We start from the raw sequence: 72,089 nt of genomic DNA, 5'->3' as shown, positions 1-72,089 counted from the left end.
AGGGTAAATAACCGTGCTTTGTTTACACCTCCCACCTCACTCGTGATTTTCTGAACTTCTCTCAGCTGTCTCGATTCCAAGATGAAGAGTCCTAGCCCGTGTAGCCTCTCATCACAGGAGAGATGTTCCATCCCCTTTATCATGTTTGTCACCCTCCTCTGCACCTTTTCTAGTTCAGCTGTGTCTTTCTTGAGATGGGGGTGACCAGAACTGCACCCAGTACTCAAGGTGCGGTCTCACCATGGCTCAATATGATATTTTTTTGTTTTAGTCTCCATTCCTAACATTCTATTTGCTTTTTTGACCGCCACTGCTGCACACTGAGCAAAGGATTTAAGCATATTGTCCACAGGGACTCTAAGGTACATTTCCTGGGTAATGGCTCTCAGTATTGGGTACCTGTAGTTGGGATTATTTTTCCCTGTGTACATCACTTTGCACTGTTATCCCATAGTATCACAAGGTCCATCTGCTGTTTGAATGATTTTATGTCATCTGCAGATTGAATCACCTCACTCATCATTCCCTTTTCCAGATCATTGATGAATATGTTAAAATGCACAGATCCCAGTACCGATCCTTGTGGTATTTCACTAATGATCTGTCTGCATTTGGAAAACTGATTATTTATTCCTTCCCTCTGCTTCTGGCCCTTTAACCAGCCATCAGTCCATGACAGAACACTGCCCTTTATTCCAAGACTTTGTAATTTCCTGAGAAGTCTCTCATGAGGGGTTTTAAGAATGCTTTCTGAAAATGCAAATGCACTATATCAACCTGTTTCCCTTTATCTACATGTTTAGTTACACCTTTAAAAATTCTAAAAGATTGAATTAAGCCATGGAACCCTCCCATGTTTCTACTTAATCATTTCTTTTTTTTTCTGCACCAGGGCAACGTTTCAGTTAATAAATGAAGTAAGGGACTCTGCTGAATCATGATTAACATTTTGTAAAACCTGCCCATTTAATGGAAACTAGGCGGTGAGCTTTCTTTTTTGTCGGTCCAACTTTATGGAATGCCCTTGATTGATGTCCTTCAGGGAGAGGAAGATATTGTTAGGCTTCGTAAATATTTGAAGGCTCTCCTCTGTCAAGAAGCCTATGGTGCTATTTGATTTGTATCATTGTTTTACTATCCTACTTTGCTTATTGCTTGTATTGTCTTGTTATTTTTAAATGAATGCAGATGTTTTATACTTCCTGTTTGTATTTCGCCTAGCATGTTTGTTACTTATAGGCAAAGCATAAATATATTTAATAACTAAAACAAATAAATATGGCGGGGCAAGATTTAAATCTAACAAAATAAATAAACATTGGCTGGGGGGGAGGGGGAGGAGGAGAAGAGAGATGGAAGGAAACTGGCCAACTCATATATAAAAAAAAGAGCGGGGATGGTGGGTCTCCCCCCACAGGTAGCTGCAACTCCACCTCAGGCTAAGGGTCCAGGTCCACAACACGTATCCCCTGCAGCACGCACATCTCAAAAGTTTTCAAAAAAAGGGGTGGAGTGTGGGCATCGTCTGGGCAGGGTATGGACATTTCGGGGCGCGAACCAGAGATCTGCGCGTAAATACTGACATGCCCGGGTCCCCTGCCACGTAAGTTTACTTCTGCTATGGAGGAGGCGTAAGTTATAAAATAAAGAAAACCAGGCAGATCTGTAGGGCTTTAAGGGTCAGGGCTAACTGGGTGGGGGGAGTGAAGGTTGTTAAACTAGGGAGATTTGGAGGACCTATCCCTTTATGGATGAAACCCAGGATGAACTGGTTTAACTGGCAAAGGGGTCGGTGCACGCCCCTTTTACAATCCCCCAACCTACGCGGTAGAAGTGGGATTTTTATGCACCCATTTAAAATTCGGTGCACATGACCAAGCTGTGTTTCTGACGTGCGCATAGGTGCACGTGTGACATAAAATGGCCAGGTCCCTGGGCGCGGGCCGATGTGCGCCCGCACTCCGGTTTACAAGTTACCGTCTCTGCCTCTGCTCCCAGCGCTCCCTCCCTTTTCATTGCCAGTTAGATGGCTCTGAGTCTGGCTGAACCAGTATTACTTCTCCTGCGCCTCGTCCTACTCTTTCTTCCGGTGTGGGCCGTGGAAGAGTTATTCTGCAGCCTCAGGCGCACCCCGAACCCCCTTCTGGTTTTAGGGGCTGAGGAAGGAACATTATATTGGGCTGGGCAGTCTTAGTTTATAAAAGAAATGAAGGTAATTAAATGCCAAACGACTGTGAAGTGGCATATTCTATGGGTTGTAAGGTTTACATGGTGAAAAAGACTATAATTCGTTTTCAGGAGCTCTTTTTGCTTCACAAATTAGAATGCACTGATTCACAGTGCTATGGCGAGAGAGAGTAGTGTGTGCATATTATATATGTGATGGTAAATTTGTGCTTGCTATTTGTAGTCTGGCAGTACCATCAGTTTACATAACTGTATAGTTTGCTACCTATGGGATAAAAGCGACAAGCTTTTTTTGTGTAAATTTTAGAAGCTACTATGCAAACCAATAAAATAATTTAAAATTCAGATGTTGTGGTTGGCTCATGAGGATGGATGCATTCCTGAGGACTCCAGTGGTTATGGCAGAGCAGTGGCTTAGGTCTTTGCATAGCTTATCCTTAAAAGCTCTTCCATTCGTTTCCCCTGCATAGATTCATGATAAAAAAAACCATCATACAGCGGCTGGAGATTTTGGATCTGATGCTGTCAGCATCAGAAATGATCCTTTATACTCATCTGGATACATTTTATAGGGGTTTTTTGTTTTGTTTGTTTGTTTGGTTTGGGGAGGGAGTTTTGTCTTTGGGTAATAATTATAATTAATTTAGAAAAGATTTTTAGCAAGATCCAAAACATAGTACAAAAGCTAACTCGCCCCTGAAAAACTAAGAATCTGTATGAACGCAGAGGTAGACTAGTGTTACGATCCCGGTCACTAAGTTGGTGACCGGGCACTTACCGCTTCCTCCCGCGCCACAGAACACCCGATTCGCGGCCCTCCAGGCCGCATGGCAGCGGCGTCTCCACGAGGGAGACGCCGCCGGAGACTCCGCCCCTCGTCGGGGGAACGCGCGCGCGCAGGGGCCCGCGTTTTCAATGTCAGCACCCGGATGTGCTGATACGCCTCCGATGACGTCAGACGCCGGGTAAGGGGATTTAAACCGAGGACCGGGGTTTTCTGATTGCCTTGCAACGAGGTTCCTTCTACGAAGTGCTAGTTGCCGTTCTGATCACCCGGTTCCTGATTCCTGCTGCCTGACTGGGATTCTGTCTGCCTGATCCTGTTTTCTACTTGCCTGCCGCCTGCCTTGACTTCTGGTTAGTGTTCCTGACTTCTGCTTGCCTGCCGCCTGCCTTGACCTCTGGTTCGTGACCCTGACTTCTGCTTATCTGCCGCCTGCCTTGATCTCCGGTTCGCACTCCACTCCTGGGTTTCTTCGGTTCTTCGCCTAAGTCCCAGCGGTCCGGGTCTCTACGGGCTCCTCCCGGGGGGACCTCGGACTTCCAGGGTGAAGACTCCTAAGTCCTAACGACCCGGGTTCCCACAGCTTCTCTGGAGGGGTCACGGGTTTCCAGGTGAAGCTGTTCTGAAAAGTTCTGAAAAGAATCAGACCACTGAAAAGAATCAGACCACTCTTCCACACTCAGGACTTCAGAACCATTCTACAAGCTATCATTTTTTCTAAGATCGATTACTGTAACTCTATCCTTCTGGGCCTACCTTCCTCCTATACTAGACCCCTCCAGATGTTACAAAACGCTGCGGCAAGATTACTGACAAACTCCAGGAGGAGGGACCATATATCTCCAATCCTAAAAGATCTCCACTGGTTGCCTGTTCACTTTAGAATCCTCTACAAATCTCTTTCCATAATATACAAAACCATCCATCAACACACCCCACTCGACTTACAATTCCCATTCCAAATTTATAACTCCTCCAGACCAACAAGAGACACACTCAGAGGATCTCTTCAAGTGCCCCCAGCCAAAACTACCAAACACATTACCTTGAGAGATCGGGCCTTTTCAACAGCCGGCCCCCTTCTATGGAACTCCATCCCACCGGACCTAAGACAGGAGCCCAGCCTCCCAACCTTCAGAAAGAGACTCAAGACCTGGCTGTTTAAAAAAGCTTTCCCGGACACCGATTAATTCTATTCAGCCAGATTCTACCACTTCCACATGTAAAAATGTTATTACTAATGTAAATACCTATACCTAATGTTATTCTCTCCCTTTTCTTCTCTCCTCCCAGTTCTATTACCTTGTTATTTGTAACTGCTTCCTTCTACACAAATAGGTTATTGAATTGTTCACAGTACACCCCTGTTATATGTAAACCGGCATGATGTGTTTGCAACATGAATGCTGGTATATAAAAATTTTAAATAAATAAATAATAAATAAATCTACCCAGTGTGAGTCTGCCTCCCGACCGTTCCCTCCGGGTCGGTCGGCCTAAGGATCCACTTCCGGATTTGGACAATCATAACAACTAGTCTCTATCTTAAATTTTGAATCAAAATCACTGATTATCTGCAGGTTTATAATTTTGTGGTGGAAGTTCTTTGTTCATTGAGATTGGAAGACAAGTGACAGCTGAAAGTGTACAATTCACAGTTCAAGCAGGCAAACCATGGGACAGAAATAGGCAACTCCAGTCCTCGAGTGCCACAAACAGTTCTGATTTTAAGAAGCAGTGCATGCAAATTTATCTCATGCATATTCAGTTTGGATATTTTGAAAACCCAACAAGCTTATGGCACTCGAGGACCGGAGTTGCCTTCCCCGTCCATAGGAGTTCCTCTTGGATACAAAAGGACGTACTGTTTCATGTGATGTGATATGTTATACATTGTTGTTTTTGAACACGTTAACATGTTCACAGTCCAACTTTGTATTATTGGCTTTAGGAAACTTAGGAATGTGAGATGGGAAAAGATGAGCAGGTGTTGGCAACTCAGATTTTCAAGGTATCCCAATGAATATGCATGATATTGATTTGCATGCCTACTCCTTTCAGTGTATGCCAGTCTGGACCATGCATACTCATTAATGATACCCTGAAAACGTGTGCAAATTAATGTTCACAGATGCAGGGGGATTGCTTACCCTTGAATATGAGGGCACATTAACTACAATAAACCCCATCCTCACCTCCACCAAAAAGAATTCCAAAAACAATGTGCTGTATGATTTTACCCTTATTTTAGTTATATTGTATATACTAAATGCAGGAGATGGAGCTGACTGAAGAGATGGCAGAAACCAAAATCACAGGCAAAGTGGCAGAGGTGAAAAACCAAACCAACAATCCAACCAGAAAACAGAACTAAGGCTTGTCTAAATCAGTTTTGCTGATCAAATATTGAGTTTTATTGCATTTATATAATCACAGAAAATCCTCCAAATGAAATTCATGGTCCACGACCCGGGGCGTGGTTCAAGAAACTATGATGAAAGGGACCAGATCTTGGTTTCAGCAATTTGAAGAGTCAATTGAACAGCAGATTGCTCCTGTATCAGTTCTTGATGGGACCTCAGTTGGACTACTGTGCACAATCCTGGAAACTGCACCTGCAAAAGGATAAAGTCTGTGCCGGGAGTAGCTACTAGAATGATCGGTGGTCCTTCAGCGTAAAGATCTAAACGTATATCCCAGAGGAAAGACAGGATAGGGAAGATAGGGTAAGAGACACTCAAGTTCCTCCAAGGTATCAATGCAAAAAAGACAGGCCTCTTATACCAGAAAGGAGACTCTGGGACGAGGGAGAAAGCGGGTAGACTCAGGAGTACTCTAAGGAAATATTTCTATATAGAAAGGGTGCTGGATGCAAAGAACAAGCTCCCGGTGGAGACAAGGACAGAATCTGAATTCAAGAAAACATGCAAGAAGCACAAGGGATCTGTGAAGGAGTGGTAGGGACTGTGGAGCTGTTGCAGTTGGTATGGATGGGCAAGGCAGATAGGCTGCAGAGTCTTTCTGCCATCAAGTTTCTATTGTACTTTATTAATGCTGTCAAATAAAGAAATTACTATTGTGATCATCTTTAAGCAAAACAGTGCAATACTGAGCTGTGCAGGGCACTGACACTAATACAAATCAGAAAAGCATAAAAGATCCAGGCTGAAAGAGATCAGTTAGTTTACCCTACTATTGCAATCTTTTTTTCCTTATACGCGTAAGCTACGGTTTAGGAATACACGCAGGAGGATAAGAAACCAACTGAACCCCGCCATACTAACATTTCAGTCCGCATGAAATTTCGTGAGGGTCGTCCACATTCCACAGAAAAGTATGCAAGCAGAAACACATGTAAAAAGCGCGGTGGGACTGTTGCCTGGCAGTGCTACATTTAAAGATCTGGCAGCACTCCCACAAAGTTTCCTTTTTGCACAAGATTTTGTTTCCCCCTTACAGACGTTGCAAGGAAATTTAGGGGCAATTTTTTTTAAATGTCTTGTTTTCTAGTTGTGTTTTTAGGCTCAGTATTTTGCAGCAAATCTTGAAATCAGAAGCCACAAAGTATGACACAGCAAAAAAAAAAAAAAAAAAAAAAACCGCCTTTGTACACTGTGCCTGCTGTTTGTGCGGGCAGCAGAGGGGGAGGGGTTTGCAAAAGAATGCAGCTACTTTTAAAAATGTACCTGCAGATATTTGCACTTGTGTTCTACGCAGGTAACATTTTCTATGGAAAAGAACACGCTTTAGAGCTGAAAATGTCCTTAACATACGTAATTTTCCTCCTCTGACCTCAAAGCAGATTTACTACATAACACTCAAAGTTCAGTCGGATCTCGGTCCTCATTATCCAGTTACATCAGCAATTTAATAATTCACCTTTGCAAGCACAAATATATTTAATTCCAGTGTTCTGGATGTTAATATGTGTCCTCTGGTTCTTGCAGCTTGGTTCTCTGGCCCTTGGAAATGCTGAGAATGCCTTCCCAGCACCCCTTTAATATCCCCAAGGATCAATCTGGCTCTGCGGTTTATAAGTTATCCCTTCTGAGGTACTTAACTCCACTGCTCAGAGATACTCAGTGCTCCAGCACCAGCTCCAGCTCCTCTCCCCAGGCCCCAGGTATACTAACAAAGAAGATAATAAAAAAAAGATGAGACATAGGAAATTGACAAAAACAACCGACAATAACAGCAAAAATTTGGAGTGAGCAGTATGAAGGAAGAAAGAGAAGAGCTTAAGCATAACAGAGAAGAGAGAAATCACAGAAATTGATATCCGATAGAAAAGAAAAGACACATGAAAGACAGAATACTAATTTAAAACAGCAAACTCAATCCCCCTTGAAAGAATTAATTCAAGCGAAGAGAGAGATGATGGGGAGGATCCCGGTTGGATTTTGCAAATCTTTTTAAGGAGCTAAAAACAAATGTTCTCAGGTGTGGCCTTAGTCTGAATCCCCTAACTGCCCTCCCTCGTTTCACTTAGCCTATTCCAGACATCTACCTAACTGATTCACAGTTAGTGGTCTTCAGCTGTACTCAGTTGTGGTGGTAGAGTGGATACGGTCAATCCCGTGTTGGTTTTCCTTCTGGAATGGACTATTGCCTGTGGCTCTTGGGTCCATCCTTTGTGAGAGAACTGTGGTGAGATATCTTATACTTTTCGCTGTCCTTTTCAGTAGATTTACTGTTGGGTTTGTCCCGCTGTTCCTTGAGGCGCCTGTCCATACCTACAAGGACAAGCGTGGTTGAAACAGTAGTTTGATCTGGAAACGCTATTTGTTGTCATTTAAAAGTGTTTTACTAAACAGCAGGTGGCAGTGTTTTCATAGTCACCAGCTTTGGGACTGAAGGGGTTAATCTCAGACAGAGCCAGCTGATGGATCTCACTACTACTGTCAGGAGAGAGTATCACCCCAAGAGAGCAGGGCCAAAAACTTCTTCTTCTTCTTTCTTCTCCTCCTATACAAAAAACTTTTATCACATATCCCCAGTAGGGAGATGCACGTCCACCACCTGCTGGAGACTGAGCAATAATGGTGGGCTGATGTCAGTGCAGGGGTGTGTATATATCCATGACATATATTTGCTCAGTCCTCCATCTGCTGTAGAGGTGCATAATAACCCATGGTGTGACTCCACTTATATGAATGCTACAAGAGTTTATATTAGAAAGTAGGAATAAATAAAACTGTGTTGCAGTTTACAGGGGAATAGAAAAGAAAGTGGATGTTTACTATATTTTTTCTTTTCTATATATATGTTCTCTATATATAATGTTCTACTATATATGTTCTCCTTTCTTAAGTTCACATCTGCATGGGTAACGTAGGAAAAAGTAAACCCCCAAAGAGACAATCTGTTGTCTTAAAGCGAGAAATTCTCTTCGTCTAGTTCTAGTAATTGGTGCCAGGTTCTGGATATAAACATTGACCACCTGCCCGTGAAAGATTGTGGGGAATTTCTTAAAGTATATTTTCATAAGATTACTTATATCCTGCGTTGTTATAAAGGATACAATTAGTGTGGTTTTCTATGTACGACATCTAAGCTAGAAATCTTCTGAGAAATTTGTTAAGTTCGCAGGGACTGGGGATTTATGAGAAAGGAAATAACAAGTGTTAATTGGAGGAATTGCTTCCTCCGCATGAGATAAATTTTCTCTAAAATATCTTTTTAGAGATATATAAGGTATCTCTCCCAGAACTTGCGGGAAATTTGGTTATTCTTATGTTTAGATGTCGTACTCTATTCTCAACAATTCCAAACGTCTATAGCACTGGCCTATCCTGTCTTTAATTAAACAAACATTTACTTTTGTAATGATTGTAAATTCTTTTGCATTTTCATTAACTTTACGGATTGTCTCAATGTTTGATTTTGAACAGTCAGTAATTTCCATGAAGTCAGTTGTCACATATAATCTTTCTTTCCATTCGAGCCACAGCCAGTACCTAAAACTGTTAACCGCTTCCAATACCTTCAAGAGTTACTCTGACCAGTCACTGGTGTTGTTTTGCAGGATATCTTCTACATCAGGACAGATGGCCCCTCGTGGTCTGCTTTCCCTTCCATAGGAGTTAGCAGAGCTTTTCCATCGTCCATACTGTGTTGGACTGGACGTAGACGGCTATCCGGGCTGAGGGACGCTTCTTCTTGGGGGCCACATAAATCTCCATTTTGTGTGGCTACAACAGAGTCCTCAGCTCCTCGATTCTCCAGTTGGGTCAAAAATTTGTTAATTTCCAGCTGGGTTAGGGCCGAAGATGGGGGTGCTGAGGGAAACACCCGAATCTTACCCTTCCTCTTAGCAGGCATAACAAGATCTTAAATTTTGACTATTATGACGCTTGATCCTTAATTGCGGTGAGTTACAAAGAAAAAAAAGACTTTAGGCAATTCAGAGCAATTCAGACTAAGTCGCGCGCGCCCCTTGGCAATGCGCCAGCAGCTGCGCTGCGCCGCAGGAGTGCGCTCTTTATGTTGTTCACTGGCGCCAGCGTCTCCAAGGCAATTTAACTAGGTAATCAGAACTGTCTCAATACAGCGTTCAGGGAACTTTTCTCTCACCGTCAGCCTCTATATCGGTCCGTTGGCTGTAAAAAGAGAAGAGGTGCCTGACCACTGACTACGTCTGATCGCTGCCTGGAACCGACCTCTGCCTGTCCACTGACTACTTCTGATCGCTGCCTGCAACTTGACCTCTGTCTGACCTGACTACTCCTGGATTGACTACAGGTACTGACCCCTGCTTCGGCTGACCATTCTGGACTGATACTCTGGCCTTGATCCTTGCTCTCCACTCGGACTCTCTGTTCTTTCCTCCTGTGACCTCTGGACATTCTTGCTTGGACATTGACCGGGCACCCTTGTTCATGGTGGGCACTCCCCTGCGCTTCCTCTCTAGGAGACCCTGAGAGACCAGGCGGCCCGGGTAACCAAGGGCTCAACCTGAGGGAACCCCGGGTTGCTATTGGCAAAGTTCCAGCTAGCCTCAGTCTCCTCCTGTGCCCGCCTCCTGGTGGCAAGCACTCTCTGGGTCCAACCAGAGGGCCGTACCAATCCTGCACCAGGCCAAGGATCCACCTCCAGTGCAACACTTGTGTGGTAATCCTTGGTTTGTGCCTGGTTACACATTTGGCGCAAGCGGGCCATTCAACTTTTCCTGATTTCATTGATTACCAAGGACAGCAAGTGTATCCATTTACAAAATGTCAAGATTTATTTGGTTTTAATTCTAGTAATATTTTTTACTACTTCCAAACTGCGAGTTTTATTGCTAAAACGTTTGGCCCTCGAAACGCCCCTTATGTATTGGGTCCTTTTCAGAGACTATTGCCTTTGTTTCGTGAATGGAAGGAGTCCCTAGCTTGCCTGTATAAATTTTTACATTCTGTTGCCTCTTATAAAGCGCTAGGGGTGCAGGCTGAGCTCTGGAATCGGGACTTGGGATTAGAACTTGAAGGTGAGGATTTGCTGGACTGCCTGGCTGATGTTTATAAAGCCATTCCTTCCGTTGGGCTGCGTGAGCAGTATCTACGGGTTCTGCATAGGTTAATTATTTCTCCTTTTAGGGCCCATGAAATGAAACTTATTTCCTCCCCACAGTGTCCCAAATGTCCAGTAGTTCAAGCCTCTCTAAGTCATGAGCTTTGGGACTGCCCCCCAGTCCATGGTTTTTGGGAATTGGTACTGAATTATTTATAGACTTTGTTGGGGTGCCCAGTCCCAATGTGAGCTTCCATAGTCCTGTTGGGCATTTTGGTGGAAGAAATGAGTTGTAATTCCCCGGCTTACTACCTTCTGCTTAAAGGGGTAAGCATTGCTCGGAAATGTATCCTATATAAATGGATTCAGAGCGATGCTCCCACGTTTGAGTTTTGGTTTGCAGAAATGTTGGACTTTTTGAACTTAGATTATCGAACATGGATATTAACGCAGAAGAGTAGGCAATCTGTCTTTTTCGAGATTTGGTATCCCTTCATCAAAAAACTTCCAGCTGTTTGGCAGAGTCGAAATACTTCTGTTGGGTCAGAAGCCATCCCCAAACATAGTAACAAAGTTAAAGCATCAAGATAATTGATTGTGGGTAATGTGGACTCTCAAGTAAATGTAGTCATGGGGTTATCTTAGTAGCTTCTGGAAGGAGGGGGGAGTAGGCAGGTGGATGGAGGAGGGAAAGGGAGGCTAATAAACAAGGGGAGTTTGGAAGTCCTATCCCTTGACTGGGTGAACTGGGAATGAGCTGGGAAAACTACCTATGGCATCGGCGCGCATCCCTTATAAAATTCCCCTACTTACGTGTTACAAGCGGCATTTGCGCACGCATGCGTGTGCCAGTATATAAAATTCTGCGCACATGTGCATACGTACCGCCTGTTTTATAACATGCACACATATAGATGTGTATGTTATAAAATGGTCGCGTCCCTGGGGGCGAGCTGGCAAACACGCGCACACGTGCGCCTGCACAGCTGTTTCAAAGTTACTGTCACTGGGAGGGTAATTTCACCACAGACCACACAGCGCTGAAGTCTGCAGGCACAAAATACATAAGGACTTCAGCCCTAATTTTCAAAATGAACTTACGCGTGAAAATCTATTTCGAAAATCAGCAGGAGACTGTACGTACATTAGCACAACATAGGTGCACACATTTATGTCTGTTAGAAAGCAGGAGTAAATGCCCATGTGTACATTTCCATGCGTGTTTTCAAAAATCAGAAGTATGCATAAGAGCATAACGTTTGCCATACTGGGTCAGACCAGATCTTCCGGGTTCGCTGAGCTGTTTCTCTTCCTCTGACTATCACCATTGAATATCATTTCTAGCATAGGTATATCTTACATCTTCCTCAGTGAATACTGAAGCAATGAATTCATTTAGTCTCTCTGCTATGGCTGTGTCATCCCTAAAGCACATAAATGATTTTCCTACACGTAAAGTATATGCAAAATTGTTTCCGTGCTTACTTATCTGCCCGCAAGCTCGGGTTCATTTTCTGAAAGCTATTTTATACACATAAATGCTTTTGAAAATTACCCACATAATATTTTAAATTGGGTTTATTTAACTGTTCTGTATTTTCTATAATATTGGTTCCCACTACATTTTTATGAAACATTGGTAACTGCCAGGAGTCAATTTTACCATAATGTCAGTGGCAGCTGGCGAGATATTATTCTGGATAAGCAAATTAAACTTCCTCCATGGGCAGTAAACATACGGTGGCAGACTGCAAGCCCAGAGAAGGAGCCACTCTTCCCGCTCCATTTGTTTGAAGGCTCCGATTTAGTCTGGCCCCTAACAGAAGGCAGAAAGAAGTAGGAGCTCTGCCGTCTTTCTGTCATGGTGCGATGGCAGATCAAAACAAGCTCAAATAACAGTGCTTGTCCTCCAAAAAAATTCACAAAAACAATCTGGCTGAAGTGTTTTCTAATATTACTGTGGTTTTACATATTTGCCTAACATTCTCCAGACTGCAGTGAAGAGGCAAGAGAGATCGCTCTGAAAGTCCCCTCATTGTCTAGCGTCCACTTGGAAGATAAAAGGCATTGTGCTTTCAGGTTTTTTTTTTTTGCTTCCAAGCTTTGGAAGGCATGCTCATTAAAAGTTTGGGAAGAATTTAATTCCTTGTGCTTCAGAAAGAAGGTAAAAGCATGGCTTTTGAATGAGCCCTGCTAAGAGGTCTAGGTAAGGGGCTTGGATAGATCAAGAAGCATTCCATTCTTCACTGGTTTATGTGTTTGCTCTCTATATTAACTGTGAATTAATGTCACAGGTCACCCCCCCACCCCCCCCCACCTTCTCCTGGCGCGACCCGCTGACAGTGCTCTGGAACACACTGCTCGGAGACGGGCACTTGCAGCAAAACAGCTTTAATTCAGACATCAGGGTTCGCTTCATACAAGTTTCAACTCCTTCTTTGAGACACCAGTATCACCCCGGTAAGGTACTTGGCACTTTGCTGTAGGCTAACCCAATTCCTCAGGACCACATAATAACCTAATTTCCCAACCGTGCCTTGTTGCAGATTCACAATCCCTACCCCACAGGCTATGGAACGTGCGTCTGGGTCCAGGTACGCCTTCTCTCCTGGCTCCCTACGTGGTTTTCTTTCTCCCTCCCTCTCTCTGATTGCAGGCAGAGATTGAGAACTACGCTGATTGTCATGCAGTCTCTAAATCACTCTCAGCTCTGTCTCCCATTCAGCACCACACATTTCTCAAGTTGTTCAGCAATCTTTACTTGGACCAGTGCCTTTTAATAGGGATGTGAATCATGTGATCGATCGTCTTAACGATTTTGGCTGGGGGGGGAGGGGGGAAATCTGATCGTCTTAGTTTTTTTGGTTAAAAAATCGTTTTATCGGGGGAGGGCGGGAAAACCGGCACACCAAAACAACCCTAAAACCCACCCCGACCCTTTAAAACAAATCCCCCACCCTCCCGAACCCCCCCCCAAAATGTTTTAAATTACCTGGGGTCCAGTGGGGGGGTCCTGGCGCGATCTCCCGCTCTCGGGCCACGGCTGCGTTAATAGAAATGGTGCCGGTGGCCCTTTGCCCTTACCATGTGACAGGGCAAAGGTAGCGCCGGCGCCATTTTGGTTCCTGGCACCCGATGTCACGAGTGCAGGAGATCGCTCCCGGACCCCCGCTGGACCCCCAGGGACTTTTCCCGGACCCCCGCTGGACCCCCAGGGACTTTTGGCCAGCTTGGGGGGGCCTCCTGACCCCCACAAGACTTGCCAAAAGTCCAGCGGGGGTCCGGGAGTGACCTCCTGCACGCGGGCTGTATTGCCAATATTCAAAATGGCGCCGGCGCTACCTTTGCCCTCACTATGTCATACGGGCCGACGTTGATAAATCGGGGGAATTGCTATTGTATCGCGGCTCTAACGATTTTTGACGATTTAAAATATATCTGACGATTGTTTTAAATCGTCAAAAAACGATTCACATCCCTACCTATTAATATATTTATAAATGATCTGAAAAAAGGTATTTTGAGTAAGGTGATGAAATTTGCAGATGACACAAAATTATTCAGAGTAGTTAAATCATAAGTGGACTGAGATAAATTGCAGTAAGACTTTGTGAGACTGGAATATTGGGCTTCCAAATGCCAGGTGAAATTTAATGTGGACAAGTGCAAGGTGATGCATATAGGGAAAAATAACCCATGCTGTAGTTACTCAATGTTAGGTTCTATCTTAGGAAAGAGATCTAGGCGTCATAGTGGATAAATCATTGAAATTATCGGCTCAGGGTGCTATGGTGGTCAAGAAAGCAAACAGAATGTTAGGATTTATTAGGAAGGGAATGGCGAATAAAACCAAAGATGTCACAATGCCTCCATGGAACCTTCATATTGTGAAATGTCATCAGCGGGTCTAGAAATGGGAGACCCCAGTGGTTCACTATGAACTGTAACACCTCTTTTAACAATTCCCATTCTCCTGGGTCCAGATTCTGTCTGCTGAGAAAGTCGGCTCTTACATTGTCTTTTCCTGTAATGTGGGAGGCTGAGATCTCTTGAATATACACCGCCACCCATTCCATGAGTTGGGCAATTTCCTGTGGCACTTGCTGGCTCTTGGTTCCACCCTGGAGATTGATGTAAGCCACTGTCATTACACTGTCTGACATTATTCAGACCGCTCGACCCTGCAATCGGTCAACAAATCGTAAGCATGCTAACCGGATGGCCCAGGCTTCCAGCTGATTGATGCTCCAGAGATACTCTTCTGCACTCCAGTGCCTTTGTGCTGTTAACTCCTGACAGTGAGCCCCCCAACCCTGGAGGCTTGGATCAGTCATGAGTACTAGACAGTCCTGTGATTGTAGGGGACACCCCTCTTCCTTAGATGGTCCGCTTGCAACCACCACTGCAGTTGTATGCAGATCTCCACTGGTAGATGGAGCCCTATCGAATAGTCTTGAGACTGTGGGCTCCAACAAACGAGCAGAGGGTACATATGTGCCCTTGCCAATGGAACCACCTCCAGGGTGGCCACAATCAACCCAAGCACCTATAGATAAGACTACACTGTCGGGTATATTTTTTCTGTCAATAGTCGCCCATGTGCCAACAGCTTCTGAATGCAGCCCTCCACTAGGAACACCCTGCTTGCTTCACATTGAACTGAACCCTGAGATACTCCAGTGTCTGGGATGGCTGTAGATTGCTTTTGGCCAAGTTTACCACCCAACCTAATTCCTGTAGCAAGGAGATCAAATTGCGTGAGACCCAAAGGCTTTCTTCCAGACTCTTGGCTCGAATCAACCAATTGTCTAAGTACGGGTGAACCAGAATGCCATCCTTTCTCAACACTGCTGCAACCACCACCATAACCTTGGAAAGGATTCTGGGCAGTGCTCGAAACTGATAATGTCACTCTAAAATTGCAAAATGCAGAAACCGTTGATGCTCCAGTCGGATGGGAATATGAAGATATGTCTCCGACATTATCACTGTGCGTAAGTTTTCTATCCGAAAATGAGTCACCCACAAATGATGGTAGACTCCCTTGAGATCTAGAATGGGGTGAAAGGAGCCCTCCATCTTGGGCACAACAAAATAAATGGAATATTGGCCCATATTTTCTTGTGACATGGACACTGGAACTACAGCCTGCAGGCTGTTTGTCCCTAGCAGACATTTCTGTGACATACTATCTAAAAGAGCCCATCGAGGACAATATGCCAGCCCATCTGCTGGCATATTGGGTACATAAGTCCACAGTCTGGCTAGACCAAGCCAAGGTAGTTCAGCATTATCTTTTCTATCCACCAGCCAGTGTGCCCAGTGAACATGACTTTTCAATGGCAGGGGACATCATGAGCACTCATTATTCAAAGCTGGGGACATCATGAGCACTCATTATTCTGGCATCAGACTTGATGGAAAAGTTGGCCTTTTTGAAAATCAGTCTGCTTTTGATGGGATATCCAGAATTACAAGAAAAGCAGCTTGGGATCTTTCTACTATTCTGCCTAGCTGCCATGCCCAGAAGTACTACCTCAGAGGTGTTGCTGCCACCAGGCCTAACTGCCATATCCCTGAAGTTACAATTTGAAGATTTTTATGCCTTCTTGTTGTTTGATGCTTAAATCCCAGCTTAGTTCTTCCATCCTACTTCTTTCTTGGCTATGCTGGAGTGTTTTGTCCCCAAAATAAAATGGGCCGGATTTTAATACATATGCGCGGGCGTACATTTGTGCGCGCAACCCGGCGCGCAAAAATGTACACCGGATTTTATAACATACGTGCGCAGCCATGCGCATGTTATAAAATCCAGGGTCAGTGTGCGCAAGGTGGTGCACACTAGTGCACCTTGAGCACGCCGAGCCCTAGGGAAGCCCCGATGGCTTTCCCTGTTCCCTCCACCCCCCCCACCTTCCCCCACCTTCCCCTCCCTAACCCGCCCCCCCCAGCCCTACCTAAAACTCCCCCCTAACCTTTATTTACAAGTTGCGCCTGCCTCAGGGCAGGCGTAGATTGCGTGCGCCGGCCAAGTGCCGGCGCGCAATCCCCTAGCCTAACAGCTCTACGGAGGCCTCTGGCCATGCCCCACCCCGCCCCGGGCTGACCCCACCCCACCTCTTTTTTTAAGCCCCGGGACATACGCGCGTCCCGGGGCTTTGCGTGCGTAGCCGGGCCTATGCAAAATAGGCTCGGGCTTGGCGCGCGTAACCCCCCTACCGCGCGTAAATCCAGCTGGATTTACGCGTATAGGCTTTTAAAATCTGCCCCAATGTGTAAAAAAGAAAAAGAAAATAAAAAAATAACGAGAGAGACGGTATCAGAAATTACTGTGCCGAAAGATATAATTCACTGTCTGTCACCCACAATGGGCCACAAACAGTATCAGCCCTCACAGCACTTTTAATTCTATCATTTACCATCCCACTCTGTTAGCTCAGACCTATAAAAATCTATATCTTTTTATTAATGTCCTGACAAAACAATTATTTTTTATAAACCCAATCATAGATCACGCGCACACTTCTGTTCTTGCTATTGGAAGTGAAGTTGATGCAATGATGGATGGTTTAAAGTCAAGCTGCCCAATGGATGAGTTTGAAAATAAAAGATATGAATGGTGTGGTGACATCGTTTTCTACACAAGTGAAACAGGCCAAATATGACAAATTTTTGAGGAATGAAAAGGATTATCAGCGGAGATCAATTTATTTTTGGTTGAACCCCAATTATGTAAAAAAATAAGAACAGAAAGACACTGACTTTTGAATCGTCTAGTTCCTCTTTGGACTCTTCAGGAGAAGAGATTGATGTTGGGAGTGAACGGAGGCCTTTTTTACCACAGAATGCAACAAACATGTCAGATTCCAGGAAATGACACAAAATTTGGGAGCACGTGGCATGATTCAGTCAGGCATTTTTCAACAACGACATCGTCCAGCAACTCAATCTCAACAAGGGAGCCTTCCTCAGTAATTAATTTAACATCAGCTGCTTTAACCTGGGCCCAGGTTAGTGTTTTAGAAAAGAGTTTATCATTTGTTCCAACCATTAAGTTGGATTGTTTTGAGGTGGAAAAATGTTTCCAACATTTTATTAGAACATTATGGTTGAAGCTGTACTTTTCCAATAATGGGACTTTTGCATCTGACACTTCTATAGTGTTCCCAAGGTCTACCTGGAGCCTGCCTGGTGTTTTAGATTCGGTTATTGCTACGTTTAAAGATTCAGTTTTGAAAGATCTCAAAACCTTAAGTATGGTTTCTCTGAGAGGTGCTTATAATTTAACCAAAGCCGAATAAGGTGCTTTAGTTGATCTTTCCATAGATTCAGAAGTGGTAATTAAAGCTGCAGATAAGGGAGGAGCAGTAGTTGTAATGGATAAAGTTGATTATAAACAGGAGGTTATGCACCAATTGAGTGACCCTATATACTACAAGCAACTGTCTAAGAATCCTACACCACGTTTAAAACCTGCTATTGATCAGCTTATTGAGGAAGCTTATGGTAAAATGTGGATAACATCTAGAGAACGTCGTTTTTTGACAGTTGATTCTCCCACGATGCCTGTTCTATATGTATTACCGAAGATTCATAAAACTTTGGACAAATCACCAGGACAACCAATTATTTCTGCTGGTGGTTCCTTATTGGAACCTTTGTCTATCTTTATTGACAAGTTTTTGGTGCCTTTGGTAAAAAGTTTACCGTCCTCTGTAAGAGATTCCTCGGAGGTAATCATGATTTTGGAGAGTTTAGCAGATACCTTGTGTCTGAGTAAAACTTTGGCTATAGCAACGATTGATGTTGTAGTGTTCTATACTAATGTTCTGCAAGATGATGCACTTACAATCATAACTAGTAAGATGAATGAGACCTTGAAAGGTAATAGGATCCCTGAGGTTTTTGTTACAACTTTGGCAGCAATGGTTCTTCAAAATAATTATTTAATGTTTGATGGGAACTTTTATGTGAAAACAAAAGGGGTGGCCATAGGTGCCATGATGGCACCTGATGAGGCCAATCTGTACATGGATTGTTTTGAAGAAAAATGACTTCCTGTTAATCCATTTTGTCAATAGATTAAATTATGGAAACACTATATCGATGATATTTTGATCATTTGTGATGGGAGTGAAGAGGAGATTTTGGCCTTTATACAATGGTTGGGGAGCTGTGATTGTAATTTGAACTTTACTTCAGCGTTTAGTTTCCATGCCTTATCTGGATATTTTTTTCTTGATTGACACGAATGATTTTCAGTTTACAATTCATCGTAAATCAACAGACAGAAATACTATTTTGCGATATGAAAGTTGTCATCCTCAACATTTTTTTTTTTTATTTTTTTTTATTTTTATATTTGTGACAAGTTGAACAAACAATGTCAACTACACGACTCCAATAGTCACATTTTTCAAATTTCCAGTTACATACATACGTTCCAGAACTACAAAACGGTTTCAGTGTATGTAATTTCCAGCCAGACTCTTTGCCGGAAAAAACAATAAAGAACAAAGTCCAGAACAAACGTTACAACTGAACAACCTCCCATATTCCCCCCTCCCCTCCCAGAACATCTAATGCTCCCCCTCCCCCCTCCAGGACATCGGTCTGGTAAACAAAAGAATTAAAGAAATAAATAACCTAGGACTGCAACAAAGAAAGACAGTTAGAGAAATACTCTAGTACAGTTCAAGATATAGGTAAATCATTAAGCAGCAAACTTCTGACAGAAGGAGAAACAGAGTTCAGATACGTCTCCCATCGGTTCACAAATTGTATACAGGGGCGAAACCATTCCACTTTAAAGATATATTTATCCAAGAGACAGGTCTGATGGATAAGGTTACGTAATTGCGTTAGAGTCGGCGACTCTGGGGCCAACCACTTTTGTAAAATGCATTTTTTGGCTAATAGAATTACCAAGCGGAACCACCATTTCGTAGTTGTCTTAGCAAAAAAGATGCCTCGACTATCATCCCAAAGAAACACATTAACATGAAATGCAAAACGCATGGCACAGAGTCTTTGAAGATAAACATGCACTTGTTCCCAAAAGAACCTATTGTTAGGGCAGGACCAAAATTGATGACCCAAGGTGCTCCTAGGGGCTCCACACTTTAAACAGCTACCTGTACCACCCTTCCCCATCTTACACGCCTGCGCAGAGGCCACATAAAATCGATGCAAAAACTTAAATTGGAGTTCCTGTAAAGGGGTCGGGACAGAGAAAAAATGGGACCGGGAAAAACACTTTCCATAATAGGGTGTCGTGAGGGAAGTTCCCAGTTCTCGATTCCACCCAGTAACCACTCTGTCCCATAAAGGTAAGACCCGAGAGTCCTCCAATAATTTATACCAAAACGAAAGCCTATGGCGCGTTGGGTCCACCATATCTAAATAATCTGACAAAAACTCCCAAGCAGATTGATGTGGATCCGGTAAGTGTAAAGCGTGGATGTAGTGTCTAACCTGCAGGTATGCGTAAAAGTGAGAATGCGGCAAGTCATACTGGTCTTGCAGGAGAGAAAAAGGAAACATCTTATTAGAGTCATCAACCAATTGCCAAACAGATTTCACACCTTTCTCATACCAGAACCCAAAAACGGTACTATGTAAGCCAGGCAGGAAATCTGAATTTCCCTGCAAGGGTAAGAAGTGAGTCACTGCGCGAGGAAACTGAAACCGCTGACAGGCCCATCTCCAAGCCACGTAAGTAGGTTGGATTAGCACACTGGTACGTAGGTGAGGCGGAAGCTGGCCCAAGGATTTATGCAAAATAAATGCTAGACTCAAAGGATACACCCGGGCCTGCTCAACCCTCAAAGGGGTATAATAAGAGGTTGTCATCAACCAGTCCGCAACATGGCGCATTTGACAGGCAACACTATAGACCCGTAGGTCCGGAAGTCCCCATCCACCCCTCTTCTTAGATAAACGAAGGGTTTGTAAAGACAGTCTCGGTTTTTTGCCTTGCCATAGAAATTTACGGAGCTGGGCATCTTGGGTCTGCAAATCTCTCCTAGTCCCAACAATAGGAAGGAGTTGCATTGCGTACAGCCACTTAGGAAAGATAAGCATTTTATATAAAGCTATCCGCCCCACCAGCGTAAGAGGAAGATGAGCCCATCTAGCAAGCAAAACAGCAGTCTTCCGTAATAATTCCCGATGATTGATAAGATGTAATAAATGGGGAAGTTTAGGAATGAGCACCCCTAAATACTTAATGTGGTGAACTGCCTGAGGAATGGGGAAATCCTCCGGTATCCACGTGTGAGAGCCAGGCATAGTCAGTAGATACAGAGACTTGTCTAAATTCAATTTGAGACCCACCAGAGAGCCATATTTGTCCATTTCCCCCATTAAGGCCTCCCAGGATGATTGTGGGGAACTAAGGTGAACCAAGAGATCATCAGCGAAGGCTACCAACTTATAGGAAGCCGGCATTCCAGGACGGGGGGAAATACCCCTAATCAAGGCATTGCTTCATATGGTGTTCAACAAGGGCTCCAATGTGAGAATGAACAGAAGCGGGGAAAGCGGGCAACCCTGACGGGTGCCACGACATATAGGAAACGAGGCCGTAAGGGTACCATTTAACATGATAGAAGCAACCGGGTCATGATATAGCGCCTGTACCGCCAAGCGAAAATAACCAGTAATACCCAAGGTGTCTAAAACTGCGAACATAAAAGGCCATCCCACCCTGTCGAACGCCTTCTCAGCGTCGAAACTAATAACATCCTCAACATTTAAGATCTAATTTGCACTTTGGACAATTTTTACGCTTACGTAGGCTATGTTCTAACCTTTATGACTATAAAGTCAAAGCTAAGGAGATGATTGGCCTTTTTTTACAACGTGGTTATCCTTTATCAATTCTGAAAAAAGCATATAAGAGGGCACATTGGGTAAACTGTGATTTGCTGTTTATACCTTCTAAAAAGCATGAGGATTCCAGAAGAGTTTGTGTCTTGCCCTATTTCTCTGTTGTTTATCAGGTTCAGCGCAGTATTAAAAACATTGGAATGATTTCGGTTTACATGAAGTTTTCACAATGCAATAAGATGTGGCAGAAACATTAGAGACATGTTGATACACTCTAATTTTGATGATCAATGCCAGGGTTTGTGTAGTACTTCCTCTACTCGTGTTGGGCACTATCCATGTAATAGGTGCTCAGTATGTCCACAATATTTTTCAGGAGATGTTTTGCCTTTTTCTAAAAAGGGAATTTTTCAGCTTAGTATTTTGACTGATTATTCATTAATGGGGGTGGTATATGGTCTCTGGTGCCCTTGTCCATTGTTGTATATAGGGAAAACTAAATGGTTTCTGTGCATATGATTAATAGAGCATTGCAGCACAATTACAAGACTTCATATAGAGGCACCATTAGTGCAACATTGTTTATTAAAGGGGCATAGTTTTAATGACCTCATTTTTTTAGTCATTGAACAATCTAAGCGTTTATTGTTTGGTGGGGATTTTGATAGATATCTGATTCAAAGAGAACAAAGGTGGATTTATTTTTTTGATAGTGTTGAGCCCAATGGCTTAAACAAGGAAATAGATTGGTCTCTTTTTTAGCCTTTGGGGTTTTGTGCGCAAAAGAGATTTCTATTGTCTACATTTCTATTTGGATCTCAGCGAAACTGAATAATGTTATTCAGTTGGTCTACTTAAATAAAGGAAGTAAGTTTGCATGACTGGCAGTTACAATGTAGCGGTCATTACTTCAATAAAGTATTGAGTATCTGCAGTCATTGATATTAGGGATGTGAATCGTTTTTTGATGATTTAAAATATCGTCCAATATATTTTAATCGTCAAAAATCGTTAGAGGCGATATTTAATAGGAATTCCCCCGATTTTTCGTCAAAAATCGTAAATTGGGGGAAGGGGGAGGGGAAGGGGGAGGGTGGGAAAACCGGCACACTAAAACAACCCTAAAACCCACCCCGACCCTTTAAAATAAATCCCCCACCCTCCCGAACCCCTCCTCAAATGCCTTAAATTACCTGGGGTCCAATGGGGGGGGTTCCGGTGTGATCTTTTACTCTCGGGCCTCCAGTGCGTTGTAGAAATGACGCCGGCCCTACCTTTGCCCTGTCATATGACAGGGCAAAGGTAGGGCCGGCGCCATTTTGTTTTTTGTCCCCCGACGTCAGGAGCGTAGGAGATCGCTCCTGGACCCCCGCTGGACCCCCAGGGACTTTTGGCCAGCTTGGGGGGGGCCTCCTGACCCCCCCTCCTGACGTCGTTTTGCCGTACAAAATGGCGCCATTTTGTACGGCAAAACGATTCGAGTGCAGGAGGACCCCCGCTGGACTTTTTGCAAGTCTTGTGGGGGTCAGGAGGCCCCCCCAAGCTGGCCAAAAGTCCCTGGGGGTCCAGCGGGGGTCCGGGAGCGATCTCCTACACTCCTGACATCGGGGGACAAAAAACAAAATGGCGCCGGCCCTACCTTTGCCCTGTCATATGACAGGGCAAAGGTAGGGCCGGCGTCATTTCTACAACGCACTGGAGGCCCGAGAGTAAAAGATCACACCGGGACCCTCCCTCTGGACCCCAGGTAATTTAAGGCATTTTGGGGGGGTTCGGGAGGGTGGGGGATTTATTTTAAAGGGTCGGGGTGGGTTTTAGGGATGTTTTAGTGTGCCGGTTTTCCCGCCCTCCCCCGATTTACGATTTTCACGATATTTAAAAAAACAAAACCGCGACGATCCGATTCCCTCCCCCCCCAGCCGAAATCGATCGTTAAGACGATCAATCACACGATTCACATCTCTAATTGATATGTGTGTTGTGTGTGAGCTTTTTAATGCTATTTTAGTTTTATTTTCAATTTCAGGATTCTTTCTTTGAGTAGAAGAGAGGCGTTCATTTGAAAAAGATTGTTTGATGTTCAACCCCTGATGAAGGCAGTGTCACTGAAACATGGTCCATGTTGGGTGGTCAGAAAATAGTGGGTCGAACATGAACGCCAATAGAATGCATGATGGTTAAGATAGATTGCAGGTTGAGTAATGTTTGATCGCCATTAGCACTAAGTACTTTCTATTGCAATATAAAAAATATTGAAAATAATTTTTGAGGGGGTTTATAAAAAATAATTATTTGTCAGGACATTAATAAAAAGATATAGATTTTTTTTAGGCCTGAGCTAACAGAGTGGGACGGTAAATGATCGAATTAAGAGTGCTGTGAAGGCTGATATTGTTTGTGGCCCATTGCGGGCAAGAGACAGTGGATTATATCTTTAGGCACAGTAATTTCTGATACCATCTCTCTTGTTAGTTTTTTGTCATTTAAGTTGAATATTCTTTTTGTATTAGATTGATTCCTTCTCCTTTTTTTGTGTGTTTAGTGCATTGGAGAGGTGCTGCTCTGCTTTTTGTGGTTGGCTAATCAAAAAGAAAAATAATACAAGTTTCTCCTCCCACCCCATCTCTTTTCTGGCTCTCTAACTTACTATTTTGCTGTACATCTCTAGGATCCTAGCCTGCTTCTCCCACCCTTCATTTTTCTTGGGTACACTGGACTGTTTTTTCCCCAAAATAAAATAGAAAACATTGGAAAATATTCAAGTTTTCTCTCTCATCCCACCTTTTTTCTGGTTCTCCACTTTATTCTTTTGTTATATACCTCTAGGATACTAGCTTAGGTCTCCCACCTTGCTTCTCTCTTGTTCCCAAAAAGAAATACTGTAAAAAAAAAAAAAAAAGAGAAAAAAATACAAGTTTCTCCTTCTACCCAATTTCTTTTCTGGTTCCAACACACAATAACATGGTAAATGATGGCAGAAAAAGACCCAAGTGGTCCATCCAGTCTGTATAGTTTTTTGTTCCTTAGGGTAGTAACTGACACTCTCTGCAGGTTACATTAGTTACATTTCCTTCATCTCCATCTTTTAGCCATTAGGGATCTCCTGTGTTTATCCCATGCCACTCTCTATGATCCTAGAAACAGTAACAGAGGGACATATCACTGGGAGCTCAGTGAGAATTCAGAATGATTATTCACTTTTGTGAATATATTATGTTTTTATTTTATATGTTGTTCTTGTTTGAGCCTTTTATATGTATGTTGATTGTACCCAGCTCTGAACTTTTGTAGAGTGTGGGTTATAAATCTTTTAAAATTAAATAAAAAATACAAAAATAAATACATTTTCTTATTCCAGCTGGAGGAAAAAAGTACAGAATAAGTGTATCTCAGAAAAGAAACAATGGAATTCAGCAGGAAATTCAGCTGAGAATTATCTTGTGTATGAGCAATGTGCCAGCAATATCACACACAGGGAAAAAGCAGAGAAATCATACAACAGAAGAACAATTTGTGCATGATGTATGTGTAACTCTAAAATCATAGCAGAGATCTGATACTGAAGACAGGCAATGCACATATGCAGACAATAGCAAAATCCTCAGTCAGAAGGAAGAAATACAGGCAGAAAAGGAAACACGTGTAGGAGAAACCTTTTACATGTTCTGAATGTAGGAAATGTTTCATTAGGAAGAGATAACTAATGCAACAACAGAAAATCAACAAATGGAAAAACAATATGGGAAAAGCTTTCTTAATAAAGCAAGCCTCACAAATTACCAGGAAAGCCACCATTGTCATGTTCTGATTGTGACAAAAGTTTGTGAAATAAATTTTCACAAGAAACCTAAAATTCCACCCAGCAGCAAGATCAGTTTCAGGTAGGGAATATAATAAAAGTGTATGTTCAAAAATGATACCGACGACAACTCATTCTCTCATAGTAAATCTGATAAGTGGCAAGTGCTTCAAAAACTCTATGTCCCATGCCACTCTGCCTTGCTGCTATACCCCTTCTCTCACACCTTAGGGATCTTTCTTCTTCTCAGCATTGCTGCCCTACCCAGACTTTGCATCTTGAGGGTCTTGCTGTCATCTACCTTGCTTTCATACCCCGGACTTTACAAGTGGAGGGTTCTTGCCACTGTGGGGGGTTGCTGTGTACCTGACATGGTGTCTTGGTGTGTTGATGCTACTCTTTGTGCTGCTTTGTCCCTTTATCGGTGCCTTGGGGTTTTTCCTGCCATCTTTTCTGCTTCGTTCCACCTTCATTGAACCTAAGGATGCCACTTTGCCTTCTCTTCTGCCTTTGAGGGTTCATGCCACTGTTGTTGGTGCCCTCTTATGAAGCATCGGGGTTTTCTTTCCATTCTTGCTGCTTCTTTTCTCCTTTCACAGTTTTTTGGAGAACTCCTACCTTTGCCCCTTCACAGTGCCTTAGGCTGTTCTTGCCACTTTTGGTGCCAGTTTGCCACAGTCTAGGTACCTTGAAGTTCTTTCCCCTTCTGGTGATGTCTTCTCATACATTTAATCAGAACTGATTAGAAAACTCCAATTTTGGAGCCCAAAATAGGCTGTAATGCTTCCCCCTTTAAATGTAATGATACCTGAATGAACAAATAAAACAAATAAATGAATAAACTATGCCTGCACATTTATGCAATATTCACTGTGCATGACCCCACAACTAATGTTACTGCTAATGTACCTGTTAGCCTAATATAATTTGATTATAATCTGTCTGCAATCATTCTTGGAAAAAAAATGGAATAGCAAATGCTTGTAAATAAATGAAATTGTGTGGGTTGCTATGCCTGACACTTGGAGGCTGGCAGCAAAGGGGAAGGATATGGCCAGAGGTGCTGCACTGCAAAAAAAAGCCCGGATCATGTAAGGGGGGGAGCTGGGGGAAGAGATGCAGGACTGTTAATGTTGTGACTGCCGATGCGCTGGCCTCTGTCTCTCGCGGCAGTTCTGTAAGGACTGTAGAATTCTGCAGGAAGGCCCATATTTTGTGACCCTTCCCGCAGCCATAGAAATGCTGGAAAACAGAGGTCTTGCTCATTATTATTATCATTACAATTTTGTTTGCTATATCTTAACTTAATTCTAATTTAGTGTAAGCAGAAAAATTCTGCATAGTGTCATAGTAAAACATTTAGAAAAACAAATACGGGGTGAATTTTCAAAATGTTATGTGCGTAAAAGTGAGCCTGTATGCGCGTAAGTAGCATGTAGCTGTATAACCCATGTTTTATGAAGATCGGAAGAACGTGCGTACATTCTCTTTTGCACACACACATATTCGTGTACAAATAAGGCATTCTGGAGCAGGTCCGACAGTTATGCACTTAGGTTGCTGTTTGAAAAGACAATTGTGCACGTAAATTTGACAACTTACATAATTTTACAACTGTTGATAACAACCGTGTTTATTGTGTGATGTTGGCTGGGTGGAAGATCTGAGTGAACTGTGGCGAGCTCAGGCTGAAGAACCGTGAGGGTCCAAATGACACTGAGGTCTGGGTGAATTGATGGAATAATTGGTAAACTGGTAATTTAATTTACACGAGTTAAACTCTACTTTGTTTTCACCTGTAAAATATATGCATGTATATTTTTAAAATAGGTAGGGGAAACTATGTGTGTTCAGTGCATTCATATTCTCGCTTTCAGTGCATGTACGTTGCATGGTAGACATACATATATTTTATAATATTGTGCATATGTGGTACGCACAAGTTAAAATACTATCATAGATCTATGCATGGCCATATTTCTGCCTATCTGCTGCCACTCGCCGCTGTTTGAAAGCTATCCTCTAAGAGAACATGACTTTGGTCTTCTTCCTGCTTTGAAAGCAGGGACTTGATGTTACGAATGGGTAAGTGGAAAGTGGAGGAGGCCTCAGAAAAGTTAAAGTGATCCAAGCAGCTATATAAGGGTTCATGATTTTGCTTTCAGAACCATAACAAAAAGTGTGGTCAGATTTAAAAAAAAACAAACCTCAAAAACAATCTGTGCTCCTTTTGTTCCCCAAGAGTAAAAATATAAGAAATAAAATACACTGGGACAGGAAATAAATGAGAAAACTAGCAATAAAAGCAAAGTAGGAAAAGGCCAAGAAACAGGCAAGTTAATATGTTGAGGAATGTAAGTGCGGCATTGCTTATTACTCTGAGATCCCAGTGGATAGATTAATGAAGACTGGTTCTAAGAAAAGCGATAATCACAGATAAGACAGTGAATTTACTGGTAGTTGATAGTTTATATGCAGTAGGCCTTTAACTCAGACCAAGGATTACAGTTATTATAAACTAAGATGTGTTTGTTACAGGGGAAGTGCCCTGTTCTGCTCAATCACCTGTTTGGGATTTTCAAGACAACTGTTTTTTTTCTGTATTGCTTTTTTTTTTTTTTATTTCAGCTTTTCATTTATTAATTGTTTTCAAATGTTAAGAAAGCAAACTTTAAGCAAGAATATATCCAACCATTCAGTTACAATTCAAGATAAGAAAAAAAATGATAACATTTACAGCATGCTTTTGAAGACAGGAGCCCATTCCCAGTTTGTTGGGGGAACAGAACATAAAACTGTAGTTCCCAATATTTTGAGAGAAAAAAAAATTAAAGCTGCTGTTCTACGATTCAAAATAGTACCCCCAACCAAAAAATACAAGAAGTAATCCCTGAATGAATAGCTTCGCTAAATTTAATGTATACATTTCTATTCATAGCATGAAGTATAGACATCTTGCTGTAGTATAAGAGGTATAAAGTTATACTACAGGATAATACCAGATTTATCAAAAGTGCACAGCACTTGTCAAAGTATATCTCCTTAAATCAGCATTCTGTACAGTGCTACAGTTGCAGACGTGGACTCTTGGACCAAGGTAGTAAGTAAGTTTAGGGGTGCACAGACCTCTCTGCTACAGGACACTGCCAGTTCCCCTCCCATTTTACTTTGCGATCCTGTGTTCAGGAAAAAGAGAACATGTTTTCCTCAGAATTACTTGTATTTATCAGATTTGGCAGGATTTAGCATTTAGAAGATAAAAACAATTCCTGTCTCTAACATCCTGGCCACTAAGCACCAGTTTACCCTAAAAACAGTTCTGTACCATGGGTGGTTTCTAACATGCCATGAACCTTAGCCTGCTTAATATATTAATACTTATGGCTAATTTACTTACCCCCTGGTCCCAACTTCAGATGATAGCCCTCTGTTCACCTCTGAAGCAGCTCTGGCTAGAGGTCTGGAGAATGTGGGCAGGGGAGAAGACTGGCTTCTGGGCCTAATACTAGCAGAGATGGTATGCTGTCTGGGGCTTGCTTCTGGGTCTGGTACTGACAGAGCTACTGGGCCACTCTCCACTCCTTACTGCCTCAGACTGCACGTCCGTTCGATCCCCGGCAGGGTGTCTCTTCTCTCTGTTCTCCTGGTCACACCTAGTCTTCTCCCTCCTTGATAGCAGGGGGTGCTGGGCTGCTTCAGGTTCGCTTCTCTTTCAGTTCACTTATTTGCCCCCCCTCCCCCATCTTATACTTTCCAGCTGATAAATATGCATAAGCTCATGCATAATCCTGTGGTGGGTGGAGGGTCTTTGCAGCATTGCAGGTTTTTTTCCCCTCCCCATTTCTTCAGGGGGGGTCATGCCACATCTGCCAAGCTATATGCCAGAGTCAGCATTGTCTCTTTTTCAGAGTTCCTCCCCATCATCCAAGGGTGAAGATCCTTCTGACCTTTGCAGTTCTCTTGGCTGGTCCGTGATTCCCTGCTTATGAGTTTAAATGGCTGCATTGTCCCTCTACCTTGGTTTTATTTACACAGGCTCTTACAAACAGGCAGATCTTGATAAATATCCTTTAGTTCTGATTACAGTTCTCATCTGGGCAAAGTTTATTTTCTTTATCTGTGACACTGTTTTGGCCTGTCAGCACACTGGTCTGCATACCTCTTTGCTTTCAGTGGTAAAACATGGGATATCTCCCTACAGGTAGAGTTGGCACAACCTGCAGGGGAGAGCCCTGCAAGTCCCACAGTTGGCTGGTGGAGGTCAAACAAGGCAGAGACCCAGCTGCAGTTTCACCTATATCAGCCCATATTCCCCTTAGGTTAAGCCCTCAGGGCCTCTGCAGATAAGCTAAAGATCCATAATAGGCTAGAATGAACAGACGAAGTCAAAGTTAGGCTTGGGTCAAGGCAGGCAGCATTAAGAGATGGTCAGAAGGCAGTCTGAGGTCAGTGGCAGGCGGAGGTCAAGAATATCCAGTAGTCAGATAGAAGGTCAGAGGCAGGTAGAGTACAAGCAAAGTCCGAGAAGTGGCTGAGATGAATACCAGAAGGTCCATCCAAAGGAAGCAGAGATAGATAGGCAGGGCAGGCAGGCAAGGAGCAGACAGGAGGGCAGGCAAGGAGACTGAGAAAACTGATGACTGATCACATGGACTGACAAGAACCAGAAGATGAAGACCACAGAAACCAAGGATGAAGGAAGACCAGGAACTGAAGATGAGCTGGAACTGAAGACCAAAGGATAATGACACTGAAGACACAGGAACCAGAGCTGGAACACTGGCAACTCATACTACTAAGAAGAAGCTGGCTGACCTGTTTCTGAGGCAAATAGCTGTTTGAGGGATGCCCTTTTATAGGGCAGCATCCATGATATCATTTTCGGGGGCTGCAGGGCTTTCCCACCACTGTCCCTTTAAAGATCTGGGAGAGATGCACATGTGCTCCTAGGGAGGGCGCACTGCACAGGGGTATCGCAACATCTCGCTGCGCTGGTGGTTGATGGAGGAAGCCAGCAGCAGTGTCCCGCTGCGTGTGCTGGCAGCGACCTGTCACACCTCGGGCCGGCATGATGAAAAGATTGGTAGTCCATGGGGTAACCCACGGTCCGTCAAATGCAACAATAATATTCTATCTTCTACAAAACCCAATAGTGAAGATTCTGAGTTAATTTCAGAGAAAGAACCCTGTTTGTTTGTTTGTTTTTTTTTGCAGCAAACCTTCTTCTAAATAAAAAATACCCATAACATCATTAAACTCAAAGAAAAAAAAATATTTTACATTATTAATTCACACTCATTTTTCTAAAACTTGCTGTAAAGTCATTTTCATACAGTATGTTTCAGGTTCCGAAATATATGATTCCAGTGATCTTTAAACATTGCCACCTTTTTCTTCCTAACTAGGGAGAAAACTATATCCTTGCCTTGCTCAGTATAGAAATATAGAGCCAGATTTTTAAAACTACGTGCGGGCGTAGATTTGTGCAAGACCCTGAAAGAAAAAAGACCACACCTTGAATACTGTGTACAATTCTGGTCGCCGCATCTCAAAAAAAGATATAGTTGCGATGGAGAAGGTACAGAGAAGGGAGACTAAGATGATAAAGGGAATGGAACAGTTCCCCTATGAGGAAAGACTAAAGAGATTAGGGCTGTTCAGCTTGGAGAAGAGACGACTGAGGGGGGATATGATAGAGGTGTTTAAAATCATGAGAGGTCTAGAACGGGTAGATGTGAATCGGTTATTTACACTTTCAGATAGTAGAAAGGCTAGGGAGCACTCCATGAAGTTAGCAAGTAGCACATTTAAGACTAATCAGAGAAAATTCTTTTTCACTCAACGCACAATAAAGCTCTGGAATTTGCTGCCAGAGGATGTGGTTAGTGCAGTTAGTGTAGCTGGGTTCAAAAAAGGTTTGGATAAGTTCTTGGAGGAGAAGTCCATTAATGGCTATTAATCAAGTTTATTTAGGGAATAGCCACTGCTATTAATTGCATTGGGATCTTCTTAGTGTTTGGGTAATTGCCAGGTTCTTGTGGCCTGGTTTGGCCTCTGTTGGAAATGGAGGCAGACTAAAGCTGGGCTTTTGGAGTTCCCTCTGCTGCTCTGTCAGGCCAACTGCTCTCTGTCTCTCTGTCCCTATCCAATGTTACCTCGACTCTTTTTCCATTTCCCCTTTGCTCCATGCCTCTAGGCTGTATCTGGCTGTACAGAGCCTTTGCTGTGTCACAATAGATATATCACAAGAGTTTAAATCCACAACAAAAATGGGAAACAAATCTCGAATAGTAAAGGAATTATCCATCTTCATAATGGATTATATGAATGCATGAATTACCCAATTATGATCACACTTTTTACAGTCAAAATCTATTCGTTCCTGGATGCCTTTATGTATAATCTGTGCTAACTCCTAAGGGGGTATTTGTAGGAGACCTTCAGAAACGTTAGCAGCTAAATAATGATTTACAGTAGTCTCTCTTTTATTACAAATCTTTCCTAAATTTGTGTCCCCAAATCTGTCTTGTCCCGTTCTATTTGTCATACGAAGCACCATTGAACTTGTAATCAAGGATAAAAAACTTAGAAGTGAGGTAGCAATGATGGCAACATAGATATTTTCTTATCATTATCAGAAATGAGAATGCTTATGTGATGCATATTTATAAGGATCATCAATAAATAATGTAATGTCCCTTTCAGCAGATAATTCTATGTGAATGCATTTCTTCATACTGGTTTCCCCAGTTTTCACTGATCTGTAGCTCTCATCTCTCTTTGGGGTTGTTCTCAAAGTCTGTGGAACGATAGCACAAGCAACATTACCTCCACCAGGAATTCTATGGGCAAGTGAATGTGGAAATACAAACCTAAAATATGCAACAGAAAACAGGTCTCACTTTTCTAAGACATAAATCAAACCAGTCAATTATTAGAAAAGATGAAGCAGGCAAACTCAAACACTTTAATTGGAGCAGCAAAATAAGGAATTGTATGCAAGTTGGAAGTAAACTGGATAAACAAATTAAATCATGATAATGTGTAGTAGGGAGGTACAGGGGAAAAAATGTGTTTTCATTTTTCAGTTCATTTTCAGGAGTTTTTTTCCCACAATTTTCAGTTCGTGGAATGTTTGATTTGTTTCATTCGTGTGAAACGAAAGAATCAAACATAAAAAAAAACAACCCACAAAAACCAAAAATGGGCAAAAAAAATAAAAATGGGGTCTCCCACCCACCCGGAAAAATTCTGGGGCCAGGATCCCCCATGGCCCCCACTTACCGGGTTTGGTGGGGATTCTCTGGTAAGGTCTAGGCTCAGGCTGAAGCCTCAGCCTTGTGTAGGTTGCTGTTACCATGGCCTCAGCCTAAGTTAGAGCTTGGACCCAGGGCTGATGCTGCGGTCCAGCCCAGAGGCTGGGTCCTGATGCTGGACCAGACCCGGTCCAGAGGCCAGGTCCTGATGACTGTGCCTTGCCCTAGGCTGGAGCCAGGGCCCAGGCCCAAATCCAAGGCCCAGCCTGAAGGCTGGATTCCGACACCTGGAGTTCGGCCTAGGCCGAAGCCTGGACCCAGGCCCAATGCCACAACCCAGCCTGGAGGCCATATTGCAACACTGGGGCCTCAGCCTGGATCCAGGCTCAATGCCAGGACCTGGCCCTGAGGTTGGATCCTGACACCTGGAGTTCGGCCTAGGCCGAAGCCTGGACCCAGGCCCAATGCCAGGACCTGGCCCTGAGGTTGGATCCTGACACCTGGGCCTCGGTCTAGGCTGGAGCCAGACCCAAGCCTGACACTGAAACCCGGCCCAGAGGCTGGGTCCTGACAGTGAGGCCTCAGCCTGGATCCAGACCCAATGCTTGGGCCTTGGCCTAGAGTCAAGCCCAAATAATCACTATTGTCAGAAACGTGATTTCTGCCCCTCTTCCTACCCATCAGTGGGCCCGTGAAACCTGCATTTCCATCAAGGATCCCTTCCACCAGAGACCCCCATCAAGATCCAGCACATCTAACTGTGATTAAGAAATCGTCTTTCATAAGGGAGGACACCCAATCGGTGTCTTCACAAAACCTTGGGAAGAAAGATAAATTTGTTCTCTATGCAGAGACGGATTTTTGCCATCTGGGAAGAGTTGTCCCGCCCCCTCAAGGGGCCCTAACCAAAGGGGACCACTACTCAGCCTAATCCAGGAGGGTGACTGGATTCCCAGCCTTGTTAAAAAAAAACCTTTGCACAGATAGAGGACACAGAACTGTAAATAAAGAAAGAGAGAAAGAGAAAGAACTGTGGAGCTGGAAATTCGTATTTATTGTGCCATCAATCCAGAGTTGTTTACAGTAAAGTATTATTTCTGAACACTAATCCAGTGGTCCCTGCATCTTATTTGGGCATTCAGCACACAGCACACAATGTCTAGGAATTCATTTCACCCAGGGAATTCAGGAGAGGAAGTCAGTCACCCTGCACTGGGACCTGAGAGGAAGAATCTACATCTTGGGAGGTAAGGGAAGTAGAAGAGCTACCCAGGGTCCCTGCCCGGAACAGACTATAAATAACTTTATGGCTCCAACCGTGCAGGATGTGCACAGCGGGTTGGGGTTATACCGGTGACTACTACTGAAGAATGATACATAACAAAAAGAAAAATTCACACTGAACACATGTCGCCCAGGATAAAAGGTGCTCACCCTTATCCTATGTACTAAGGTGATAGCTACAGAGCTGAATATTTAGATGAAAATAATGATCTTGGTAAAACTATAAGCCATGGTGAACCTGTTTCATGGACTAGCTGAAGCAATAGACAGACCACAGAAGCTAATACAGAAGTTAATGAAAACAAAATTAAGAGGATTATAAAGAATTAAGTGGAGGCCTGAAAATAAATGAAGCAAGCTACTATATAAACCAGATTCCTGCCCCCAAGAGCATATCATGTGTTGGAGCCTTACATTGTGGACCGAGCTGCGTCTGGATTTGAGTCATTTGTTTTGGGCCTGCCAAAAAGTGGTTTTCAACCCTGCAGAGTCGGCACGCTGCCACAGCCAAGATGAAAGAATATAAAAAATACGTCAAAACCCCTGTGTGTGTTGCGGGCGTAGCAGTGGACCCTTGAGCCGGCCTAGCGGGGTGAGATGGTAGAAGAGGAAGAGCACTCCGCTGTGAAGAAGTAGGCCGGGAGACGGTGCCAAGCTGAACGAAGAACTGAAGTCTTCGCCCTGTTCCGTGTTATCCTTGTCTGCCTCATCTAAGTCCTGCCCTAGTCTGCCTTGTTTGGTCTTGTCCTTGGTTAGTCTTGTTTGTTCTAGTATCCTGTCCAGTTCTTCCTGACCCAGAGTCCTGTACTTGCCCTGCCTCAGTTTGTATCTTATCTAGTTCCAGGTCAGTCCTGCCTGCCTTGGTCCAAGCCTTGCCTTCAGCCTTGCCTCGTCTAAGCCTTGCTTTCAGCCTTGCCTGCTCAGCTTTACCTGACAGACGGTGTTGTCTGTCCAGCCTTACCTGCCCAACCTTTCTGTCCAACCGTGCTTGTATGGCCTTGCCTTGCCCAGTTTGGTTCCAGCTTGTATGGACTCAGCACAATGTACTGCCACCGCAGAGATCTACTGGCCCCCAGAACCCAAGGGCTCAACCTGCAGGGGAGTGGGGATGACTAGCAGAAGACTAGTCCTTGTCCTGTTCAGAGTCCTGCCTTGCAGTCCTGTGCTGCTCTCCGGGCAGGTTCCCCAAATGCCAGAATCCTTGATACATTTAAAGTTTATTTCTACCACTGATAGACTCAAGTTTGAAAGAACTTCATAGCCACATAAGGAGAGTTACCTTTAGTAGCAATGCCGTAATTCTTACTCTCTTCAAGTTCTGTATCCAAGACCATTTTGGTACAGCCAGTCGCAGAACAAATACTCAACAGTGCCTGTATTAATTCTAAATTTTGCAGGGTATAAGACTGAGGTCCAATATGTCAATCTGTGGAAATCTCTCATCAACAAGAATTGTTTACAAAAGATTCAAGTTACATGAGATGAGTCTGGAAAAATATATCGCTCTTGGCCAGCATACGTCAGTGATGTTTTCTCCTTAGCCAGGCTTGTTACACAATCGTTATCATCTTCAGTCATAAAAGAGATTAGTAGGGTACCTCTAGATTTCCAGAGACATCTGTCCCAGGCGTACTGGTTTATTTTTCTTTTCAATCACAGCAGAGTATCCTTTTTTTCACAAATGCATTAGATTTGAGATTTGATATTCTATAATCTTTATCAACCTTTTCATACTGAAACTTCAGTCTCCAAAATTGTACACCACCGGCAGCAGTGTTTTCATCAGAACTATCCGGGAACATGTTTTCCATCTCCTTCTTTAGGTCAAGTATTCTTAAATTCTTGCTTGTCATCCTTTTAAGTCCATTTTCACTGTGCCACTGAAGCATGGAGTTCTCTCTTATTATAGCTAATAAACTTCTTTAGTGGATTTGTTTTGCTGATTAATCACAGACACTTCCTTCTTCAAATGTTTGCTATCTCAAGATACAGATTCCGAATTAACTCTAAGCATGCTGTCAACTAAATCAAGCCTCTTGGTTATTTTATTTTCTAGAGCCTGAATAGCTTTTAATAGCGTAACTAAGTTTATCTCAGTGATATACTTACTCTCTCTTTCTCTCTCTATATATATATGTTAGTGGAAGAGCCCATCAGAGATTATTTATTTATTTATTTATTTTTAATTTTTTAGGTCAGAAGTTATGGGTTTACCCGGACGTAGCAAAAGACACCCAATTACGTAGAAAAAAGTTTATTATGTTAGCTAATTTAGCTAGAACTTATGGAATCCAGATTATAATACGATTCCCTTGTAAATGCATTATGAGGGTAGATGGTGTAAAATATGTCTACTATGATCCATTAGAACTGGAAAGGTTCCTGGAAGAACGCAGAAGTCAGGGTCAGGGTCAATAATGGCCCTCTCCAGTTAAAATAGTTGGATTTAAATAGATCTGTGTATCCTTTCGTCATACCTGATTAGGAAAGTGTTCTTTTTTCTTTTGAAATGAATAAATTAGGTCTGCTCTTCGGACCCCTATATTGTTTGGTAATTGGAAAAAAAAGGAAACAAATGTTCTTTTTTCTTTCTTAATAATGTATATAAGGTTTATGTTCCTTATTTTCCTTAAAACTTCAATGTTAAATTGGAAACAGAATATGTGAATTTTAATTTGTTTTGAAAATACATAAATAAAGAATATAATAATAAACTTCTTTAGTGGATTTGTTTTGCTGATTAATCACAGACACTTCCTTCTTCAAATGTTTGCTATCTCAAGATACAGATTCCGAATTAACTCTAAGCATGCTGTCAACTAAATCAAGCCTCTTGGTTATTTTATTTTCTAGAGCCTGAATAGCTTTTAATAGCGTAACTAAGTTTATCTCAGTGATATACTTACTCTCTCTTTCTCTCTATATATATATATGTTAGTGGAAGAGCCCATCAGAGATTATTTATTTATTTATTTTTAATTTTTATAGACCGAAGTTCTTGTAGGAACTACAAATCAATCCGGTTTACATACAACTTTTAAATGCCCAAAAAGAGTAGTGGGCTTTACATAGAACAGTTTGAGAGGAAAAGGTAAAACAAAGTAGAATAAAACCATTGTTTTAATGCATGTTGACATGTTGATGGTGTGTGAGAGTGTTGATATTGTATGGTGGAAGCCAAGACTTGGATTGACACTCATGTGGTTGAAATAAGGACATCTCTGGTGAGGAGTTGCAGATGGCTATTGAGGCACACATGCTGGAAAGGTAGTTTGCAGAGAAGAGAGATGATGGTCATGTGCATAGTACATTGAGCTGTTGAAGAGAGGGGATGGGTTGTGGGGTACCAACATGGGGTACTGTTGTAGTGAAGTGGTGGGAACAAGCAGATTGTGACAAGGTGGTGGTGAGAGGGGGCCTATCTGAACTGTTCAGTGCTGCAAAGCTGGCAACAGGGCATACTGATACTTAGCCACTGTTGTGGGCAGGGTTGCCAACTGGCTCCAGATTTTCAGGACAGGCTGATCCAGTCCTGATCTTACCCCACTACGTGTGTGCACTTATAGTCTTGCTTTTCTCAGCAAATGCAACAGGGAAATCAGAACTACAAATCCCTATATACAACAGGATAAAACCAGGCCTGGATCAACTGGTCCTGAAAAGCTGGAACCAGCTGGCAACCCTAGTTCTGGGTTCGGCCTATGCGAGTCCTGCACATGAGGTGCAACAGGAGAGCATCGAGACCCATCCAGCATTCCAACCCCTGGGCAGATGTGGCATGCTGCCTGGCTAAAAGGGGGAGGAGGCTGGGTGGCGCTTGGGATATGAAAGTCGGGGCAGATGGGTTGTGGCAGCCATTAACGCACAAGTAAGATGTAAGAGTTGGGGCATGGTGCAACAGTGAGAGGCGTTGGGCTGCAGCAGCTGCGCAGTGACAGGCACTGTTGAATGGTCAGACGACCCCCAATGCAGCTACCTCAGCTCTGAAGCAGTCACAACAGACACAAACTCAACTGCCCCTTATATCGGTAGGGATATACTGTACATACAGAGGACAATTCTCAAAGCCATTTTATCTGGGTAAATAGGTCGGGTAGAGAACAACCTTCCTCGAAGCAGCTAAAAGTGTTTGCAAGTTTCCACACTAGGCACACTTTCAGCCACTCTCTCTCTCCTCTACGCATATCCAAAACACTGCTAAAACGTCTTTTCTTTCTTTATAACGCTGCCAAAATCCGTCCTTTCTTTTCTGATCACACAACCAGAACACTTATCCACTCTCTCATCTCCTCCCATTTAGACTATTGCAACCTGCTCCTCACAAGTTTCCCAGCAAGCCATCTCTCTCCAGTGCAATCTGTCCTATATTTAGCTGTGCAACTTATCTTTCCCCAAAGTCGCTACACTCACATAACCCCTCTTCTGAAGTCACTGCATTGGCTTCCTATCCGTTCCCGCATACAGTTCAAGCTCCTCTTACTTACAAGTGCCTTCACTCTGCAGCACCTCACTACCTCTCCTCTCTTAGCTCTCTCTGCACCCCTCCTCGTGCACGCCGCTCGTCGGATAAGTCACTCCTATCCGTGCCCTTCTCCTCTACCCCCAATCCCAGACTCCGTGCTTTCCACCTGGCTGCGCCGTGTGCTTGGAATAATCTCTCTGAACTGGTGCGTCATGCTCCCTCTCTCGCCAGGTTTACATCCCATCTAAAGACCCACCTTTTTGAAACCACTTTTAAATCTTAGACCTGATTGTCTGCTTTTGTCTTGACTAACTTTCTTTTCTTTTTACCTATTGCCGTGCTTTATGAAATACCCCAAGTCTCTTGTCCTGTAGGTTTGTCTTATTGGATTGTAAGCTCTACTGAGCAGGCCTGCATATGTTGTGCAGTGCTATAGAAGGTTGGGGCCGTTTTCAAACTCACACATGCTGCCTTACCCTCACTCAAATGCCTCTGCCAATAGCAAGTGCAGTTTGCGAGTGCTTTCAGCATGAACACCATACACAAGGTCATTTTCTCAAAGAAGCTTCCCAGGTAGTTTCCCTCTGATTACATACAAAATAAATGCAGTAAAAGGACCCACCCACGTTCCATTACACAGGCAGTTGCAAATTATCCCCAGAATAGTATAGGCTTAATAAACAGAGCCCTGAAACCGAAAGCCCTCTGGGGCAGGGAAACATCTACCATACTTTGAGGCTGAGTTTGGAAAGGTGAGTAATCAAGTCTAACATCCAAACACTGTATAAGGGAGTTTTCCTGTATTTATTTCCTGACGCAGACCACCGTTGCCCGCCATAGTTCCTTGTGCCACTTTGTTTGCATTTTAAAATCTTTTCTTTCCGCTGCTGCTCCTGTGAACTGCTGACGTTTGCTCTTGGAGCGTTGGTATTTGCAGTGGTTTGCATGGAAGCAGGGGCTGCTTGCAGCGATCCCTGTTGTGGGACGTTCTGTGTTTGTTCTTTGGATTATTGCTCCTAGAATGCCTGACTATGGTCTGGAGATAAACCTCTGTCCAGCAGAAGCAAATGCACGGATGTCTGACGGCTCCCAGAAGACAATAAAAGCCCCATATGTTTTGGTGAATAGAAGTTTTGGGGCAAGTGTGTCAGCAGAGTGGAGGACATTAATCGAGTACCGCATTCCTCTTTTGCTTGCTGAATATCGTTTTTGGTCCATGACAAATACATTGTTTGAGGATTGTCATCCAAATTTCTGCCTTTCTGTCAGTTGCTATTCAGGAAGTTAAAGGAGCGGACTGGGAGGGAACTTCCTTAACCCCTACCTACCCTGCCTTCCTTTTCCCCTCTCTGCCCCGACCCCTAAAACCCCTCTCTCTTAGCTTTTTTTTTTGTCTTTAAACTTACCTGCTCTCTCGAGCAGTAGTAAGTTGCGCAGGCTGGCCGGCCGCCGGCACACGCTTCAGCAGGACAGCGCCAAATGGCCCACCCAGACCCTACCCTACCCCGCCCCACACAGGCCCCACCCATGACCCATCAAGAACCCGCCCATGCCCCTGCATCGACCTCACCCTGCCCCAACCACACCCAGACCCCGCCCTTGCCCCATCCAGGCCCCGCCCCTTTTTACTTTGCTGGCTCTTCCGCGCGGACCGGGAGAAACAGACGTGATGCCGACCTAAAATGGGAATGTTGACCCAGAAACCAAATGATCACCTTGTAAACCGTTGGAACGACCTAAATAAATAAATACATTTTGGCGCACGCCGGTGTTTTAAAACTTACCTCGCAGCTAGGTAAATCCGGTCAGATAAATCGCTGTCCTAAAGTAACCCGGGTAGTTTTACCTGGATAACTGTAACTGGTTATAGTCAGTGGCCGCCTTATCTGACTAAGTGCCACTGAATATTTGGAGGGAGTTACCCAGGGAGCTTTCCTCATAGTGAGGCACCGGTTCTGCTAGACACGGGGCAAGTAATTACCCCTGCTCCCTGGGCTCTTTCTTCCCTGGGGCTGAGGTGGGAGAAGAAAAGTCTTTCAAGGCCCTTAGGTTCATGCAATATCTTTGGGGACCTTCCTTTTCCATTTTTATTTTATTTTGCCTGGGAATTTCAATGTTTGAACAAAAAAAAAAAAAGAAAGACTCTTCCACTGATTTTTTTTCTTGTGTTATATCAAAGTCATTTTCCCCACTGATGTTTTCTTGTTATTGCATTGAAATTCCCAGGCAAAAGAAAATAAAAGCTGAAAACTAAGGTCCCTAGATATTTTCTGGTACCCCCTGGTGCAAAAACATAAACACACACAACCACGCAAGGTTGAGGTCATTCCAAAACAAATCAATTTACCGTGATAGTCGGCGCAAATGTACAATTTGGTAAATCTAGTTCTTATTTAGTGCAATCCATGCAGAAATTAGAATCCAAATCAGTCAGTAATTACACAGCAGAGAAATCTGTTGCATTAAGAAATCCTTTCCTTCAAACTCCTCACAGTGTACTCTATAGTGTGCAGATCTCTGTCTTCCAGCAGATAAAACTGGACAAATCTCCTGAACAATTACAGACGATCTCCTGCTGACTCTTCCTGGAAAAGCAACTCTGTAGTAAATTCACAAACCTGATCTTTCTTCCTCTGACTCCAGCCTGAAAATCCTCTTTTTAGAACAGACAAAGTAATCTTTGGGGTTACTAACTACAAAGTATGTGACTAAGTATATAGCATAATGTATATATCAATAATCACCCGACCCTTGTACATATTTTCTCCTTATGTACCAGTTTCTCCCTCCCCTGCCCCCTCCTCTGTCTCGATCACCCCTCCCCCACCTTCCACAAGTTATCTAGTTTTTTGCTCTGTTTTCTGAGCTTATGTTTTACACTGTTTCTTGTAAAGGCTTTGCCTATATATCCTTGTTGTAAGTTATCTGTAAACTGGCACGATGTGCAAACGGCTGCCGGTATATAAAATTAAATAAATAAAAATAAATAAAAAATAATCTTAATCACCTATAGTCGTCCCTCCTGGACTCATAGACGTCTCCCAAATCATGAAGACCCAGGAACTCCATCCTTGAGTCTTAGCCAACTCCCTAGGATAGGAGATGGAAGAGAATACTAATATTGTCCTGGTAACTCCTTTAGCTAGGGACAGAGAGGTAGATATTAGGAGAGGCACCATTCGAGGGAGCTGGGATGTCTGTCTTCCTAGAAAGGATATAAAACAGCTCTCTATTGAGTACATTTGAGTTTCAGAGTTAAGTGGCAATAGAGGAGTGTTTTTCTTTGTTGGAGTTTGGACCCACTTGAAGGATCCAGGCCAGCCCTGCCTGGGAATCCTCAGCAAGGTTGCCCCTACCAGTTCATTAACTGGCTGGTTGGGTTTATATCCAGGGTTATTTCGGGTTTTTGGTAGGAAGCCTTAACAACATAAGAACGTGCCATGCTGGGTCAGACCAAGGGTCCATCAAGCCCAGCATCCTGTTTCCAACAGTGGCCAACCCAGGCCACAAGAACCTGGCAATTACCCAAACACTAAGAACATCCCATGCAATTGATGCAATTAATAGCAGTTGATATTCCCTAAGTAAACTTGATTAATAGCAGTTAATGGACTTCTCCTGCAAGAACTTATCCAAACCTTTTTTAAACCCAGCTACACTAACTGCACTCACCACATTTTACTGTGTGGATCTCTGCAAATCAGTTCCACATGGTTCAATATTTGCATGATTGCATACATAAACTAAAACCTTTTCTTTCACCTGGTGAAGGCATAATTGCAAACCTTCAACCACTCTTAGATGTGGAAGAGTGCATACACCATCTTATTCAGTTCATCTATGAGGCATTTGATACCATGGCACACCCCTTGACATCAACCATCGGAGCACGCCGTATAACTTGGTTGAAAGCCAGTAACCTACGTGATGTCCACAATAAGTTGGCAGATGTCCCCTGCCTGGGGTCACCTTTTTGGAGAAAAGCACAGAGAAACAGTTGCTCAAATAAAGAAACAGCATGTGGTAGTCCAACCTCTCTCAATTGAAAAGGAACAACAGGTCTTCTGCAAGGCACACTTTTTATGCTTTTAAAAGACTATTTTTCCAGAGATGCTCCTTCCAGCAATTCCAACAATACTGGATGCTGCCTCTAATTCTGCAACAGCAATAACTTCCAACTCACGCTCAACAGCATGAACACCATCAACCATAAGTAACGCAACAAGTCCAGCCAAAGCCTGGACCAAATTTTTGACCACCTTTCAAACCCAGCAACCATCCTCTCTGTTAGGGGGGAGAAACCAGCACTACCTGGAGGTGTGGCACAAGATCACCAAAGATTGCTGGGTTTTCAAGATTGTGGAGTTTGGATACAACTTGCATTTATTTTGGCTTCCTGCACTTCCTCATCACTCAGCCTTCAACTTGGATATGTCTGATTCGGTGCACTCGAGTCTCTCCTTGAAGAGCAGGCAATAGAATCAGTTCCTCCTCATCACTATGGCCAAAGGTTCTCTCACATTTCTACTTTATCCCCAAGAAATCTGGGGGGCCTGAACAAGCATATAATCTGTGAGAAATTCAAAATGAATTCCCTCCACACAATCCTCCACTTCATCTGGGGAGGAGGGGGGATGTGCACTCTGGATCTAAAGGATGCTTAAGCTCATATTCCCATCCATCCTTCCCACTGGTATTACCTGTGCTTTATGGTGGACTCTTCCCACTATTTGTATAGAGTCCTCCTTTTTGGTCTGTCTGCAGCACCAAGGGTCTGCTCCAAATGACTGGTTGTAATACCAGCACATCTGCGTTGTCAGTGCATTCAAGTTTTCCCTTATCTGGATGAATGGCCTGTGATGGCGAACTCCAATAAATGTGTACTAACCTCCCTATAAAAATCAGTACAACTGCTTGAGCTTCTGATGCATTTAATAAAAATCAACTCTAATTTCTTCCCAGAAACTAAAATTCCTTGGAGCGTTGATAGTTTCTGTAACGGCGAGAACTTAACTTCCATCATATTGGATGAATATTCAGTCTCAGATCTTTTGTACACAAACTGTTGAATGTGGATCAGTCAACATCTAGAAACTAGATTCTCATTGTTCTAGGCAACATGGTGGCTACGATTCATGTATTTTCACTAAGCTGCCTTCACATATGGCTCCTAGAGTGAAGTGGAGTCTCCACTCCCAATGGGACCAGCTCACTCAACCACTGACCAACCCCAACTAAAGTGAAATTCACATTAATTGAAAAGGATCTACGCTGGTGCCTAGATCCCTACATCCTTCAGGAGGGATCACCACTCCATCTATTTGCTCCACAAAAGTTTGGAGGCCCGCAAGGGCCCCTTTCAAACTCAGGTTACATGGTCATTCATAGGAAGACAATTTCAAATCAACCTCCTAGAATTGAGAGTGATCAGATAAGCTCTAACAACATTCATTTGCTTCCTCTGGGGAAGAACATTCTCATTCAAACTGACAACTAAGTAGCCATGCTCTGTGTAAACAAGCAAGGGGCATAGGGTCATGGACTCTATGCCATGAGCGAGAAAGATATGGGAATTGGCATGCAAACATCAAGCTGTCTTACAACTGTCCTACTTTCCAGGGATCTCCAACATATTAGCAGATCACCTCATTGGAGTTTTTCAACCACACGATTGATCTCTACAACAATTAACAGCCAACAGACTATCAATTTATGGTGACTTCTAGCAATCAAACAGAAAACTAGAAACGTTTTGCTCCATTGTTCTCTCCAGTGAGCTCAGATCAGTTCAGGTTGTTTTTCTGCTTGATTGAAAAGCAGATCTCATGTACCTTTCTCCACCAATTCCATTGATAACCAGAATGATGAAAAAGTGCTAAAAAAAAATCAGTCTTGTCTGATCCTTATAACTCCAGCAAGCCCCAGATAAGTTTGATTTGTGTATCTAGTACAACTGTCCAGCAGTCCTACAATCTCTCTTGAGTCAGAGCTAACCTTATTAATTCAAGAAGTCTATTTCATTTGAACCTTCCCTCCCTCAACTTGATCATCAAATTATCCTTAACCAAGAGGATGAGGACATCATAGTGTCTGCCAGGAAACTATCAACTAGAAGACCCTATGGCTTTAAATGGAAAAGGTTCTCCATAAGGTATCAGTGCAATACCTTGGATCCATTTGCATCTGAACCCAAAGAATTACTGAGCTTATTTGATCTCTCTTTTTTCTTCAGGATTAACACCTCATCAACAAGAATACCTCTCAGTGCCATAGCAGCTTACCATAATCACCAAGAGGTTAAAACTATCCTCATTCATCCATTAGTTTCAAAGGCTTATGGCACAACTGAATAAGCTGCCATTTGGAATCAGCTTCAGTCAAGTATCTAACATGGAGAGTAATAGTCTTTGTAGCAATAGATTCAACCAGAAGAGTCAGTGAGCTTCAGCCTTTAGTTCATTATCCGGCTTAGATGCAGTTCTTCCACAACAAGGTGGTGCTCCACACCCACCCAAAGTTCCTGCCAAAAGTAATCTCAGCTTCCATATTAATTAAGCCACCATGTTACCTGTGCTCTTCCTGAGGCTGCATGCACATGAAGTTGAGAAAGCCCTTCATATCTTGAACTGTAAAAGAGCTCTGGCTTAGTGGAAAAGAAGAACTCAGCCACATTATCAGGCTTCACAACTATTTGATTCGCACAACAGACTGGGCATAGCAGTGGCCAAACATACATTGTCCAGCTGGCTAGCAGACCACATCACGCACTGCTGTACGTTAGCAGGACTACAAATTACAGACACCATCAAGGCTCATTAAGTTAGAGGCATGGCTACATCAGTGGCTCATCTGTGAGCCATAACTATCAAAGACATCTGCAAAGCTGCATCATGGTAGTCAATACATACCTTTGCATCCCATTACTGTCTAGACAATCTGTCAAAAGTGGCAGTAAATTCAGACAAGCAGTTTTGCCCAGCCTGTTCACACAGTGGTCTACTGTCCACAGTGAAGTCTGGGTTGCTTATTCAGTAAATGCTCCGCTGCTTGGGACTCCCCACATGTCACAATTAATTCAGTTCTGCTTGTCGACAGAGAAAGCAAGTTTGTTTACTGCAGTGTTCTCCCTAGATAGCAGAATGAATTAGACATGAAAAACACCTGCCTGCCTCCCTGGAGAGTCAACTACTTAGCTAGAATTTGCTCTAAAATCAACTGAGTAGTCTCGTGAAGCAACACTCGTGTGAAAATCCATGCACATGCTCAGTAGATCACAAGCTCTACTAACTAAGGGGGTCAGTTATGAAATTGCTTTATGGCATTTTCGCATGCGAAAAGCACCATAATGCATAGTGTGATGCAAATTTGGAAAAGGGGTAGAATTTCTGGCCAAATGACTTTATTGCCCTTTGTGATGTTTTCAACCTAGCTTGATGAGAGAACATTGCACAAATCTCATCTTTGTGTGAGTTTCCTCACTCCGAAGGTAATCAAATCTTCACAAGAGTGTACAGTTCTGTTCATACGTCTCATTCTGAATGTCAAAGTGGCCCCTAACCCCTACACTAATACCTAAACCTCACCTCGAGGTACTAGGTGGGCCTCATATAGAGGTATAAATACCTAACTACTATAAGGGTTTTATACCTAGGTTCTCTCTCTCTCTCTCTCTCATCTCTCTCTCTCTCTCTCCTGCATTTTGATAAATCCAGGCGTAGAGAAAAAAGTCCATCGGTGCCACCAGATGACTTCACTCACATGTCATGGATAATTCATCCTGCTGTCTTCAGAAAAAACTGTTTACAGTCCTGCCTAACTTATTTTCCATACTGTGCTGGCTTTATTTTTCATGTCCTACTTTTTCCATATTGTGCTGGGAGGGGGTGGTTTCTGCCTAGTTTATTTTCTCTTGCTGTGCTGGTTTTTACCTGTCAAGTTTGTTTTTTTTAATTACCTTTTTTTCTCTTTTTTGTTCAACTAATTCTGTTGTGGACTGATAGAATCTGCTTCTTGGAAATTGTTCCTTGGTTTTTACCTGGTACTGTGTCTGAGTAGGAGTTTATCTCCACAGGATATCATAGTCCATTATATTCAGAATAACTTGTCTAAAGCAACATTTTTCCAGAGCGTAATCATTCTGTTGCTTCTTGGAGTGGAACTTGATGAAGCCATGTAGTCTAAGTATTCTGATTATATCTTTTGAATTTCTCTTGCTGGTTTCTAGTATATACCTGCTTTATTTTTTAATTACATATTTTTCTCTGTTTTGTTCAATTTTTTCTGTTGTGGCTTGATAGAATCTGTTCCTTCTGCTCAGTAGGAGTTTATCTCCACAGGAGTCCAAATCATTCAGAACAGAAGAGGAACTGGATGAAGCCCTGCAGTCAAAAGCTTTAAAACTAGATCCTGGGAGTGATGTGTGTGTGTGTGGGGGTGGGGGTGGGGTGGAGAGTTGTCAGTCACTTAGTACACAAGGTTCAGCGCAGGGTATCCACAAAGAATGCCACTAGGAAGGGTCATCAGCTGACAGTAATCAGATTATGAAAAAGAACACATTTAGATGTCTCCATGCAAATGCCAAAAGTCTAAAATTAGACTGTATGGCGCCATGTTAAGATAGTGACATAATAGGCATCTCAGAAACCTGGTAGATCATAGTCATGATGACAGATAAAGAGCAAATGGTTCTGCGCATGTTCGGCCGGATTTACGCGTGCAGGGCCCTCGCGCGCCGGCGTGCGTGTTTGGCCGGATTTACGCGCGCAGGGCCCTCGTGCGCCGGCGCGCCTATTTTGCATAGGCCGCCGGCGCGCGCACAGCCCCAGGACGCGCGTAAATCCCGGGGCTTCGTAAAAGGGGCGGGGAGGGGCGTGTACGGGGTGGGACCGGGGGTCAGGGGCGGTTGGGGGCGGGACCGTGGGCGTGGCACCAGCCCGGGGGCGTGGTCGAGGCCTCCGGACCAGCCCCTGGGTCGGGTGATGGCGCGCCAGCAGCCCGCTGGTGCGCGCAGAATTACGCCTGCTGAAAGCAGGCGTAAATCTGGCAACAAAGGTTGGGGGGGGGGTTAGATAGGGCCGGGGGGGGTGGGTTAGGTAGGGGAAGGGAGGGGAAGGTGGGAGGAGGGCGAAGGAAAGTTCCCTCCGAGGCCGCTCTGATTTCGGAGCGGCCTCGGAAGGAACAGGCAATGTGCGCCGGGCTCGGCGCGCGCAGGTTGCACAAATGTGCACCCCCTTGCGCGCGCCGACCCCGGATTTTATAAGATACGCGCGGCTACACGCATATCTTATAAAATCCAGCATACTTTTGTTCGCGCCTGGTGCGCGAACAAAAGTATGCCCTCGTGCAAATTTATAAAATCTACCCCTTAGTATAATCATTGGTCCACTAACAGTCTCGAAAAAATTCATTTTTAGCTGCAATTAAAAAACTTCCAGTAACTCCTTGTGATTAAGAAATAACACTGAACGTATCCAATGCTGACATGGGTCCAGGTTTTCAATAGTCTGTATCAGGGGTGTATGACACATGTGGTGTATTCTTTGTGGCAACTGTATTCTTAAAAAAACCACAGCAGACATCGTATATGTATTGGGATCACAAGACCAGACCAATCATTTTACATACTGACAAGACTTCCCATTGCTTACATGCAGAATCCAAGTAAAAATCAATGCTATACTTCCGTGCAGTAGACAAAATACTTCTAGAGATAACTACCATAACTATATATTTTATCTTTATATTCATCCCTAAAGGCTGCACAGACTACAGTGTAAAGATCCCAAATTGCTCACATTGATTTAATATATCCTCAGAAATATCTCCATGTCAAGATAACGCATTGTGCTCAAGGAAAAAGTGTGACCTGCGTGAAGGTAATGCTCAATCATCGGAACTTGTGTCCTGTTGTGTCTTTAGTAGCTTTTCTGAACCAATTTCTCAAGCCTTTTGTTCTGCCACCTTGCCCCTTTAGACAGGTTTCCTCTCATACGCTGAGACTTTTGCATGGGTTGAGGGGATCACATTAGGAATGTTATTGGGCCCGTGGATACAGAATCTCTGTTTACAAACATCTCACAAGTGTTTGGCATGAGAGATAATTTCCACCTTGATAGTTAGAAGACCCCAACCTCACAGGATTCTGGTTTTATTTTGGAATTGGCTAGAATTGCCTTATATAATAACTATTTTTGATTTCAGCATTAACTGCTTTCAACAACTGTGTGGACCTTGTGGCAAACCGGCTTCATAAGGTTTATCCCAGTAAATCGGAAGCCGTCTGAAATTTTCATCATACCTCTTGTCAAATTCCTCAGCCTATCATGACAGGCACGCCAATCATTCTTAAAGCTGTGGTTTCCTCATTTGCAGGCTTTTTTTTTTTTATTATTCTATATTTATTAAGAATTTTATATATACAAAGCACAAAACCAGTACCTTGTAAAATAATATGAAATGGAAGAGATCAAATACAAAAAACAAGGTAGAATATTAATCATAGTAACATCATTGTAGATCCTAAACCATTTTAACAAAGGAAACAAAAAGGGGGTGAAAAAAACAGAAGAGTAAGAAAAAAAGGAAAAGCAATAAATGGAAAAGACCATAAATGTGATCAAAATAACCCATGTATATTCATATTAATAAATCAAGCCTACTGCTCTACTATGGGAACTGGAGATGATGTTAAGGGCTTTCTTGCATTAATAAACGATCTGAGCTGCTCAGGAGAAAAGATATAATTATCAGAATGAAATTTAACATGACATTTACATAGAAACATAGAAACATAGAAATGACGGCAGAAGAAGACCAAATGGCCCATCTAGTCTGCCCAGCAAGCTTCACACATATTTTCTCTCATACTTATCTGTTTCTCTTAGCTCTTGGTTCTATTTCCCTTCCACCCCCACCTTTAATGTAGAGAGCAGTGATGGAGCTGCATCCAAGTGAAATATCTAGCTTGATTCGTTAGGGGTAGTAGCCGCCGCAATAAGCAAGCTGCACCCATGCTTATTTGTTTTACCCAGACTATGTTATTAGCCCTTATTGGTTGTTTTTCTTCTCTCCTGCCGTTGAAGCAGAGAGCTATGCTGGATATGCGTGACGTATAAGTCTTCTCCCATGCCGTTGAAGCAGAGAGCCATGCTGGATGTGCATCGAAAGTGAAGTATCAGGCACATTTGGTTTGGGGTAGTAACCGCCGTAACAAGCCAGCTACTCCCCGCTTTGTGAGTGCGAACCCTCTTTTCTTCTCCCCTGCCGTTGAAGCAGAGAGCTCTGCTGGATGTGTGAAGTATCAGTTTTTTCTTCTCCTCTGCCGTTGAATCAGAGAACTATGCTGTATATGCATTGAAAGTGAAGTATCAGGCTTATTTGATTTGGGGTAGTAACCGCCGTAACAAGCCAGCTACTCCCCTCTTTGTGAGTGTGAATCCTTTTTTCCACATTTCCTCTTGCTGTTGAAGCTTAGAGCGATGTTGGAGTCACCGTAAGCCTGTGTATGTTTATTGAATAAGGGTATTGTCTCCAGGCAGTAGCCATCATTCTGGCGAGTCACCCACTCTTCATTGGCAGCCTCTTGACTTTATGGATCCACAGTGTTTATCCCACGCCCCTTTGAAGTCCTTCACAGTTCTGGTCTTCACCACATCCTCCGGAAGGGCATTCCAGGCATCCACCACCCTCTCCGTGAAGAAATACTTCCTGACATTGGTTCTGAATCTTCCTCCCTGGAGCTTCAAATCATGGGTAACACAGCATAAAGGAAGCCCCTAATGCGAGCACCTCCTGTCTAAGCACAAGAAACCTCATTTGATTGACTCTAAGCTATTAGTGGTTCTCTTTGTATCTAGTACCATTAAGAAATCATTTTATTTTCTTCAATATATGTTGCGCTTGCCAGCCTCGGAGCTCTGCCTCCGGCCTCACTTACCCAGTGCTACCCCGGACTAGCCCCGAGCTTCCTCGTGGCTCAGAGCCGCCACCCACGCCACCGCCGCCGGCTCCGCTAGCAACTCCTTAGGCACGCGTGCGTGCCCCTCTCAGAAATTTTAAAGGGGCCACGGCAAGAAAGTTCCTGCAGCCCTCTCTGACGACTTCAGCCCTCCAGACTACTTAAGCCAGTTCCTGCCTGCAGTGCTTTGTCTCGGCAACAGGTTGAGCTCCTTGTGAGTAGCTAGTGGCCTGACTCCATGTTCCTGGCTCTGTTTCTGCCTTGTCCCCTCTTGGATTGTTTCTCTGGCCTTGACCTTGGACCGTTCTGGACTTTGTTGGATCGCTGCCTGCCCCGACTCCTGGTATGCCTTCTGGACTTCATTGGATTGCCACCTGCCTTGACTCCTGGTACGCCTTCTGGACTTCATTGGATTGCCACCTGCCTTGACTCCTGGTACGCCTTCTGGACTTCATTGGATTGCCACCTGCCTTGACTCCTGGTATGCCTTCTGGACTTCATTGGATTGCCACCTGCCTTGACTCCTGGTACGCCTTCTGGACTTCATTGGATTGCCACCTGCCTTGACTCCTGGTATGCCTTCTGGACTTCATTGGATTGCCACCTGCCTTGACTCCTGGTATGCCTTCTGGACTTCATTGGATTGCCACCTGCCTTGACTCCTGGTATGCCTTCTGGACTTCATTGGATTGCCACCTGCCTTGACTCCTGGTATGCCTTCTGGACTTCATTGGATTGCCACCTGCCTTGACTCCTGGTATGCCTTCTGGACTTTGTTGGATCGCTGCCTGCCATGACCCTAGGAACACCGTGACTCAGCTCGTGCCTTCTGCCCTTTGTGGAATTGTTTCCTAGCAGGCTGCCTGTCAGATAAAGTCACTGGCACAGCCTGTACAGCAACCTTAGCATCAAGACATTTTCTTAAATATATATCGAAGACTCAAATATTTAATCAAACATGTACAAAGGTATTACAAAACTAAAATCCCCCCACCCAGCGAAATGACCTCCTGATGCACCTGCAAAACAAGCTTAGGTCTGCTCGGGAACAGTTTAGTAACATCTGCAAAGCACCAGGATTTCTGACTCCTGGTAAACATTGCTCCTACAGGAAAAGAGAAGTCCTTATCTCAGAATTTGTATCTATCTCAAAAGAACAAGAAACCAGAAGATGAAACAGATTTAAAAAAATTCTGTGATAAAACTTGTCTTTTGCTCTAAGAGCAGCGTGCATGGGTCAGAGATTGTTTATAGGCCCAGCGCTGGGCCCTATCAATTAAAAAGCAGAATAAAAATACAAACAATATTTATGCACCCCTTCTTGCAAACCTTTGTGTATATGTAAAAATTTATTTTTATGTTTCCTTTGTTAACTAAGCTGTTTCATTGTATTCGACTAAGGAATTTTTTCCTGCTTTTTCTGTTTCACTGTAAACCAGCATGATTTGCATTTAATGCAAGAATGTCGGTATATAAAAGTTAAAAATAAATAATAAAACAAACTTTGAAATGTTTGTATGCTAATGCCAGAAGTCTAAGAAGTAAGATGGGAGAATTAGAATGTATAGCAGTAAATGATGACATAGACTTAATTGGCATCTCAGAGACATGGTGGAAAGAGGATAACCAATGGGACAGTGCTATACCGGGGTACAAATTATATTGCAATGACAGAGAGGAGCACTCGGGAGGAGGTGTGGCGCTTTATGTCCGGGATGGCATAGAGTCCAACAGGATAAACATCCTGCATGAGACTAAATACAAAATTGAATCTTTATGGGTAGAAATCCCTTGTGTGTCAGGGAAGACTACAGTGATAGGGGTATACTACCGTCCACCTGGTCAAGATGGTGAGACGGACAGTGAAATGCTAAGAGAAATTAGGGAAGCTAACCAAATTGGTAGTGTAGTAATAATGGGAGACTTCAATTACCACACACTAGAAACAGTTATGATGAAACACAACGAATACAAATCTTCTCTAAAAAGACGTCATGTAAATATAATTTTGCTTAATGTGCTGAATTACTTACAGAGCCATCATAACACCTGCAGGCATACCAGCGTTTTTTGCTTTGAGGTCTTGTCACTTCAGGTCACATTTAATCATTGGCTCTAGTCCTTTATTCTACGACGTATTTTTTAAGTTTTTGCATTTTTCATAAAATTCTGTATCGGGGTTGAATCTTCTTTGAAGTGACTCAAAATGTCAAAATCACAAATCAGTCCGACGCGCGTTTCGCATCGCTGCTGCATCAGGGACTGAAACACACTCTGCTTCAATTTTTTATGGATTGCCCCGTTTTACTCAGATTACTTGCTTGGCTATTAATTTTCTGCGAAGGACAAACAACTTGTAGTTACTTAATGGAGCACATTGTATTAATGTAAAATAATTTGGCACATACCTTGGGGGTGCTGAATAGAAGCAACAGTAAACTCACCCAACCTTGCCGCCATTTCCTCTTACCGGCGTCTGAGCAAAGTTGCCGTGAGAAGTCCACTGAATTTAAATGATTTTTCAGCTGTATGAAATCAATCCAATTCAGCTGTGCATGGAATCAGTACAATTCAGCTGCGGAGATGACGTTTACATAAAATGGACCCACTCAATTTCTTTATTGAGTCCATGAGGATGCACTGTATTTAATATGTAAATCCATCGTTGCTCACATTGGCGAAGACGCTGTACTCTATCACCCCGTCTCCTATGTTGAGATATAATTTCCAAAACAGTCCATTTTATCTCTGTGAAAACATGTTTATGTTCCAAAAAGTGTGTGACCAGTGGCTCCTCAATTCTTCCCGTTTTTAAACAACACTTATGTTCTGTTAAGCGGGTACGAACGGGGCGCTTTGTCATGCCCACATAGATTAAAGGACAAGGGCAGAAGATGGCATAGACGACATGTGATGTTCTACACGAAGATTGGGGTAACTTCATGGTACGTCCTGTTGCGGTGCAGATTGTGGTCTGAGATGATTTTAAAGTGCACAACGTGCAACCAGCACAAGTAGTGTCTGTGGTGTGAGAAATTGATGGTTCGCATAGACTTGAATGCACCACTTGATCCTTAATGTTCATGCCTCTGGAGTAGGCTATTTGTATGGGTTCATTGAACATGGGATGAAGATCCTGCAAGATGGACCAATGTGTTCTAATGGCTCTGCTGATAGAGGGAGATGCCAATGAATGCCTCATAACCAAGGTCTGCGGGTTTGAATCTGACAGCCTCCTTGGAAGAAACAAATAGTCTCAATTGGAGTACAGAGCACGTCGATATGCCTTCTTCACGCAGGACACCGGGTACCCCCTTTGCAAAAATCGTTTTGCTAAATGTTCAGCCTGCAATTTGAATTCTTCGTCTTCAGTACATAAACGTCAAATGCGCATAAATTGTCCCACAGGAAGGTTGGATTTGAAGGTATGCGGGTGGAAGCTATCAAATTTTAAAAAATTGTTGCGCTCGTTCTGCTTCCGATAGAGAGTGGTGATAACGGTGTCTGCCCTTCTGGTTATAAGGATATCCAGAAAAGCTATTTGATGTTGGTGATAATTGATGGTGAATTTTAAACATGAATTCAAATTATTTAGCCACGAATGAAACTCTAGTAAGGTTTCAACAGAGCCTTGCCAAATTATGAACACATCGTCTATATATCGTTTCCAATGCTTAATCTGAGCGACCCACTGATTCTGATATATGTGCTGTTTCTCGAATGCAGTGACAAATAGATTAGCCACATCCGGCGCCATGGCTGCGCCCATGGCGGTGCCACAAATTTGCAAATAAAATTTATCCTGAAACATAAAGTAGTTCTTGCTTAATGCTAGATGTAACAGCTCAATCGCAAATGATGTGGGAATGCGTTGTGGAGGCATACGATTATTCAATACTGTGGAGATTACTGTCAACAGCTCTTCTTGTGGTATAACTGTATAGAGAGATTCTATGTCCATGGTGACGAGGATGCTATCATGTGTCAATATGACTGTAGAAAGAAATTGCAACATTTCAGACGTGTCTTTAATATATGAGTCTGCTTGAGAGACATAAGGCTGTAGTAATTTATCTAAGAAAATTGAAATTGGTTCCGACACTGATTGTTTGGCGGAAACAATGGGTCTACCGGGGGGTTTTTCTACGTTTTTGTGAATTTTAGGAACGATGTATATTACTGGAATGGTGGGTTGTTTGTTGATGAGGAAGTCTCGCTCACTACTGGTCAGAAATCTTAAGTCATGTCCCCTATTGACCACTTGAATAACTTCCGCAAGTATTTCATCAGTGGGATCTGATTGCAACTCCTGATAAAATGATGTATTTGAAAGTTGCCTCTGTATTTCCTCAATATATGAGGTGTGACTCATGATAACCACCGCGCCCCCCTTGTCCGCCGGTTTAATGATGATATCCTGTCGGTCACGAAGATGTTGAAGTGCCTGATGTTCTTCTTTGGTCAAATTGTAATAACTATGTTTACTTGTTTTTTCAATTTGTTCTAATTCATGCATGACGAGTTGTTGGAACGTGGTGATGACCACGTCCCCGGGAGGTGGTGGACTCCACTTTGATTTGTTTTTGACAATGGATGTAATGGATGTAGGGGGAGTCTCAAAGGGACTGAGTGACAGGTAGACTTTGCGCTGTAATTGCCTAATGAACTTAAGATCTGCTGTCATCAATATATCAGGATGCTCCATTACAGCCATTGAAGAGAGTGTCTTAAACAAAGGGCTAAATTTTGTACCAACTCAACGTCACGATCCTTTTCAGTTCCGTTGTGACTTTTTTAAGTTCATTAGGCAATTACAGCGCAAAGTCTACCTGTCACTCAGTCCCTTTGAGACTCCCCCTAATGGAGAAGGTTTTCATGGGTATTGATTCAGATGGACTGAATCAAATCACGGTGAATCACGGTGAATCTAGAAGATGTGGTAGGGCTGATTGACAAACTGAAGAGTAGTAAATCACCTGGACCGGATGGTATACATCCCAGAGTTCTGAAGGAACTAAAAAATGAAATTTCAGACCTATTAGTAAAAATTTGTAACTTATCATTAAAATCATCCATTGTACCTGAAGACTGGAGGATAGCAAATGTAACCCCAATATTTAAAAAGGGCTCCAGGGGCGATCCGGGAAACTACAGATTGGTTAGCCTGACTTCAGTGCCAGGAAAAATAGTGGAAAGTGTTATAAACATCAAAATCACAGAACATATAGAAAGACATGGTTTAATGGAACAAAGTCAGCATGGCTTTACCCAGGGCAAGTCTTGCCTCACAAATCTGCTTCACTTTTTTGAAGGAGTTAATAAACATGTGGATAAAGGTGAACCGGTAGATATAGTATACTTGGATTTTCAGAAGGCGTTTGACAAAGTTCCTCATGAGAGGCTTCTAGGAAAAGTAAAAAGTCATGGGATAGGTGGCGATGTCCTTTCATGGATTGCAAACTGGCTAAAAGACAGGAAACAGAGAGTAGGATTAAATGGACATTTTTCTCAGTGGAAGGGAGTGGACAGTGGAGTGCCTCAGGGATCTGTATTGGGACCCTTACTGTTCAATATATTTATAAATGATCTGGAAAGAAATACGACGAGTGAGATAATCAAATTTGCAGATGACACAAAATTGTGCAGAGTAGTTAAATCACAAGCAGATTGTGATAAATTGCAGGAAGACCTTGTGAGACTGGAAAATTGGGCATCCAAATGGCAGATGAAATTTAATGTGGATAAGTGCAAGGTGATGCATATAGGGAAAAATAACCCATGCTATAGTTACACAATGTTGGGTTCCATATTAGGTGCTACAGCCCAAGAAAGAGATCTAGGTGTCATAGTGGATAACACATTGAAATCGTCGGTTCAGTGTGCTGCGACAGTCAAAAAAGCAAATAGAATGTTGGGAATTATTAGAAAGGGAATGGTGAATGAAACGGAAAACGTCATAATGCCTCTGTATCGCTCCATGGTGAGACCGCACCTTGAATACTGTGTACAATTCTGGTCGCCGCATCTCAAAAAAGATATAATTGCGATGGAGAAGGTACAGAGAAGGGCTACCAAAATGATAAGTGGAATGGAACAACTCCCCTATGAGGAAAGACTAAAGAGGTTAGGACTTTTCAGCTTGGAGAAGAGACGACTGAGGGGGGATATGATAGAGGTGTTTAAAATCATGAGAGGTCTAGAACGGGTAGATGTGAATCGGTTATTTACTCTTTCGGATAGTAGAAGGACTAGGGGACACTCCATGAAGTTAGCATGGGGCACATTTAAAACTAATCGGAGATAGTTCTTTTTTACTCAATGCACAATTAAACTCTGGAATTTGTTGCCAGAGGATGTGGTTAGTGCAGTTAGTATAGCTGTGTTTAAAAAAGGATTGGATAAGTTCTTGGAGGAGAAGTCCATTACCTGCTATTAAGTTCACTTAGAGCAGTGGTTCTCAACCCTGTCCTGGGGACCCCCCAGCCAGTCGGGTTTTCATGATATCCATAATGAATATGCATGAGAGAAAATTTGCATGCACTGCCTCCATAACATGCAAATTTTCTCTCATGCATATTCATTGTGGATATCATGAAAACCCGACTGGCTGGGGGGTCCCCAGGACAGGGTTGAGAACCACTGACTTAGAGAATAGCCACTGCCATTAGCAATGGTAACATGGAATAGACTTAGTTTTTGGCTCCTGAAACTGCTTTCTCCTGTGTGTTCTCTACCTGCCACGTAAAGGGGAAGCTTTGAGCCACTGGTTTTCACTTACATACCGTACAGTGTATTGGAGCAGTTTTATCTATGAATTGCTAGGTAGTAGTACTTGGGAAGGGGTGTATAGATGTTTGAGAGAGAGAGAGAGAGAGAGAGAGAGAGAGAGAGAGAGAGAGAGAGAGAGAGAGAGAACGAGAACCTAGCCATGATACTTGCATCCTAGATAGGTATTTATATCTCTATAGGATGCCCATCTAGTAACTTGAGGTGAGGTTTAGGTATTAGTGTAGGGGTTAGGGGCCACTTTGACATTCAAAGCGAGACGTACGAACAGAACAGTGCTCTCTTGTGAAGATTTGATGACCTTCGGAGTGAGGAAACTCACCCAAAGATGAGATTTGTGCAATGTTCTCTCAACCTAGCACATTATACAAACCTAGAACATTGCACAAATCTCATCTTTGGGTGAGTTTCCTCACTCCGAGGCTCATCAAATCTTCACAAGCGAGCACTGTTCTGTTCGTACGTCTCGCTCTGCATGTCAAAGTGGCCCCTAACCCCCTACACTAACACCTAAACCTCACCTCGAGTTACCAGGTGGGCCTCCCATAGAGATATAAATACCTATCTAGGGTGAGAGTATCATGGCCTGGTGCTATCTCTCTCTTCCCATGGTTGTAGACGGGCCCTGACAACTAGGCTATTTGCACTATCTTAGTGCTTTGCATAGGTATTAGCACAAACTGCCTATCACCATAAAACACACCCCTTTTCCTCTCACATGCAATATTTAGTGCATTTTGATAAATCCAGGCCTAAGTTTGTACCTAAGGCAACAGAGTGACTTGCCCAAGGTCACAAGGGACAACAGTGGGACTCAAATGCTGGTCTCTTGGTTTGTAATCCACTGCTCTAACCACTAGGCTACTCCTCCACTCAATAATAATAATAGTAATAATAAAAAAAACATAAAAGCAAAGTTCTACTGAATTAGGGCCCGTAAAATTCTGGTTTTAAGAAAAATGAATTATGGGGGGGGGGGTTTTCTCATATTTAGGGATGAGCAGAAGGGAGAGCTGGATCTCCTTCCCTGGATTATAAAACCATTACATTGCACAGAAGTGACTTGAAATTGATAAATCACAGGCTAATATTGATATCTTTTCTTTTGTTTTCTGACAGTTGGTGTCCCCGTGAGAACAAATAGAAGCCCAAGCTCAAGCCGCACAGAAGGTTTGATTCATCTAAATCCTTTTTTGGCCTTTGGGCAGTGAATAGAGCACAAATCGGTGCTGGGGCTGAATTGCTGCAAGGGACCCACTCAGTCCCAGGGCTAAGTCCCAGGGCTAAGTCCCAGTTCTCTTTCAGATCCAGGGCGTGGATTCTCTTGATGGAGGGGAGGCTTGCGGGGGAACGGGAGGCCCACTTGCAGTCTCTTTACTCTCTCACACTTAGTACTCACTATCAGTAGAATCAGTTTTGGGTTGCTAAGAACAGAAAGGACAACCTGAATGGTGTTCAAAATAAAACTTTTACTGCAACCAAAAATAAACTGAAAGTCCATTTCAAAAACACAAAACTCCACAGCGCCTGCTCTCACTTTACTCTTCTCTGAGCCAGTAGTATCCCTTTGGGGTAGGGACACATTTAATACCCACACTCCTGGGCAACTGAAAATGGGCTCATAGCAAAAAGAAAAAGCCAGGCCTCAGTCTCTCTGATAGTCCTCAAACTCTGGACCTTGGATGGGAGAGTCCCCACACTTCCAAAAATACAACCAAACTGCTTCTCTCAAAAGGATATTAGGAGAAGTGCTGCAAGGAACTTCTTCAAAGTAACAGGAAAAACAGTAAACCTTTACAGGTTCAAAGGAGTTTGCATGTAAATGTAACATACTATCATAGCAGCTTTCAAAAGCCATTTACCCTAAGTGCACTTCACGAGGGTAAAACCCGTTGACAATTCAATGGCATATATTGTAGCAATTTTCAAAAGCCCACTTACACGGCTGAAGTGCATTTTCCAGTGTAAAACCCAGTTTTAAGCGTGCATATGCTTTTGAGAACAATGCCCTAGTGAGGCAGCTCATGGGGGTTGGAACCTAAGCTCAGGAAAAGGTTCCTCCCCCCAGGGGTAATGGTTATGTGGCACGCTGGCCTACCTGTATGTCACCGAGCTGTGGCATTAAGGAAACCCCCGTATTGCAGGTCTGAAAGCAAAAAAGCTGAACGTGATTTCATCGGTTGTGGTGCAACGCTCTTAATATAATCATTTATCCAGCCAGGTTGCGGGTTCTCGCATGGAGTGGGAAGTTTCTTTCTTGAGCCTTATACATACTGGAGTTTAAGTGCTGGGGGGGTTTTGTTTTTTTTGTGTTGAGCTGAAGAGTTGCTGCCTTTAACATGGCTGCTGTTGTTGAGAGCGGTGCGGCTGAGGATTTTCCTGACTGCATGAGTCAGGAAACCTCAGTAAATAGTGAGAGCAGCAGAAAGTTTGACTAACTATTTTGTTTCAGTTTTTCTTTCCACTTGGACTATAGTTTGACAGATTGCACACACCAGGCATGCCCTGCACGTAGGGGGGTTTGCGGAAGATTGGCATGATAAGACGGCACTAAAGAGATTTAATTTCATATTTGTTGGACTGGGTCAAGAATCCACTTTAAAATCATAAGCTGTTGCCATGCTGGGTCGGACTGAGGTTCCATCAAACACAGCATCCTGTTTTCCGATAGTGGCCGATCCAGGATTCAAGTAGCTGGCAAACAATAAATAAATCCAGTGCTTCTAATGCCAGTAATAAGCAGTGGCTGTTCCCTAAGTCAATTTGATTAATAGCGGTTTATTGACCTCTCCTTCAGGAAATTGCCCAAACTTTTTTTTTAAACCCAGCTACGCTAACTTCCTTAACCACATCCACTGGCAATGAATTCCAGAGCTTGATTGTGCATTAAGTGAAAAAGAATTGTGTCCAGTTTGCTGTAAATGTGCTGCTAGTTAATTTCATGGCGTGCCCCCTAGTCCTTGTATTATCGGAAAGAATAAACAACCCGTTCACATTTACCCTTTCTAGTCCTCTCATGATTTCATAGACCTTTTATTCTCCAAACTGAACAGCGTTAATTTCTTTAGCTTTTCCTCATAGGGGAGCCATTCCATCCTTTTCCAGTGCAACTATATCTTTTTTGAGATGCGGCGACCAGAATTGTACACAGTATTCAAGGTGCGGTCTCACCATGGAGCGATATATAGAATCATTATGACATTTTCTGTTCTATTAACCTTTCCCTTTCTAATAATTCCCAACATTCTATTTGCTTGTTTGACTGTAGCAGCACCCTGAGTCAATGATTTCAATGCAACATCATCTATGATGCCCAGATCCTTTTCCTGGTTGGTAACTCATAATATGGAATCTAATATCATATAACTACAACATAAGTTACTTTTCCCTGTGTGCATCACTTTGCACTTGTCCAGCATTAAATTTCATTTACTATTTGATGCCCAGTCTTCCAGTCTCGCAAGGTCCTCCTTCAATTTAACACAATCCGCTTTTTAGTTAATAACTCTAAATAATTTTGTGTCACCTGTTGTGAACAAAGGACTACTGGCCCCTTGGGCCGGCCTACAGGAGACTTGGGAAGGGCTTCACTGGTCTCGACTGGACAGGCCAGGAGGCAGGCCTCTGGCGGACAGGTGGTGATGGTTTCACCCTGGAAGCTGGTACTCCCCCAGGTGGAGCCCGTGGGAGTCCAGCCACTGGGACTTAGGAGATTACCCTAGAAGTCGGAGCCCCTCCTGGGAGGAGCCCGTAGGGGCCCGACCACTGGGACTTAGGCGAGGCTCGGGGCTGGACCTTGGATAGATACGGCAACCAATGGAGTGGAAGCAGGCGAGTACCAGGCTTGGCCGAGGCAGGCAGGAACCAGACGTGAACTGGAGACAGGCAGGAACCCGGCTTGGTCTGTACACAGGCAGGAACCAGGTGTGAACTGGAGACAAGCAGGAACCCGGCTTGGGCTGTAGACAGGCAAGAACCCGGCTAGGGCTGTAGACAGGCAGGAACCCGGCTTGGGCTGTAGACAGGCAAGAACCCGGCTTGGGCTGTAGACAGGCAGGAACCCAGCTAGGGCTGTAGACAGGCAGGAACCCGGCTTGGGCTGTAGACAGGCAAGAACCCGGCTTGGGCTGTAGACAGGCAGGAACCCAGCTAGGGCTATAGACAGGCAGGAACCCGGCTTGGGCTGTAGACAGGCAGGAACCCAGCTAGGGCTATAGACAGGCAGGAACCCGGCTTAGGCTGTAGACAGGCAAGAACCCGGCTTGGGCTGTAGACAGGCAGGAACCCGGCTAGGGCTATAGACAGGCAGGAACCCGGCTTGGGCTGTAGACAGGCAGGAACCCGGCTAGGGCTATAGACAGGCAGGAACCGGGCTTGGGCTGTAGACAGGCAGGAACCCGGCTTGGGCTGTAGACAGGCAAGAACCCGGCTTGGGATGTAGACAGGCAGGAACCCAGCTAGGGCTATAGCCAGGCAGGAACCCGGCTTGGGCTGTAGACAGGCAGGAACCCGGCTTGGGCTGTAGACAGGCAAGAACCCGGCTAGGGCTGTAGACAGGCAGGAACCCGGCTAGGGCTGTAGACAGGCAGGAACCAGGCGTGAACTGGAGACAGGCAGGAACCCAGCTAGGGCTATAGACAGGCAGGAACCCGGCTTGGGCTGTAGACAGGCAGGAACCCAACTAGGGCTATAGACAGGCAAGAACCCGGCTTGGGCTGTAGACAGGCAGGAACCCGGCTTGGGCTGTAGACAGGCAGGAACCTGGCTTGGGCTGTAGACAGGCAGGCACCCGGCTTGGGCTGTAGACAGGCAGGAACCCGGCTTGGGCTGTAGACAGGCAGGAACCAGGCGTGAACTGGAGACAGGCAGGAACCCAGCTAGGGCTATAGACAGGCAGGAACCCGGCTTGGGCTGTAGACAGGCAGGAACCCAACTAGGGCTATAGACAGGCAAGAACCCGGCTAGGGCTGTAGACAGGCAGGAACCCGGCTTGGGCTGTAGACAGGCAAGAACCCGGCTTGGGCTGTAGACAGGCAAGAACCAGTACAAGAGAGCAAGACGGGCAGGCAGGAACGGAGTGGCTAGAGCGCTAGTGGACTCCGGGGCTCCAGGCAACGGGGGATCGAGGGAACCCTGTTGCAAGGCACTGATCAAGTGTCCGCAGTGACCCTAAGTAGGCCGCGGCGTCTGACGTCAGACTAGAGGCGGAGCCACCCTTGGGCAGGAAACTGCCTAGAAAAGTGCGGGGCAGCCGCACGTGCACGCCTAGAGGCAGGCCAGCAATGGCGTCTCCCCCGTGGGGACGCCCAGGTCCCGACTCCGCTTCGTTCCCAGCTGGAAAAGACCCTCGAGGTAAGGGCCGGGACGCGAGCTTCGCGGACCGGACCGCAACATCACCAGGAAATTTGATCACCTCACTTTTTGTTCCCCTTTCCAAATCATTTATAAATGTTTTAAAAAGCACCAGTTCCAGTACAGATCCCTGAGGCACTCCACTGTTTACCCTTTTCCACTGAGAAAATCGATCTACTCTCTATTTCTGATATTTAACTAGGAGCAGCAATCGTCCATCAGGCCAATGTACAGTAAAGACACTCTGAACCGAGCTTCACTGTAAATAGAGGGTGCTATAAACTTACTAAAGTATTACATAGGTCACATCTGGGATGGGACTGAATATGAAATGTGTTGAGAAAAGAAAACTGCCTTGCATACTTATCTGAACAGTGGTGGCGTACTTTGGAAAGGAATTGGGAATAAAAAGGAAATACATCTGAGAAATCTGAACTTGAGTTAAAGAAAGTATTGTTTATGTACAATTTGTGTGGTTGATAATTATCTGCAGGCCTGGATTTGCCAATAGGTACACAATGCCTGTGCCTAGGGTGGCAAAAATCTAGGGGGGGAGCAGGGCCAACTGAAGATTTGCTGTCGCCTCTCAACTTGAACTGAATCTCATTCCTCTGCTTCCTGCTTCAGCCGCTCCCCACCCAGTTAGTGGTCAGGGAACAGGAAGGGAGGGGCTGAGGCTGGAGCAGACATAGCAAAGCAAAACAAAAGCACTACTCTGCCTACTAATCCAGCTCCTCCTGTCATTCAGGGACTGGAAGGGAGGGGCTGAGGCTGGAGCAGACATAGCAAAGCAAAACAAAAGCACTACTCTGCCTACTAATCCAGCTCCTCCTGTCATTCAGGGACTGGAAGGGAGGGGCTGAGGCTGGAGCAGACATAGCAAAAGCAAAACAAAAGCACTACTCTGCCTACTAATCCAGCTCCTCCTGTCATTCAGGGACTGGAAGGGAGGGGCTGAGGCTGGAGCAGACATAGCAAAGCAAAACAAAAGCACTACTCTGCCTACTAATCCAGCTCCTCCTGTCATTCAGGGACTGGAAGGGAGGGGCTGAGGCTGGAGCAGACATAGCAAAAGCAAAAAAAAAGCACTACTCTGCCTACTAATCCAGCTCCTCCTGTCATTCAGGGACTGGAAGGGAGGGGCTGAGGCTGGAGCAGACATAGCAAAAGCAAAACAAAAGCACTACTCTGCCTACTAATCCAGCTCCTCCTGTCGTTCAGGGACTGGAAGGGAGGGGCTGAGGCTGGAGCAGACATAGCAAAAGCAAAACAAAAGCACTACTCTGCCTACTAATCCAGCTCCTCCTGTCATTCAGGGACTGGAAGGGAGGGGCTGAGGCTGGAATAGACAGAGTAAAAGAGGATCATTTTTGAGAGGAAAGGAGGGGCTGAGGAGAGGAGATGGAAGATGAGAAGGGGTCAGTTGGGTGGGTGTGTGTATGTGAGAAAGAAGGGATTGAGGGCAGTGTTTGTGTGTGTGAGAGAGAAGAGTTTGGGACTAGCTGTGTGTGTGCCAGATTAGATGGGAAGTTAAGAGTGAATGAGGATTCAAGGAAGAGCAGAACTTGAGCACTCCTCCTCCACCACTACAATTAAGATTCCCTCCACTACTTGATCTCAGACTCTGTCGCGAAAACCTGGCATCTCCCTTCCTTCTTACCTCTCATTTCTCACTAGACTTTGGGACCTCTGCCTCCTATGATCTACCTCCCCCCCCCCCCCATTCCTTCCTTCTCTTTCTCAGTCCAGAACGTTTCTCCTTCTCCACCTGTCCCAGATTCCTGATCCTCCCCACTTCCTCAACCTTCCCTATCCCCAGTCGTTTCAACCTCTTGTCCCATTCCTTATCTTCTGTCTTCTCATCCTCTTCTCTCCCCTGTATGATAATTGAGATCCTTTTTCCTCAAGCAATAAATGCAAAATAAATTATACAGACACAAGTAATGTTGGAAAACTATTTTTATAGCACAATATAAAAGATGGAAATGTTTGCCAATGTGCTTCAGAATTTGCTAATTCTTGTCACAGAAGCTACATTTGAGCTGCTGCAGGAAATCGTGGGGCTGGGTCATAGACCTTCTGCTCCCTGTTGTCTGAGGACAGCACAACAGTGCCTAGGGATGGTTAAAACCTAAATCCATCATTGCTTATCTGATGTAAGAGTATGGATTGCCGGAGAGCTACTGTATGCCTTTCTTATGTAGCAGAACAGAAAAAAAAGATGAAGGAAAGACATTTTAATCAGCTTAGACAGAAACTGGAAATTGCAATCAGAGTACATGCAACGTTTTCTCACTCACCTACTAATGCAGAAGGAAAAGATTTGAACTGGTGAACCTTTTCGATATTTCAGCCAGCAAAGCTGCAAAAATGCAAGCTTGGAGCTAGTTCAGGAACAAAATATGTTAATTCTTTCCTACATAGCTGAATACGGGGACTTGCTGAAATACTAGTTGCTGTATTGACTATTGCGTTCTTGTGCGGATTAACTTGTACAGTGATGTTATTTTTCCACCCTGCCAGCGGAAGAAGGAGAGCTGAGTATTTTCTACTTGTTCTAACTCGGTGGGGTTCCTTGGGCAAACTCGGGATACGGTTTTGCGCTCTGAGAGGCAGATTTTATAAATCTGCGCACACGCGTACTTTTGTTCGCGCACCAGGCGCGAACAAGAGTACGCGGGATTTCAATAGATACGTGCGTAGCCATTAAAATCCGGGATCGGTGCGTGTAAGGCTGCCCAAAATTGGCAGCCTGCGCGCGCCGGGCCGCGCAGCCTGCCTCCGTTCCCTCTGAGGCCGCTCCGAAATCGGAGGGAACCTTCCTTCCACCCCCCTGCACCTTCCCTTCCCTACCTAACCCACCCACCTGGCCCTATCTAAATCCCCCCCTACCTTTGTCGGCAAAGTTACGCCTGCTTGAAGCAGGCGTAACTTTGCGCGAGCCGGGCCGGCTGCCGTGCTCCATGTTCCGGTCCGGGGGCTGGTCCGGAGGCCGCAGCCATGCCCCTGGAACGCCCCCAGGCCGAAACCATGCCCGCGGCGCCGCCCCCGAAACACCACGTCACTCGTGACATGCCCCCGAAACGCCGCGTCACTCCCGGCACGCCCCCCGACACGCCCCTCCATGCAAGCCCTGGGACTTACGCGCATCCCGGGGCTTGCACACGCCGTCGAGCCTATGCAAAATAGGCTCGTCGCGCGCAGGGGGGGTTTGTGGTAGGTTTTTGGGGGGTACGCGCGTATCCCTTTGAAAATCTACCCCTGAGTATAACAGCGTATTGACTCTGTCTTATTGTTGGGTGTGCAAGGAGAGGATTTGTGATCCAAAAGCCCTCCATTCCCCTTCCCTTGGGGATTTTACTGGCTGGGTGGGCTCTGCCCCCAGTTCTAAGCAAGTTGGTTGGGAAGTGGGATCCTCTTTTTGTTTACGTGGCCCATACGCTCTTCCATCTGGGAATGGTGGAGTGGGGTGGGGGGGGAGGAAGGAAGACACAAACCAGAGGCAATGTTTCCTTTCTCCCTGTATTTCAGTAAAGCCCAATTTTGCCAGTAGCCAGTCTGTCACGAACAGAAAGGTTCCCTGCCCTAGGGCCCTCCACATAACCATCTAATATGCTGTCCCTTTTCATAATATGTAAATGTTAAGCTCTTTAACGATGTAAATTAAAACACAGAAACTGATTTTATAAGATACGCAGGTTTGTGCAACTTGCGCACTGCCTGTTCCCTCCGAGGACGCTCCGAAATCGGAGCGTCCTCGGAGGGAACTTTCTTTCCACCTCCCCGCACCTTCCCCTCCCTTCCCCTACCTAACCCACCCCCCCCCCCCCCCCGGCCCTATCTAACCCCCCCCTACCTTTGTTGGCAGATTTACGCCTGCTGAAATCACGCGCCATCACCCGACCCAGGGGCTGGTCCGGAGGCCTCGACCACGCCCCGGCCCCGAACTGCCCCCTGACCCCGGACACGCCCCCTCCCCGCCCCTTTTACGAAGCCCCGGGACTTACGCGCGTCCCGGGGCTTGCGCGCGTGCCGCCGAGCCTATGCAAAATAGGCTCGGTGCGCGCAGAGGGGGTGTTTGGGGTAGGTTTTCAGGGGGTACGCGCGTATCTTACACGCGTACCCCTTTGAAAATCTACCCCAGTATGAGCAAGGCTTTCTCCCAGGCACCCTGGGAACAGCGAAATAACATGGTCACGAGCTACAGGGTCAGCTTGGCCTCCCCACTTTACCTCCTCTTAGGACCTGGCCCAAGATCCAGGGGTGGGGTTCCGGGTGCTAGCGGCGGGCAGCGTGGAGTCAGAAGCCTGGCGCTCAATCCCCAGGCTTCAGGGGCATTCCCACAGGCGCCAGGCTGAAAGTTTGCAAACCACACTCCCCCAGCCACCAGTCTTATGATCTTTCTCCTTCGCTACCTGCTGCAAAACAGAGCCCCCCCCCCCCCCTAAATGACAATTCATCGCCTGAGGCGCTGCCTCATTCACGCCGCATCCATTCCTCGAGACAGCGCAGGATTTAAAATGGCTAACACCGCCACAGCGGACAGTCAGGCAAGCCAGGGTCCGTTTGTCTTGGCCTGAATCTGTCCAAAAAACGAGGAAAGAGCTGCAAGCTTCAACAGGCACCAGAGCAGGAACTGGAACCTGGGATAACTTCCAGAAAGGGGGTAGGAGGAGGCCCTCACCACCACATGCACCTGCTGGGCACCAGGATCCGCAATATTCATCCTGGCAGTATTTATTTATTTAGTGGATTTTTATATACCGCGGCACGTAAAAAAAAATCACCTCGGTTTACAATAAACAATAAATCAGCAACAGGCTTTACATACAATATAAATTAAGGTGGACATAATATAAATCAATTAAGAACAATTTAAGAACAAAATATTATATATAATATATTATATTTTGTATATATAATATAATATATTATATTCAGTAGCAGGCGAGAGAGCTAACTCAGCACCAAGGGCCATGAGCCACAGCAGGAAGGAGAAGAGAGTAGCCCCGGTAAGGGAAGGCAACAGCTGAGGCTAGAGATCAACCGTGAGAAGGAGAAGGAAGCAGCTAAACAGGTCACGTCGTCAGATAAGCACAAAAATCATTTCATCTCGTGAAACTCTGCTGTCTTAAAAAAAAAAAAAAAGGAAAATATGTAGGGAGAATGGGGGCATTTGTAATATCTGCCGGGATTTCACCTCAGGGAAATAAGTTATATGGAGAAAGTGTTAAGGTTAAGTGGAAGGCAAGGAAGGAATGCATAAGACAGGTCATAAACAAATAAAATAAACAGAACTGGAGCACTAAAGGTTCCTTCTTCCATTATTATCTTCTATTAAATTCTCCTAGCGTACATGTTCACTCACGCCTTAAACAAAATGTTCCATTATCCTGTGTACTTCTTACTGCCTTCACGTCTTTTTCAAATTTGCCGTGCTGACATTTCTGTCATAAACACCGAAACAGCCCAGCTGAAGAACGTTCAGCGGCTTTACGGCTCCTAACACTGAAGCCTGGAAGTTTCACCTCTGACCCGGCCCACGGTTTCACCTCTGTGGACTTTTTCAAGGACGAGCCGTCGTGGAGCTGACGGCGTCTCTGAACCCAAAATGGAAAGCCTTCAACATATTTCCCAAACTCATAAAAAGAAATGCTCATGGACCGACTGCAAACTGCGGGAAACAACATGAATCATCATCACAAAATACTTTTTTTTTTTTTTTTTTTTTAATAATTAAATGAAGGCTAAGAAGGCTGGTTAGAAGTCTGAATACCTTCTATCTGGGCCTTTCCTGTGCCTATTTCTCCCCAGTCTGCTCTGCTGCGCTCTTTAAATACTTCGTTAGTTGAAGCAATGCTATCCAATCAGCCTTGAGCTTGCATTGGTTGGAATTTAACTGAAGATTTTAGTAAAATAAGCAAGTTCATTTTGCTTAGCATTTACGAGGATTCTATCTACTGAGAAAATAAGATTGCTTTTCTTTGATAGGCAGTGATTATTCTGTATGCCAATTGTTCCATCCAGTTTGATGTGGTGGACTGTGAGCTTCAATAAACTAGGGGTTCTGATTATCTAATAAATGTTTGTAAGATGTTTTGCTGTGGATTGTTGTATTGTTTTGTAGATTGTTAAGGTCTGTAGGCAAGAAAATGTTTGCACTCCAGTTTTGCTCATTTTGAGCTAACATGTCCACCATTCTGCAAAGTGGATATTTCAGCATTGTCACCAAATACTTTATTATAGATAGGCAGAGGAACTTAAGTAACCCTCACCAAGGATGCATGCATCAACTAATTGACGCTGTACAATGTAATGCAATCTGATGGATGAAATAGTTTGGTTTTATTTACAAAACAGGCCTAGAATGTAAATCAGCAGGAAGAGCAAACCATTTGTGTCAGTCTTTGCAGAGGCAAAAAACCAATCTTAGATGCACTTGAATTGCATCAACAAAACTAAAATAATACATAAAAGATTTACACTACTATAGAAATGTAGCTAAAGGGTGTCAATACAATATGATCAGGATTCATACAGCCACATTTTAATGCATGGACCCTTATGTAATGTGCATGCATTAAAAGCACATTTGCGAGATTTGCAAATATTTATGGAGGCAGCGGTGAGGGGGCGTGTGTCGCAAAACGGTGCACGTAAATTTGAAAATGGAACGAATGCGCGTCGTTCTCTTCCTCCCACCTAAACATGCCCACATGTGGCTAAAATTACACGTGGCATGTAATCCATACGGAGGGAAATTTTCAGTCGGGCCATTTCATTCTTGTAAAACTGTAATTACCCAGCTAGAGGTCTTTTGGAAATTGACCTCACAGAGGTTCATAATGAAAACCCCACTGATTGAGTTAAGTTTGTCAGATAACCTTATTGCATATTCTGCAGCTCTCATCCAGGTAAAGGTGCCACTGGATATAGCTGGATAAGGTTAGTCGGCTGAGGTTAGGACTGCAATTTATCCAATGAGAGGGACCCGGCTAACTTTAGCGGCCAGCGCGGTCCATGCAAAATTTACCTGCTCATTAAGGGGGATAACTTAAAGATTTGACCAGCTACATAAGAACATAAGAACATAAGAAAATGCCATACTGGGTCAGACCAAGTGTCCATCAAGCCCAGCATCCTGTTTCCAACAGTGGCCAATCCAGGCCATAAGAACCTGGCAAGTACCCAAAAACTAAGTCTATCCCATGTTACCATTGCTAATGGCAGTGGCTATTCTCTAAGTGAACTTAATAGCAGGTAATGGACTTCTCCTCCAAGAACTTATCCAATCCTTTTTTAAACAAAGCTATACTAACTGCACGAACCACATTCTCTGGCAACAAATTCCAGAGTTTAATTGTGCGTTGAGTAAAAAAGAACTTTCTCCGATTAGTTTTAAATGTGCCCCATGCTAACTTCATGGAGTGCCCCCTAGTCTTTCTACTATCCGAAAGAGTAAATAACCGATTCACATCTACCCGTTCTAGACCTCTCATGATTTTAAACACCTCTATCATATCCCCCCTCAGCCGTCTCTTCTCCAAGCTAAAAAGTCCTAACCTCTTTAGTCTTTCCTCATAGGGGAGTTGTTCCATTCCCCTTATCATTTTGGTAGCCCTTTTCTGTACCTTCTCCATCGCAATTATATCTTTTTTGAGATGCGGCGACCAGAATTGTACACAGTATTCAAGGTGCGGTCTCACCATGGAGCGATACAGAGGCATTATGACATTTTCCGTTTTATTCATCATTCCTTTTCTAATAATTCCCAACATTCTGTTTGCTTTTTTGACTGCCGCAGCACACTGAACCGACGATTTCAATGTGTTATCCACTATGACACCTAGATCTCTTTCTTGGGTTGTAGCACCTAATATGGAACCCAACATTGTGTAATTATAGCATGGGTTATTTTTCCCTATATGCATCACCTTGCACTTATCCACATTAAATTTCATCTGCCATTTGGATGCCCAATTTTCCAGTCTCACAAGGTCTTCCTGCAATTTATCACAATCTGCTTGTGATTTAACTACTCTGAACAATTTTGTGTCATCTGCAAATTTGATTATCTCACTCGTCGTATTTCTTTCCAGATCATTTATAAATATATTGAACAGTAAGGGTCCCAATACAGATCCCTGAGGCACTCCACTGTCCACTCCCTTCCACTGAGAAAATTGCCCATTTAATCCTACTCTCTGTTTCCTGTCTTTTAGCCAGTTTGCAATCCACGAAAGGACATCGCCACCTATCCCATGACTTTTTACTTTTCCTAGAAGCCTCTCATGAGGAACTTTGTCAAACGCCTTCTGAAAATCCAAGTATACTATATCTACCGGTTCACCTTTATCCACATGTTTATTAACTCCTTCAAAAAAGTGAAGCAGATTTGTGAGGCAAGACTTGCCCTGGGTAAAGCCATGCTGACTTTGTTCCATTAAACCATGTCTTTCTATATGTTCTGTGATTTTGATGTTTAGAACACTTTCCACTATTTTTCCTGGCACTGAAGTCAGGCTAACCGGTCTGTAGTTTCCCGGATCGCCCCTGGAGCCCTTTTTAAATATTGGGGTTACATTTGCTATCCTCCAGTCTTCAGGTACAATGAATGATTTTAATGATAAGTTACAAATTTTTACTAATAGGTCTGAAATTTCATTTTTTAGTTCCTTCAGAACTCTGGGGTGTATACCATCCGGTCCAGGTGATTTACTACTCTTCAGTTTGTCAATCAGGCCTACCACATCTTCTAGGTTCACCGTGATTTGATTCAGTCCATCTGAATCATTACCCATGAAAACCTTCTCCATTACGGGTACCTCCCCAACATCCTCTTCAGTAAACACCGAAGCAAAGAAATCATTTAATCTTTCCGCGATGGCCTTATCTTCTCTAAGTGCCCCTTTAACCCCTCGATCATCTAACGGTCCAACTGACTCCCTCACAGGCTTTCTGCTTCGGATATATTTAAAAAAGTTTTTACTGTGAGTTTTTGCCTCTACAGCCAACTTCTTTTCAAATTCTCTCTTATCCTGTCTTATCAATGTCTTACATTTAACTTGCCAATGTTTATGCTTTATCCTATTTTCTTCTGTTGGATCCTTCTTCCAATTTTTGAATGAAGATCTTTTAGCTAAAATAGCTTCTTTCACCTCCCCTTTTAACCATGCCGGTAATCGTTTTGCCTTCTTTCCACCTTTCTTAATGTGTGGAATACATCTGGACTGTGCTTCTAGAATGGTATTTTTTAACAATGACCACGCCTCTTGAACATTTTTTACTTTTGTAGCTGCTCCTTTCAGTTTTTTTCTAACAATTTTTCTCATTTTATCAAAGTTTCCCTTTTGAAAGTTTAGCACGAGAGCCTTGGATTTGCACACTGTTCCTTTTCCAGTCATTAATTCAAATTTGATCATATTATGATCACTATTGCCAAGCAGCCCCACCACCGTTACCTCTCTCACCAAGTCCTGTGCTCCACTGAGAATTAGATCTAAAATTGCTCCCTCTCTCGTCGGTTCCTGAACCAATTGCTCCATAAAGCTATCATTTAAAATATCTGTTTAAAAAAGCTTTCCCGGACACCGATTAATTCTATTCAGCCAGATTCTACCACTTCCACATGTAAAAATGTTATTACTAATGTAAATACCTATACCTAATGTTATTCTCTTTCTTTTCTTCTCTCCTCCCAGTTCTATTACCTTGTTATTTGTAACTGCTTCCTTCTACACAAATAGGTTATTGAATTGTTTACTGTACACCCCTGTTATATGTAAACCGGCATGATGTGTTTGCAACATGAATGCCGGTATATAAAAATTTTAAATAAATAAAATAAATAAAATAAAATTTATTCCATCCAGGAACGTTACCTCCCAAAGATAGCCTGCAAA

This window comes from Rhinatrema bivittatum, chromosome 3 (genome assembly GCF_901001135.1).
Source record: "Rhinatrema bivittatum chromosome 3, aRhiBiv1.1, whole genome shotgun sequence".
Taxonomy (NCBI): domain Eukaryota; kingdom Metazoa; phylum Chordata; class Amphibia; order Gymnophiona; family Rhinatrematidae; genus Rhinatrema; species Rhinatrema bivittatum.
The sequence above is the reverse complement of the archived record's forward strand: the minus strand, read 5'-3'. Positions refer to the sequence as shown.